At 41.5% G+C, this 72,089-nt stretch overlaps 3 protein-coding genes across 3 annotated transcripts; 2 read left to right on the forward strand and 1 right to left on the reverse strand.

The window, feature by feature from the left end:
• Window positions 1-27,432: 27,432 nt before the first annotated feature.
• On the reverse strand, window positions 27,433-30,895 carry polr1g (RNA polymerase I subunit G). Its single transcript, XM_033631559.2, has 3 exons — window positions 30,641-30,895; window positions 29,913-30,057; window positions 27,433-28,842 (listed from the first exon to the last, which is right to left on the reverse strand). The coding sequence occupies exons 1-3, from the start codon at window positions 30,723-30,725 to the stop codon at window positions 28,038-28,040; spliced, it is 1,035 nt and encodes a 344-aa protein (XP_033487450.2). The 5' UTR covers window positions 30,726-30,895; the 3' UTR covers window positions 27,433-28,037.
• A 67-nt stretch (window positions 30,896-30,962) lies between these two features.
• Window positions 30,963-36,149, forward strand: irf2bp1 (interferon regulatory factor 2 binding protein 1). Its single transcript, XM_033631558.2, has 3 exons — window positions 30,963-32,275; window positions 32,584-32,930; window positions 33,725-36,149. The coding sequence occupies exons 1-2, from the start codon at window positions 31,260-31,262 to the stop codon at window positions 32,888-32,890; spliced, it is 1,323 nt and encodes a 440-aa protein (XP_033487449.1). The 5' UTR covers window positions 30,963-31,259; the 3' UTR covers window positions 32,891-32,930; window positions 33,725-36,149.
• Window positions 36,150-44,476: 8,327 nt separating this feature from the next.
• On the forward strand, window positions 44,477-47,511 carry foxa3 (forkhead box A3). The gene is made up of 2 exons (XM_033630295.2): window positions 44,477-44,745; window positions 46,052-47,511. Exons 1-2 carry the CDS (start codon window positions 44,674-44,676, stop codon window positions 47,363-47,365), a joined length of 1,386 nt encoding a protein of 461 aa, XP_033486186.1. The 5' UTR covers window positions 44,477-44,673; the 3' UTR covers window positions 47,366-47,511.
• The last annotated feature ends 24,578 nt before the right edge of the window (window positions 47,512-72,089 follow it).

A 72,089-nucleotide genomic window follows, 5' to 3' on the forward strand; every position in this document is an offset into this window, starting at 1 on the left:
CTTGTGCAGAAGTCAATTTTTTCTTTGCTAACTCTGTAACAGAGTACAGCCACTGTCTAAATCCGTTTACATAATCAATCAAATTTTTAGGTGGCTCAGCCTCCCTCCAGTTATCTTGCAGAGCAGCTAACGGCTCTCGCACAGTATGACCAAAAACTAACTCATTTGGACTAAATCCTATACTTTCCTGTGTTACCTCTCTTGCAGCCAGCAGTAACCACGGCAAACCATCCTCCCAATCAGCATTCATTTGCACACAGTAGGCACGCAACAACAACTTCAACGTCTGGTGGAAACGCTCAAGCGCACCTTGGCTCTGTGCATGATATGCAGAGGACTGGTTATGTTTTACCCATAGCTGTTCTAAAACCTGCGCAAACAAGTGAGAGGAAAAATTTGAATCTTGGTCACTCTGAATGGTCTTTGGAATACCAAAGATGGAGATAAATTGACTGAGAGCACTCACCACTGCTTTCGCTGTCAGCGTACGCAGCGGATACACAGCAGGATACCTGGTGCTTTGACACATTACCGTTAACAAATACATCGCACCCGACCTTGAACGATGAAGAGGACCTACACAATCAATGATAAGGTGCTCAAACGGCTGGCTAACAGCTGGAATGGGACATAGAGGAGCCACTTTTATTGTCTGATTTGGTTTACCTGTTAATGGCAGGTATGGCATGTTCTAATGTAGGCAGCGACACTTTTCTTAAGTCGAGGCCAAAAGAAATGTCTGAGCACATGATTGTACGTTTTTCCCACACCCATGTGCCCCGACTCATCATGAGAGAGACGCAACACCACATCACGAAATTTGGAAGGCACAACAATCTGATAAATCGGATCGCCAATAAAACCATCGCCATGTGGCACCCACTTTCTCACCAGTACCTCGTTTTGAATGAGATACCCATGTGCCTGATTTTTTTACCTCATCTGCCGGGAGCACAGACTGGAACAGCTCTTTCAGCGTGGGGTTGGCTCTTTGCGCACTCACCAATTCACTGTGTGAGACAGACGGGAATGTTATACAGGGACAATGCAAACAACTCTGTGTCACCATTCTCATGTTTTACGTGCTCTGAAGAATCTTCACCCTGACTGGCAATGGCACGCGTCACAGCACACACCATGAACACCTCAGGAAACAGTCTCTCATTTTCATCTGGACCCTTACTGCCTCGCGGCACCAGCACAACAACCGGTCGCGCTGGCTGATCAGCCCAGACACGGTCTCCAGCCACATTGTTCCCCAGAATCACTGTAATACCTTCAATAGGCAACTCAGGACGGGCCCCCATTTCCACTTCTCCGTCAAACAACTCACAATGCAACCTCAGTTTATGTACAGGCACCGGAAAAATAGACATGCCCATGCCTAACACAGGTATGAAGTCTCCTGTATCGGTTGCTTCCGAAAGGGTAGAGTGGACCCAAGCACAAACGTATCAAATGCCCCCGTGTCACACAATATAACCACCGGCACCTTCTCCTCACTCCCTATCAGAGAAACATGTCCCTCTGAAATGAAAGGCAAATATGAACTCAAATCAGGCTTAGACAAAACGACAGATGGCAACTCGTTACTAGGTTGGTCAGCAACCACTATACTGGAAACAGGTGCAGCTAACGCAGCTGGCTTGACATGCGCCCCGCAATGCTTCTTCCGCGATTTATGTGCAGCGCAGTCCCTTTTCCAGTGACCCTTTCTATGACAGAAATGACAGACATCTTCAGACCCACGGACATTACGATCACCCCTCTGCCCCGGAACAAAACTTCCACCGGGATGCTCAGAAATACGCAACCCTCCCACAGGGTCATTCTCTCTGTCAGCGCCGAGCGCATAAGTGCGGGGACCTCCACCATCGCCTTTGTGGGTCAACAAATAAACATTTGCCAACGCAGCAGCCTCCGCAGCTGTCTTCACTTTCTGTTCACTTAAGTACATTGCAACTCGCTCCGGAACCGAATTTTTAAATTGTTCAAGCACCATCAAGTTACACAAACCATCCAAGTCTTTCACATCAGATGCTGAACACCAGCAGTTGAAGTGAGTTACCAAGTCACGGGCAAACTCTAAGTGTGATTTGTCCCCCCTCTTCCAGCTCCTAAACCGCTGCCAATAAGCCTCTGGGACCAGTTCATACGTCGTCAACACCACAGCTTTAACCTTCACATACTCACCGCTATCCTTTGTTGACAGTGAGGAAAAAGCTTCCTGCACACATCCCGTTTATACGCACTGCAGCAAGACCATGCGGTCTGCATCGTCCCAGCCCCTAGCGGCTGCAACTCGCTCAAACAATGTAAAAAAGGTCTCAGTCTCCTTCTCATTAAACCTCGGTACCAACCGTAAACTACTCAAAATGTCCCGTGAGTGATTACCAGTCCGAGTAGCCTCATTCATTGATATGTCAGATAACTTTCCCTCATTAAGCAAATTTAGCTTCACAGCTTCCAAGTCAAGCTTAGCTCTTTCTGTTTGCTGCCATAATTGCTCCAAAGATACCGCTTTATCAAACTCTGCTTTCTGTCGTAATTTTTCCAATTCCAACTCCTTCTCTGTCTCTAACTGCATCTGCAATCTCAGTAATTCTTTCTGCTGCTCAAAACTCAGTGCCAGGCTCAGGGAGCGAGTCCCGTAAGGAATAGGGATGTCACGATTACTTGATTTCACTATTAACCGCGATTTTAAACGCCACGGTTACTTATTCGTAAAGATCCCTCAACACGTCACTCTCCAAAGATTATGCCGCGACGCGGAACCATATACAGTAGGTCAGCGCAACTCGCACCGAACGGAAACAAAGTTAGACAAGCGGCGTCTCCGAGTGATGAAGTATGGATGAAGAAGACTTATTCCCCCCAAAAAAACGGATAAAGTCAGCCGTGTGGGATCATTTTGGCTATCGCAAAAATGACCAAGGGGTCATTGTTGACGACGGCTTTCCAGTTTGTAAAACATGCCGCAAAAAAGTCACGGCCAAAGGATCAAACAAGAGCAACATGATACAACACCTGCGGGACAACCACCCGGCTTTACATTCGCAAGTAAAGGTAAATGCACAATAACTGGGTTAAAATACGTCAATTTATCTAATGTAACACTGAATTAAAAAATGATATGTTAGCGTGTCATTTGCAATTAATGGCGTAGTGGTATAATATGAGTTGGGCTTACAGTGCAACGTGACAAGCTAAGGCACGTCTCAAAAACTTTTTTGATGGATAGTTTTGCAGTTTGTGTGCACACAGCGTGAGGTTGTAATGGTTTTGGGTCCGTGTAGCTCTTTGGAGTGAGACGACAGGCAGAAACTCACGTCCACACGAGTGTGGGATTTCACAAATGCTCGTCGTTAATTTTTACATCAACTTAAAAACACTCCAACCTTACCAAGCCTGGTTGTACGGCTACTACATTTTCATACATGAACAAAATAGTCACCACACATACTTATAACCATCACTGTTGTGTTGAGAGAAAAGAAAAAGCAGGAGCACATGGAAATAAATGAAACTTAAAGATCTATAAGGAGTGTTCTTGTTATTTTGCACGTTTATAGTGTGAAATTAATTAATGCATAATAATCATGATTATCGTAAAACCGTGATTATTTCTCTGACAATAATCGTACCAAGAAAATCTATAATCGTGACATCCCTAGTAAGGAAGCAGCCTCAGCCAAATCAGTAGAAACAGGTGATCCGTGCAATGGTGTAAAAACCTTTAACTCATAGAAATTTGCCCTAACAATAGCCTGAAAATTTTGTTTTAATCTTTTGACTCCTACATATATTTTAAAATGCTCGGTTATTTTTAAAAACTGATCTTTGTTACACTGATCTAACAACGCCTCTGATGGAGCGTGAACAAAATCCTCCACTGATGCCATGATCTATCCACAGACCCCAGTCACCGGTAACAAAAGAAATGTACAGCACTGACCCCTCACATGCGCAACAAGGGCTACAAACCTCATAAAGCTGAGCGTCCCCTCTAATTGCCTAACCCGATCTACCTAACTCAACCCTAGTCTTCTTCTGACAGCGGGTATTTACGGACCAAAAACCAGTAATGTGGACAAAGGCAACCAGCAAGCTGACAACCATGCCACACTATGGACGTGCTCCTGAGACAACCGCTCTGACCGCATCATCTCAACAGGTGCATTTACGCATAAAAAAAAGGCCAGTACTTACCTTGTCTTGTCCGGTGACTGTCTCAAAAAAAAAGGCAAAATCTGCATCATATACTACAGTTCCCCAAGCACCGCATACACAAGAAAAATAACCAGTCAAACACATCCAAACTCCAAATATGAGCTTCCCAACCTGAGCGCAAAAAAAAGGGAATCCCGAGGATGACGTCACGTATTAGTTCCGCCATTTTCCTTGCCGGTGTTCTGACAAATAGAGCTACCACTCAGAATGAGCAACCAGTAGCTCATCCTGTCAGACTAGTCTGATGAACCAAGCCTCTCACTCGTAATGACCTACTCTAGCAAAAAACATTGTTCAGGTCAGATATGTGTGAGAAGCAGACATACAGCCTCTATAAATGTGGTTATAAGTAGAGTAGCTCATTCTGTCAGGTAGGAAATATCTATAAGAATGGACTATTACCTCTATAAATGTAATTAAAAATATGGTAGCTCATTCTGTCAGGTAGGAAATATCCATCAGAATGGACTATTACCTCTATAAAGTAGTCAGTAACTCACATAAACCAAAAAGCTCATTTACCTTAATACTTTCCAGTTTAGCATCAATCACAAGTGGTTTTCCAACCCTTTGGCACTGATCACATTCACTGACCTAGAAAAAAAAAAGAAAAAAAAAATAGTGGGTTTGAATAGTGGGGTTGAGGGTAACCAATAAGAAGAGTGAACAATTCAAAGGAAAAATGTAAATGGTTATGGAGTGAGAGCTAGAAAACTAATTGAAGTAGTAACAGTTACATTTGATTATTAAAACTAATAGATGAACAGCTAATCAGGACAGCAGGGCATTGGTTACTGACCCATTTCTCAATGTCAGTAGAGATTCCTGGCCAGTAGAATCGACTGGACAAAGCATTTCTTGTTTTAAAAATCCCGCTGTGGCCTCCAACAGGGCTGCTATGGAATTCACAAAACAGGGTTTTGCACTCTGCCTTTGTCCTCACAGCCTTCCTCTGTCCATTAAAAAGTTCCCCATCTGCATCAAGAAAAAAATAAAGCTATGTTAGGTCTTGTTTTTATGTATTTATATGGAAAAAAATGATTTCCAACTTTTTATTACTGACCAGAAACTCTGAACTTGGCTGCATATTGTCTTAATGTCTGCCTCTGTGTTTTTGTGTATCCCTCTGGATACTGACCAAAAGTAAGAACATTTCTTACTTGGTCATACCTCTCCTCCATGTTCGCCTGTACTGGAATATGAGTGATTAAAACAATGGAGTAGTGATGTCACATAAATTGTATGGACATACACACAGACGGACAGCACACTAAATTTAGCTACCATATTACATGACACCAAGTTCTAACTGAGGGTTAATATGGCAAATGATTTGACTGAAATCTTATGTGCATTCTTTCTCTTTGTCTCTTACTTCACACACACACACACACACACACACACACACACACACACACACACATATCATTGTTAACAATAATGTTGCTGCTTTTTCAGCCCAGAACCCCCCCCCCCCCCCCCCCCCCCCTTATCTCTCTATATAAAGCAAGGAATCTCTGTCTGTATGTATGTTTGTTCTTCACATATCTTGAGAACCATTCATCCAATCTACTTCACACTTGGCAGATGTATTGCTGGGATAGAATATATACTCACCTCTTCTCCCTGGCTTTTAATCGAGCTTAAGTGAGTGGACATCTGGCAAAATCTTAATTATATTTTAATTTGTTTTATTCTATTTTATTTTATTTTATTTTATTGCACTGTGTTTATGTATTTTAGTATTTATTTTAGTTGCGGCATTGTATGGGTTACTTTTAACATCCGTGCTACTTTTAATCTGTACAGCATTTTGGTCAACCCCGGTTGTTTTAAATGTGCTCTATAAATAAAGTTTGAGTTGAGTTGAGTTGAGTTGAGAAGAGCGTGCACTGTCGAAATTTGGTGCAATTTGGACACGCGACACGTTTAATATTAATAAACTTGGATTAAACAAGTAAACTGCTAGAAGTCTTTTACTGGCTGACCCGCCCTCTTACTGGATATCAGTTATTAATTAGACGCTGCAGCTGAATGGATTGCTCTGCTACTTCACAACATCACTGCAGTTTTATACCGAAGTGGAGACAGATTACAGATTAAACTCAAGTGTATCACTCCCAAGATTTATATTTTATTTGTTTTCTGATTCATCGTCTAGTTAAAAATCTGTCAATTGTTTGTCTGATCAACAAAAAGAACCATAAACAACCTCCTTCATTTATTAGAAAGATTTTTCTTTTCATGATCTGTTGTTTCCCCCATTAACTGTGATTATGGATAAAATTAAAGTAAGGGAGAGTCTGTCTGTCAGCAGCATTTTAAATACATTTACATTTTACATTGTTTATCACATTTATCACATGTGAGACTGAAAAATCCTGAGCGTCAGATTTGATATGAGTTACATAATTTCCATTTTCATTGAAACATTTTGCCTAATAAACAATTTCAAGTGTTCAAACACTCTCAGATACTCTAATCATATTCTGGGTTATTAAATAATGAATTCACAATCAAATTATCATTAAAGACAGACTAAAACAATTAATAGATAATATAAATGCATTCTGCTGGTAGAAATGGATCCTGTGCCTCCAAGCAGGACCCAGGACACAGTATAAATACAGAATGCTGGTTTTTATTCATGTGCAGGTGTTTGTCAAACAGGTAACAGGCTGCAGAGAGGAAACACTGCTGCTCTGGCAGTGATAACTGTGCACTTTTAGTATTAACACAGTGCACATATATGCAGACACAAACTCAAAGTCGCTACAGCTGTTAATGCCGATCGATCCAGCTGTGATCAGCTACCGCCGTCATCAGAAATGTTGCTTTACTTGACGCTTCAGAGGAAAGAACGTCTCATGTTTCTAAACACATATTTCCTCGTTTCCTCTCTCCTTGCTTGGAAAGGACGCAAGTGAGGGAAATGTGGATGCGATTAGAGTCTTGATCCGGTGATAAATCAATCAATCAATCAATCAATCAACTTTATTTGTAGAGCGCTTTTCCTGCACGGACATGCAACACAAAGTGCTTTACAGAATTAAAAGCAATTAACACAATTAAAGAAAGAAAAACAATTACAAAGAAAGCCCCTCCCTCCCACCCTTCATACTAGACACACACACACACACACACACACACACACAATCACACACAATAGGGAGACATGGCATGGCACTGAGGACCAAGGAAACGCCACCTTTGGGGCCGTCCACACTGGGAGGAGCCGCAGGCCGTGCCATCGGCCCCCCGACTCCGACAGACAGGTGGACCCCCACATCGAAGGGAGGAACCCCCAGCCGGCCGGGCCGAAGGGACCCAAGGACAGCACTCCCAATAGCAGACCCGACACAGCTCCCAGTGTGGAGGACCCCCCTGAGGAAACACTGGAGTTAAAAGCTAAAGACTAAAAGCATAAAATAGGACTAAAAGAATAAATAAAAATAAAATAAATACAGTACCAAAAATAAAATACGTAAGATTATAAATAAAATAGAAGAGATACAGTACCAGTGATAAATAAAAACAAAAAATTAAGATTAATATCATCTTAAAAAGCAGCAACATAAAGTAGGATAGAACCAGATAAGAACATAAGAAGAGTTTAAAATATTAGTTAAAAGCCTGATTAAAAAGGTGTGTCTTTAATCTTCTTTTAAAAATATCAACAGTCTCTGCAGTCCTGAGGCTCTCTGGCAGGCTGTTCCACAGGTGGGGGCCATAGTGGCTAAATGCTGCCTCACCATGGGTTTTTGTTCTGGGTTTTGGTATGGTTAAAAGGCCAGTGCCGGAGGACCTCAGGGTCCGCGAGGGTCGATATGGTAAAAGCAGATCAGATAAATAAGAGGGCGCAAGGCCATTAAGACATTTAAAAACGAGTAAGAGAATCTTAAAATCAATCCTGAAGCAGACGGGGAGCCAATGCAGCGACTCTAAAACCGGTGTAATGTGCTCCCGCCCTCTGGTCCTCGTCAGCACGCGTGCGGCTGAGTTTTGTAATAATTGGAGATTTAAAATACTATTTTTGGGAAGACCAGAGAGCAGGGCATTACAGTAATCTAAGCGACAGGAAATAAAAGCATGCATTAGCACCTCCGTACTGGCCTGAGAGAGAAACGGGCGGACTCTGGCTATGTTCTTAAGGTGATAAAAACCTTATTTTTTCATTATATTTTTGATATGTGGGATAAAATTCAGCTCAGAGTCAAAAGTCACGCCCAAATTTTTTACTGATTGGGTTGGTTTAAGATCCTGTAGTTTTGGTAAAAGTTTCTCTCTCTGGCCTTCAGGACCTATAACTAAAACCTCAGTTTTGTCCTGGTTGAGCTGCAGGAAATTCTCTGCCATCCATGACTTGATGTCTACAATGCAGTTAAAAAGGGCATCAATTGGCCCTGTGTCATCAGGAGACACGGCGATGTATAGCTGTGTATCATCAGCATAACTATGGAAGCTGATGCCGTGTCTCCTGATGACGTCCCCATGGGGAAGCATGTAGAGATTAAAGAGAAGTGGACCTAAAATTGAGCCTTGGGGAACCCCACATCCAATTTCATGGGTTCCTGAGGAACATGTATCCATACTTACATAAAAGCATCGGTCTGTGAGATAAGAACAAAACCAGTTAAGAACAGTACCGGAGAGGCCCACCAGGTGTCTGAGTCTTTTTAATAAAATGTGATGGTCTACCATATCAAAAGCGGCACTTAGATCCAGTAGAACCAACACTGTAAGCTTTTTGTTATCTAAATTCCACCTGATGTCGTGGCTAAGAAGTTACCGCTGCTGTGCCGCGTGCGTAAATGCGCACATCCTCTTTCTCAGTATGGAGACGCACTTATTGTTTCAGCTGCTGCATAATGCTTCAGCCAGCTGTGACACACAGCCAGCTGTTGGCATCAAACAGAACATCAGTAGTGATGTTTCTGCGAAATCCTGGATACATTCAGTGACACCTGAACTACATTATAGTGAGACTCGGACTTTAATCTAACACGTTTCAGACCTGCCTGTCTAGCTGTAGCCTATTTTAATGGACATTTCAGTAGCTTATGTTATAGATGCTAAATACTAGAGAAGTAAGTTAAAAGAAGCAAAACAGATGAAAGTTGGTTTGTGACTGTGGAGAGCTCTGTGTGTGCGCACCTCCGTTAATTAAAGACACACAATTTGAGGCTTTTGTGCTCCCTGCAGTTTTCATTATAAACCAATCTGTGTGCTGAAATGTGGAGAAAAGCCCGAAACACTGGAAACCACTCCACTCACTCAATCACAAAACAAGGGCAAATTGCACTCAATTGCAAAACTTTATGGGCGTATTTGCGCCGTCATATCTGTTATCGGGATGCTGGCTTGATAGCTCCTTAAGGAAAGGGACTCAGGAGTAGACAGGGACTCATTAGCGCAATATCTTTTGTAAATCGGACCTTGAGACGATGCAGATGGTGATTGTAAATAATGTGCAATGCGTGCCGCTATCAGCAGCCTCAATCCATTCTTTGTGAATTCGCCCCTTAGCTAGCTAGCATTTTAGCAACGTCTTTGTCGAGCATATTAGGCTAATCCGAACTTTCGCATACCCAAAGAGTGCTAGATACTAGCAAAACTAGATAAGAAAATGTAACTTTAGGAACTGTATAATTTCATTTAATTTATCTGTAAAAGACCGCTCTTTCCACCATGAAGATCCCTGGTAGTTTAAAATTATGGGCGTGTCCTCTGGATTTTTTTTTTTTTTCGCTCTGCACATGCGCACATGGTGTTGGTATGTCATTCTGAGCGGTTGCTCTATTTGTCAGGACATACATAAAATTAAGTAATTTATTTTAACAAAAATTCAAGAATAAACAATATAACCAAGTATTATAATGCAAACTAAACTATACAAAAACTCAAGTAAATGCAATCAACGCAGCATGGTGCCAGGGGGAAAAAGAAGAGGCACCAAGTTTCCAGGAGGGCGGGTTTTAAAGGGCTGGAGACAGACAATCAAGCCACCAGCACTCTGAAACAAAAGAACATAACACAACACCAACACCAAACCCTAGTGGAGGGCCTGGGGCCATCACACTTTGTAAACAGAAATATTAAAACTTTAAAAAAAAACAAATAGATATTAATTATAAAAAAATAAATAAATAAATAAATAAATAAATAAATAAATAAAAGTCAGCTGTTAATACTCAGCTGCTAGTACATCATACTATGTAGGTACCCACACTGTTACATTGCCACACAAATATGTCATAATAAATGCACCAATATACATGTAACTGTGTAAATGTATGCCCCGGAACAGTCAAAGTTATCTTTCTCTGGTCATACTTGCCATACTAGGCTAATGGGATAGATTGCATTGTTTCAAAGTGGGAGATGAGGGGCTGCCAGTGTATGTAAAATATGTCAGCTGAGCCACGGACAGAAAATTTTTTCTTTTCCAGTTTCAGAAATAACATTAAATCCCACAGCCAGGACATATTTTAGGGGGATGAGCAAATTACCCATAAGAGGAGGATTCAATGACGAGCTATTAAAGAGGCAAAAGAAATTACAGTCCTTTGTTTATTCTAACACCCTCCCCAGGGATACCAAAGATGGCACGGTTCCAATATCTTCAATATAACATCAAAAAAGATCTTCAGTATTCCACTAGGCTTGGGCATGACCAGTGATTGGTTTGCTTGGTAGCAACGCATTTCCGGTTCCGTATTTCCAGATTGCGCCATCCCCGGCATCTTTAAACATCTTCTGTTGCGATGTAGATGTTGCAGTATTAACATACTTTCTTCGACATCCAACAACTCCAACTCCAGCAAGATTCTCTCTCTCTCGGTCGCCATTGTTCACTGTGACCGGAAAAGCTGGAAGCTAAACAAAGAATCAACTAGAGACGACGATAACCATTCAGGAAAGGAATGCAGCCCCCTACCGCTCTGGTGGTGAATTGCACCGTGATGAAATGGAGTGACGGAGAAGTTTGAAGGGTTCACGATGGCGTCACGGCAACGATGTAGGTACGTCGTAGGTACGCCATAGGACCATAAATCAGGCTTAAGCCTCATACAAGAGGAGGATAAATGTATTGCATCCCACCATTCATCTGACAACAACAAACCTAATTCAGCTCTCCAGCCTGACTTGATCTTATGCAGAGCAGGGGGAGTCACTGTTGATAAAATATTGTATATGAAAGAAACATGGCCCCTTGACAGTTCAGAAACTGTAAGTAAATGGTCAAGACATGCCAAGACCCTGAGACCCATTGTCAAGCCATCCACCTGTCCCCATGACCTCATGTTGAAGCATAATAATGCAGTGTTGCAAGTAGGGGTGACCCCGAATAGTCGATGATTCGGTGATTCTATTTGGAGAAGTCTGATTCGACTGTCTCGCCGTCAAATCGTCGCAAAATGTGGTTATGAAACAAGACCGTACCATTCTGACAATATGGGGGTGCTCACTGCTGCTGAACATCTTGATTTGACGTAGAATGTATTTGTTTTCTAGTAATTCATGATACAAACATCAGCCTAATTTCTGTTAATAAAAAATTGAAAATGACGCGTGCGTTTAATCAGTAGGCATAATCATTACTACGCATGAATAAATCACCCAGTTGCTCGATCCAAATAAGCTGAGGTGAGTGAGTGCGCTGCAGGACCATCAGAGCAGCATCGAGGCCTATGATGATTTAAAGTTAAAGTCCCACACCTGAGTGTGTGAAATTTGTTCTCCGCATTTGACCCATCCCCTGAGGGAGCAGTGAGCAGTAGCAGTGCCATGCTCGGGAATCATGTGGTGATGATTTACGGTGATGGAGCGCATAAACAAACACTCTGGAGGAGGTATGTGCTCTCAAATCAAACTTTTTTGAAGGATGAAGTGTCTTAAAATGGATTTCACCGCTGAATTTTTATATGGCTACTTTTTTCCCGACGTGGCCAAACAATTAAGCGCGGTGACGCACAGTCCGTGTGGATGAACTTGTATGAACCTGAGTTGACTAATGATGTAACTTGAAGTCAGAAAGAAGGAAAACTGTTTCTAAACCTTTTGATGATGTTTTTGGATGTTTATTTGTGAATGAAATGGCACGAGTCAGAAACGACTCCTGTTAAAGACATGGATGAGGCTGCAGCACTCTGCACTCAGAGCATCATACCTTGATGAAGTGAAAGGAATAAAGATAAAATGATAACCCTTTTACTTTTATTATTATTATCTTATTATGCCAACTGAAGAATTAAAATTGTGTATTTGGGTGTTTTAGCTCTTTTCTCTGGAGTGGAAACTGATGCAAATGAGCTCATTAATCAATGAGGGGGAAAACAACATGATTCCGCGATTAGTCGGCTAAAGGAAAAATCTGTCAAATCAGATACGACTATTAAAATTCTTAGTCGGGGACACCCCTAGTTGCAAGGACCTGTGCACAATTTCTGGAAGCTAATAACATCCCAGTTCTTGCATGGCCTGAATGCTCACCAGACATGGCACCCATTGAGCATGCGTGATTCTCTGGATTGACATGAACAACAGCATGTTCCAGTTCCTGCAAATATCCAGCAACTTCATACAGCCATTGAAGAGGAGTGGGCCAGCATTTCAGAGGCCACAACCAACAACTTGATAAACTTTATGTAAAAAAGATGTGTTGCACTGCATGAGGCAAACAGTGGTCACACCACATACTAACTAACTCTTTGTGGTATGACCAAAAGAGGCATTCCTGTAGCACTAGTCGTGAAATTCTAATGAATATATTCTAAGATCAAACTGCACATTTTAGAGTGGCCTTTTATTGTGACCATCTCAAGGCAAGCCTGTGAAGCAATGATGCTGTCTGATGAGCATGTTGATATGCCCCACCTGTCAGGTGGATGGATGATCTTGGAAAAGAAGAAGTGCTCACTAACACATATTTTAACAAATTTGCGACCAAAATGTCAGAAATTAGTCCTTTGTGTGCATAAAAAAAGTCTTCTTTAACTTAAACCTGTGAAAAATGGGACCGGAAACAAAAGTATTGCATTTAAATTTTTGTTCCATGTAGTTACTGCCAAATTACATCATTCTTTCAGGGAAACTGTTTAAGGAATTATTAGAAAATGATTTGGATTGGAGAGCCTCTGAAATAAAGCATTACCAAAAATGATTACACTTCACTGTTACATTAGCCTCTTTCCCACTGCACAGAAAACATGCTAACACCCAGTAACATTTGGATCTTTAATGTAATGGTAAAGGTTACAATTGGCATTCACACCAGGGTCAAATTACTCTGCAGTAGTCATAGGTATTTATCAAATCCAGTTACAATTGGCATTGATGGAAATTAATTTTAGCCCCTAAACTGGTGAGATGCAATGCCATTCATCTCAACCCAAGCTGCGCTCAAATGTTGATCCAAATTTATCGGCACCAAGTTTGAAAGAGAGACCTAATAAATAAGCGACAAATAAAGAAGCCACCGTAAAGCTCTCACAGGCCTCTATGCTGCTTTCTACTGTTTACTAACCTGTTTTCTCAACACATTCTCACTCCGACCTCGTCACATATTGATGTGCTTGGTCATGGACTTTCCACGTGCACATACAACGTGCAAAGTACCTTGAGTGCGTTGGCTGATGACGTTCTGGGACACCGTGTCAAGTCCTGCCTGTTACATGCATTGTCTTCTTTCAAAATACACCTCCGTTTTCACAGTAAATTTAACGTTTACATACAGTCGCTCTCAAAATAAATGCACTATGTCGGTAAAACACCGGGAATTGATGTTTTTTTCTTTCAACAACAAACACACAGGGTTGAGTTTAAGCAACAAAAACATGTAGTTAGGTTTAGGCAGCAAAAGCAAGTGGTTACGTTTAAGACGTTACCTTTAGAATCTTACGGGACACGAACACTGCTCTCTTAGGTGAAAGTCAATGTTTGTTGGACCCATCCACCCCCCCTCCTGCTCGCCCCATTTGGACTTTCGTCGCCTTAACTTTCATCCTTCCCCTGCTGCATTTCCCCCTGAGACCGCTGGGCACCGTTAAACTATAACGGCAACCTGCCACATATCATGCTGATGTTAAAGGATGCATTTTGTTGTTGGTTTCTGATGCTGCAAGTCATTGCCCAAGCATCGGATTTTGACAGCTTCAGAGTAGGACCGGATTCATTTTCTGGCCCCTCCATGACGTTGAACATGACACACCAAAAAATTCCGCACAAACACACAGAGAGGCATACTCGTCTGCTGCAGAGTGATCTACACAACTCTGGCCTTCTGGCAATGGGAAAGGTGTCCATCATCTATTATCAGCTGGTTTACTCGTGTTTAAAAACTCCATGTACACACGCTAATTTTGGTGGGAAAGGGTTAATTGTGTCATATCGTGCGTGTGTGTGTAGGTATGTGTGTAAAAAAGCTGCTCACATCAAATGGGAGCACTTCATTATAACTTTAATGTAATGAATTAAGCTCAGAATTACTGACCAAGGGATTTCACTTATTAACAACACTAAACTTCAAATGCGGAGCAGCTTATAACAGTAACACATCAGAAGTTCAGGCGTGGCAAAACTGCACGTGTTTGAAATTAAAATGTGTCAAATCACAAGGGAAGGTGGGCTTTTATGGTACCAGGTGTTGATTCTGAAGAAGATTTAAGGATTAAAAGTACTTTGTCTACTTAACAAAAAAGGATAGATCCACCTAAAGTAATTAAAACTAGAAAAAAAATCATTTCTGTTTTGTTTTTTTATGTTATCTCTTGTTTTCCATAAATCCCACACTGCTGTGGTAACAGAGAGCAGCACAGACTCAGCCCATGTTTTCATCTATTGTGAAGGTCAAGTGAAGGACGTCTTCCTTTGTCACCGCCTCTGAAAGAGACTGAACTTGCTCAAACACACACACACACACACACACACACAGGCATGCATCCTTGAGTATGCAGCCACAAACTCAGATACTCATGTACCCAAACATCCTGCGCCTACACACACACACACACACACACACACACACATACATATGGAGAGACATATGCATTCTTGCAAAAATGTACACACATAAATGCTGAATATATGCACACACTAACAAACTGCACAAAACCAGCTCTCATTGTTGGTCTCCCAGGCTTTAATAAACCAGGACTCTGAAAAAGCTTTCGGGATATCGAGCGGTCCAAACAATGGGGGGAAATGGCATTGGGGTTTCCATGGCAACTGCTGCAAGCTGCTAAGAGGGCTGCTTTGAAAACATATGTCAGACTTGACTGGTCTGTTCACAGTGAGCCTAGCAACAGATTCTCTGTGCAGCCTATCACACTGTCTCGCACAGCGTTCACTGTTCTAACATTTGACTTGCTGTCTGTCAGCGGTCTGAAATGATTCAGGCAAAAAAAAAACAAAAAAAAAACTACTCCCATTACCAAAAAAGAAGGAGAAGAAGACAGCTTTAGGCTTCCTGGCTGGAAGGCAGAGATGTTTGCGTGGCCAAATTATTTGCTGAAAAGATCGTGTTTTCCTTTTTCCAACTTGTTCTTTTAAGATTTTACTGCAGCAAAAAGACAGGAAGAAAGAGCAGTGGAGCCCCATATCCTATAATCCATAACGGCTAATCTCTGCCTCAGAAAAGCAAACACTCAACATTCACTAGGCACCAAAATATTATGTCCAACTTCCTTATATTGAGCAACAAATGTCTCACTTCCCCAAGGCTTAACAATCCATCTCTCACCTGTCTCCTCTCCTCTTTATTTCATACCTACAGAGGATTTAACAGGTGTGAGTCAGAGAGCTTTCACCTGGATTCAGCTATACAAGCACAGAACACCTTCATGCAATTTATAGAGCAGAAACGATTAGTGGATTAATTGGTCAGTCGATCGACAAAAAAAATTAACAATTCAACAAGTTAGTTCTTTAGTAAAGCTGCCGACATTCACCTGTTACTGCTTCTCCAATGTGATGATTTTCTGTTTAAAAATAGGATTTCTTCTGTTCAGACACTTAGAATAACCCAATAATCCTCGGCTCTACCTAACTGTATAGCTCAGTCTAACTTTTGCACTGCACCACTGCTCCCATCTTGTCTCTGATCAACACTCAGTGCTAGTATATTTAAACCTGCAATAAGTGATTTTAGGCCACCTGGGAGTTAGCCATAATTTGCCAAACAAGGAGTCCGCCCATTGTTGCGACAGAATGAAATTCCAAAGCCCTGTTGTGTTTGCATTGTTAGCACTGTGCATTTCTGTAAACTACGGATACCAGGGGCATAGATATAGACAGTGCAGGCAGTGCTGTTGCACTGGCGCACATGGGGTAGGGAGGGTTTGCAAATAATTCAGATTGCCACCTTGGAACTACGCCTGTGTTCAAAGAACTCACATTGAATTAAAAATGGTGCCATTTGCTACAGGCTATGTGCCCTCAAAAATGCAAACCCATGTCTGTCATGATTTTTTCTTTCTTTTCTTTTTCTTTTCTTTTCTTTTCTTTTGTAAATTAGACAGTAGCAATCTATAACCACATTAAATGCTTATTCTACATGAACTAGAAAAACCATAACTAAAACAAAACTGTTCAATTAAATGAATTGATTATGTTTTGTTTTTTGTATTTTTGTCAAATACAGGTACACAAAGATGATTGGGTAACATGTATGTGGATGTTGCCTAATGTAATGTCTTTATTTGATCATGTGACAAGAAGCTACGGTACGGTGGCTACTTTAAGTGCAAAATCTGTCAAGACTGACTGGCTGAGCACATCTAGAAGTCCAGCGAGCAGTCATGCCTTTCAAACACAAAAGTGTCAGTAAGGAAGGACATGAGAGACACGAACAGGAGAAAAAAGTAGCAAAGCTCCCTAAATTAGATTCCTTCTGCATTTTTATTAACAGTTGCCACTGGTGTGTGTGTGCCTTAGCTGGAATTTATACTTCTACATTGAATCGAGGCTGTAGCTACAGCATAGGCTCAGCATCAACATAGTACCTACACCGTAGCCTACACTATAGCCTGACGTGCACCTCCCTGGAAATGTAACTACACATTGCGGTGAGGCAGACATCCTGTCTGTTTTTGTAAGCTGAGACCATTTCCCTCAGTGGAAACGAAGCTTTTATTCACTTAAATTTCACAGATAAGAAACAATAAATTGTGCAGATAATAAAGCCTAATGCTAATAGCACGTTATATTTGTTTAGAAAATGTTTTTAGTTTAAGACAGTTGTTTTGTCAGTGAACCCTGTGAGTTGTAATAGAGTTGAATTTCGTAATGTTACCTTTGTTAAATGTTGCTGCTGTCCCTGGCTTCATATGAGAAGAGGAAAATTACAATGTAAAATGCTATAGGCTTGTGCTAATTATGTTAGCAAGTTATAGTTGTAGGGAAAATGTGTCCGGCAAAAGACAAGTGCGTTATAGTTAAAGTGACACAGACACACCACGCACAAGTATAAATGCTCAGAACGGCGGTGATGTGCGTAGGCTACGGCGTAGGCTCTACCACACAAGTATAAATCCCACTTTATATCTAGTAACTAGCATGCACTAGGGCCCGCCCCTGGTAACTATGTTATATTTGTTATATAACTGTGTTATATTTGTCAACAGCACTGTGGTGAATGTGTGGCTAGATGTAGGCACAAAAATCCCTTGGTTATAGATAGTCAGGAAAAGATCACGTTTTGGCTTAAAACACCTACATTTTGTGGCACAGAAGTTGCTGGAAAAGTAGGGACGGGTTGGTAAAAATCACTTGGGATTGAAGGCTCAAATGCCCATGAGCAACACTAGGAGTCAAGAGTCAATAAAAAAAATAAACAGGATCGGTGGCTCACACACTGCTGGGAAATGCAGCAAAGGGTCTTTAAAAACACCTGGGACCAATGGCTTAAAGGTAACTGAGAAACATATGAAGGGTCAATAAAAACACTAAATACTCCACTACTGTATATTCACTTTGTCCGTCTACTATTTGGCATGGGTCAGGTATCGCACAGCCAGTTTGTGGAGCTTTGACCAAAGAGAACACCTGCCTGCTGCAGCCAAGTGCAAAGTGAACCAAAAAAGTTCATTCTTGGGCCAGAAAGCCAAAACAATGAGCTTAAAGATGCTATAAAAAAAGACTCCAACCAGTCCTTAATCATAACCAGGAGGCAGATCAAAAAAATGTTCCGATGAATCATTTTTGTAACTGGCATTTCCGTTTTGGAAGACACTGACAAACAATGTGGTCTTGCCACATTGTTACTTAGCTTGGAATGTTTGTGTTTTCTCATTATTTTCTGATACCTATAGACTCAAAAATTAGTTGAATAATCAGGAAAATAATCAATATTAATATAATAATATAAATATTACAAAAGTTTGCTCAAATCTGTCTGCAAAATTCATAAACACTGCTCTGTTTGCCACCTGTATAACACCTTCCTTTTCTTTGTTGATGTCCCATGAGGTTACATTTCTGTTTGTCGTTGCAGAGGTGGTGGGTGGGTTGTACCAGCAGCAGCTCAGTGCCATATCATTGCCACACAATGTGAAGAGCAAGGTGGGAGGGAGGGTAAGAAGAAAGAAAGAGAGAGACATATGAAAATAGATGGGAGGGGGAGGGAGAGAGGGGAGATATGCAAAGAGGGAGGCATTGGAAAACAGGGAGGGAGGCTGATTAGGGGGGAGGAAGAGAAGAGAGCGATGCGTCATACCAAAACATTAGTATGCAATCAAGTTGCTGGTGCGGTAAGGATTGTCGTTGTCTGTCGACAGCTGCTGCAGCCTTTCAAATCTGCACTGCAATGTCACACACACACACACACACACACACACACACACTTGCCCAGTGACACTCCACTAACAACAGCACTTCTACTCCCTCCATTGTCTGAGAGAAAATAAAGGAAAAGAAAAGAATTAGCATCTTCATGTCAGTTTGTGCAGAAGAGATTCACACATCCAGTTATTGATCCATGTCACACTTTCAGTTTCAGCAGAGGGGCTTATTAGAGGGCTGGAGCTGGAAATGAGCCAGGACTGCGCACACCCACAAACACACACACACACACACACCCACCCACACTTCATGTCTCCCCATGTTCTTACAATAGAATGGTTTAATTGGGAGAGATGGAGGCGAGATACAAAGGGTCATGTAAAGGAATGAAGAAGATATGGAATGAGAGAAGGATAGATAAATGTATCGTGGATAGATACAGTGGTTTTATTCTTTTTAAAATGAAAGCAAATCTGTGTAAACCTGTAGACAGAGAGTACGAGGGATTGCAGGGAATTCATTTATTTGTTTGTTTATTTGGTTGTGGTGTAAACAGAAGCTGTCTAGGTGTTTGTCATTGAAGAAAAGAAAAAAGTAAAATGTAAAAATGTGCAGAGCAGGAAAGTAAGGAGCTACAGCAGAGTTTTAGTTTCTCTGCGGCAGATTTTAGGCTCGAGCCCTTTGTGATGTTTGTTCTTTCAACAGCATGCCTGTAGTGTGTGTGTGTGTGTGTGTGTGTGTGTGTGTGTGTGTGTTTGGGTGGGGGAGGGAAGGGGGACTCTAAGACATTGATGAGCTGCACCCCTCCTCGCTCTCCCCCCCCCCCCCCTCCCTCCCTCTCTCCATCGCCGTGGTCCTTGGCAGGTCCACGTTGCCATGGCAACGCTCACATTGCCGCAGGCTGGCTGGAGCGAGGCGCGCTGGTTGAAAAAGACAGCAAGAGAGAGAAGAGGGAGAGAGAGTGAGAGAGAGAGATCACTGCAGAGGGAGGGGAGGGTAGGCGAGAATTGGTTCTCCAATTCATTACCCCTACAACACCTCCCCCCCACCAGCCCTCCCCCACACTAGCACACCCCCGTCCCATCTCCCTCCCCCCAAATCTTATCATTGGCATTGGCTCGGCTGGGCCGTGGAAAGGCCTCTGCTCTGCTCAGTAGTCTGAACACGTTGGATCCAAACTTCAGACTGCATTTATTATTCATCCTCTCTTCGGCAGACAGCACCGCAGCCTAACGCCCAGCTACACACACACACACACACACACACACACACACACACACAGAACCAGACAGTGAAAAGATAATACACACACAGTATTACACATAGCGCTATATTGCATCATTCTATTACCTTTGGATAGTCTAATGCATTACAGTGAGACATGGGCAGGTGTAAGATTACTGTCTGTAGATGGGGTTACGGTGACTTACAGGAACTGAAGATGCCTCGCTGCCTTAGCTCACATTTGACCCCTGTGACCTTTCAGTTGAGCCTATGTATACTGGATAGCTAATGAGTACAGGGGTAATGAAGTTTTGGTAAAATATTGTAGAAAGTCAGACAGAAAGTCAGAGTTTGTTGTCTTCAAGGCAGAAGCAAGCTGTTTTATTCATATCTTTAAGTTTTGGCTGATTTTTCCTGATTTTATTTTTATTTTTTTTGTATTTCCACTCAAATTTAATATTCTCACACATCCAAAAGTTGTTACCTGCTGAAAAAAGACACTGATTATGTGCAGTTCCTCACAATGACTCCCATTTTTTTGATTGAAAGCAGAAAATACTGAGGTGAACTTTTCCAACTTTGGCTGGTCCACATCACACTCACAGTTATGTCTCAGTCCAGCTGCAGGTGCACCTTTCCTGCCTCACTGCCTGAGTGAGCTTTGACCTCTTGACCCCTCAGCTGCTACGGTGAGCAGTGACAGTGGTGCATTCAAGGGGACTGACACACTCAGTCGGGGTTGCTGAGATACAGTATGGCTGATCAGGTCTGAAGCTGAATCCAGCCATGAATCTCACAACCAGTGCCTCCCTACCTGCTACTATTCTGTTTCTCTTTTCTCTTTCCTGCTGTCGCAATAAACAAATTAAAAAAAATAATCTTCTGTATCAACCATTCAATTAAAAAAAGAGACTTGATGCCTTAATGCAGTTATAAGTGTTTTCACAGTTGCGCAGTGATCAGGTAAACAGATCAGTCATGAGCCTCCCCTGACAGTAGCAAAGCCACTGTACCTGTACTACAACATTATTGCTCTGTGTCCTCTGCTGCCTCTCCACAAAGAAAGCATTCAGAATAATGATGTCATTACAGCTTCAAAAAAGGCAGAATGGGGCATTTTACAAGTATATGATGTATTTTAAAGGGTTAGAAACATTACAGTGTAAGTGATGCTTAAGACTGATACCAGGTTTTATCCTCACACTTAAGTGCATGAATAAAACTGCAATCCAAAAGGAGCAAAATACACAGCTCTGTGTTAAGAATTCACAGCAGGTAAACATCGGATGTTTGGCACAGTAGGTTCAGACTTATTCCATCCACTCGTCCTGGCCACACTGAATTCACTCACCATATGTGTGCATGGATGTTTTGCCATATTGAAAGATATCCTGCATGTTTTCATCTGATTTGATCCAGTATCTTTTTTGAATAAAAAGTCTAAATAAAGATTAAAGAAACAATAACATTGTTTAAACTAGCCACTCACAAGTATTTCTTGTGTCACAAAGTGCTGTCCAATTCCTCATTAGGCATTTTCTTTTTACATATTTTTTTAATCAAGCTATTTCATCTTTCTGCATATATTTATGCTGCAGTCACACCAGAAGTGATCAAATTTGCTTGCATACTATGTGAAAAAACACACAGACTATTTAATATTTAATTTGACCATGGCTCATGAAACAGTTCCTGCCTTTTATTACAGCCTAAAATCTATTGTTCTGTGAATAAATGTGATAATTCATCAAGTTTTTTTAAAGTGGTAAGCAGGAAATCAGTTCTCCATTCTACTCAAATACACAGTTGTTTTTTTTTTCTTTTTTCATTGAAACTGATTCTAACTTAAATCAAAGGTTAGAAGATCAGTCAGAAACAGAAGAGTTAGTTGTAAGATGGTAAACTGCCTTGGGTCACAATAAAGATGATACAAGTACAATGAAAATGTTCAAATAGCACAGCACAAATGTGTATTATTTTATTGGATTCTATGTATCACTTTGATGTTGCAGCTGGTAATGGTAGGGCTAATTTAAATTTTGTTGTATACTGCTTTGTGGCTTTATATATTGTATTAATTGATTATACTTTGTATTAATAATTTGAATCTATAAAGTAACTAGCAACTAAAGTTATCAAATATAAATGGAGTAATTTCCATATGAATTTTAGTGCAAAGGTACTAAGTAACATGAATGCAGCTTAAAAAGCACAAGTACCTCACAATTGTAGAAAGCAGGCCAACCTGAGTAAATATACTTAGTTACTTTTCAACATTGTCTAAAGGATAGGATAAGTAAGAGACATAATTGGACATAATGTGCAATAATATGACATTACATCCAATAAAATGAACATAATTATTAAAAATCTTGAATTAACTTTATACACGTAAGTGTATAAAGTTAAGTAATGCAGGTGAGGTTGTAAACACAAGCTGTTGAAGCTTAGTCAACCTGCTACATTAGAATGCCACTTATTGCTTTATTACCGGCAACTCCGCTGCTTGTTTTCTTTAACTATGCAGAAAATGCATCAATAACATCAGATAAATTCCAGCATCACTGGCTGACCTTGCTATGTCCGAGGTCAAAGTTCAGTCTGATTGTACTCTTTTATCCAATTTATATGCATCAATTCATACAGAATGTAAAAAGTATTTTATAGCATGTCCATGTTGACACAACAGCTTGGTGAGAAAAGTGGCTGTTTGTTTGCATACTTCACTGAAAGACAGAGCATCCTCCACAGCTGCAGGTGTGACTCCATGTAAAGTGCCACTGCAGTGAAGTGCTGAAAGGGAAGGACTGTAGTGATTCACCTTACATAATCAGGCTGATATGATTAGATGTCTCCCTCCCCTCATTCTGCTGCACTCAGGGTCTAATTCATTTCAATTTTTCAAACTGCTGAGGCAAGCACAGGGGGACTACAGCTGCGCTCACCATCACCCTCTAAACCCCCATTTGTGTGGGGATGTCAGGGTGAGCACACTCATGTTTTCTATCAGCACACTTTTTGATTATTTCATCCAAACAGGTGAACAGATTCACACCTGCAGGTTGCACAGTACAGCTGCATTCTTCTGGAGAAGTTTGGGTTAAGTGTCCTGCTCAAGGGCACTTCAACAGACATTGTTAAAGAAGCAGAGACTATTACTCATTCACTTCCCCCCAACACACCAAGAAGGGCACTAACGGCTGTGAGAGCAGATATATTGAAAGAGATTTCAATTCTGTGACTCCAGCCTGTGTATTTCAGATGAAATGGCTGATGGTGAACTCTAAATGTGACGGAAATGAGATGACAATCTGACGCATCCTCTTGACCACACTGCTGAGTGCACACACACACACACACACACACACACACAGACTACTGATGCAATCTCGATGAAAGACTCAGAAAATGGCAGAAACTGCAAAACAAGATGCATACATGTTATTCTGCCACAGACCTGGCTGACTTATACAGCAGTAAGTGAAGGTTTCACTGCCCACCACACTGTATATTGGCCATTGTCAAGTCCTCAGGGGGTTAATAGAGATACAGTAATTGCATGTAAGATCAGATGTGGAACAGAGGAAAAGTGGGTACAGGTTTGCAAACACCAGCATGTAGAATTTCAAAACTCCAAATAAACTCACTGCACTGAAATCAGTGGAAAAGTCTTATATTTGTTTCTTGCTGGTAATAATGAGAATTAATGTCCCATTGTGACAGTCCCTCCTGTTTCTGGCCTGCTCGTGTTTCTCTTGTCTTTGCAGGTAGTGAGCTGGCAGTGTAGATCATTAAGGAGCTGGTTCACTTGGACCGATGGGCCGACAAGCCTACAAAGCTGGTCAGGTCAGTTTGCCTCGATCTCTTGCAGCTCTCAGATCCCACGTGGTCCTATGGTTTGTTTGATTTGTTTGGCCTTTTCTCCAAGCATGCAGCATCTTCACACACCATTTTACACCCAACCCTGGCACGAGCACACACCACTGATGTTGCTTATTGTACACATGTCATTCATCTATTTTGTAAATAACATTATGTAATAAATATTTTCATTTTTAATCTCTATCCTTTTGTGTATTTTCCCTCCTTTTGTCTTAACAATGAGCAATAACGTAACACCATAAAGCAGATGATATGTCTTGGGGTATTATTGGCTTGACTGAGAGGTGTCACACACGTGTCTAATTCATAACATCTAAGTTCCGTCCTTTTAGGATGGTCTGGATCTTAGATTAATGTGGTGGGGGTTTTTTTATATGCAGACTATTGCACATGACAAAGAATTGGATCATACAAAAAGTGCAAAACTACCTGGTGGAAAGAGGATTTCTATTTAACAGTTCAAAAAATGTGATCCTTTCTTTTAGTTGTTATTTCCTTTTTCTGGTTTAACATGAAGTGACTGGCACAGATACAACTTGTAAAGAAGGAAAAGAAATATGTTAAATTCAAGAACATAATTTTGTGTTTAAAGCAAGTAGAGCCATCAGAGCAAAAATCATTTTTCATTTCACTGACTTTAGCATCAGGCAACTGCACGCACGCACACACACACACACACACACACACACGATACTCTTTCAGTTGCACGGGCATATCCACCCATGCACTCAAGCCTGCAGACTCTGAAGCATAGACGGTAGCGCACACATTCAACATACCTGTGAGGATACACAGAAATCTGGCATTGGATATTACTCACGGGGAAACGCTTGATCCAACATCTGTGGCTCTCTGCTTTAATGGCTTCCTGCTAAACCAAAAAATTAGACGTTAGGACGGGGAGCAAATCAGTGAGCAAAAAAGTATTTTTTAGGTGATCTTTGGAATGGTACTATAATATTTTTCATAACTTTAACGTGGTTTTCTTAATTTTGTGTCCACTGACCCTTTAAAATGAGTTTGTAAAAAATGTGAATGCACACATGAGGCTGGATCAATAAAGCCTTGCAGCGTGTGCAGAGGGTTACTACAGATGGTGAGAGTGTGATAGCGCCAGAGGTGCCTGAGCTCATTAAGAAACAGGACCATACTCCGGTGCAGAGCAGGGAGAGGGGAGCAGTGAAGGGAGGGAGGAGGGGAGGATGCAGAGCCTGGACTGAGATTTTTCACCTGAGTGTCACTGAGATCTGATGATTTGCTGCTGTCGGAAAGTGGAAAAATAATAAATCCTTTCTTTGTGTGTGTCTGGACAGCAACAGAAGATCTGTAGTAAATTAGTGAAAATAAATGGTAGCATGTAAATAATAGGCTCCGAGGTTGTTCTGAGGCTGCAGAATGCCCCACACAGGAAACAGGCTGGAGTGTGGCGCCATCTCCCTGTCAGGACTGCTTATATCTGTGATGCATTTAATTGAAGGGAATTTCTGCTGGCGATGGACATGCAGAGATTTATAGACTTGGGATCAACCAATATAAGTTTTGATGCCAACATTTTGTGCCGACATGCAGTATTATTTAAGTATGACTTTTAGCATGCCAACAAATTATAGCCATGAAGAGTTTCCTGCATAGTTATAGCACAGTCGTGGCAGAGATGAAAACCCACTGAAAAGGTCTTGAAGATCATCATGAAACTCTGCACTGGACCTATTAAAGACAGCGGGTCCAAACACAAAACACTTCACTGATTTTAATGTGCACAGAAGATACAATTTCATCTGATTTTTAAACTTTCCTACAGCTGTAATCAGGGAGAAACTTCATTGCATCATAAGTGGTGACATGACCATTTCATACTTACAGGGTTCCCGCACATTTTTACCAACAGATTATCAACACTTTTCCATACGTTTAACATAATGTTTTACCACATTTCCATGACTTTATTTAAGTAGTTTAAATAGGTAGGCCTATATAACAATCATTGGGTGCTTTTACCCTTTAGCATGGCTAACCAGAGCAACTTCGTCCATGTTGCAAACGTCAAACTTTGTGGTGCAGATCCTACATCCAGTGCAGCCAGGATCTGACTCTCTTGAGCCATGTATTATATTGTTGTTCTACAGAATGGAGGGGTCTGGATGCACTGCCATCCAGACCCCTATGTCACCTCTGGACTATCAGCCACTACTGTACATTATAGCACTTAATTGTGACATGTGCAACGTCAGTAAAGTTGAATCTAACCTAATCTAATCTAATGCCATACATTATCAATCACGCACTTCCCAGGCATTTATGGATAAGTAACCTTTTAGTACTTGCTAACTTAACTCCCTTGGTAGACATTCCTGGTGCCAACTAGCAATGTGCATAATACCAATGTGTATCTCGTGATATTAGTGACATTTCAACAGACATGCAGCACAGCAATAGATTTAAAATTAATAATACAAGCAACTTATTTCCATTGGCATTTTACATTTTTGGGGATTATTATAAATTTATTTTTAACCAGTGGTCCCCAAGTGGTCCAGCCATAGGTTCCAGATTTTTCCTTAGTCATTAGTTCGAGGTCCACACAGTTTAATACATTCAGTGTCATACTTGTGTTTGGCCATGTTGTCAAACTAGTTTGCTGTCTCTTAGCCTTCCATTAGTCACTCGCTCTACAGCGGGAAAGGGCGCTTCAAAATAAAAGTTCCGTGCCAGAAATTCACTGTACTTAAAATAAAGTTGACTGACTTGCCATCCATTCAGAGTGGACCAGCAACCCACTTTTGGATCGTGACCGACCAGTTGGGAAGCACTCTTTTAAACAACAGCCACAACATTGTATGTTAAAAAAAATTCCAAAACATTCTGTTAATTCTAAACCAATTCCAACCAAGAAAGTTTTTGTTTTAAACTTTAAGGAATTTCATGATCATGGGAATCCTGTTTATACTAAAACAACAATTCAATGTCCTGTCAACAATTCAGTGTATTTCCAATAGTACCTATACTCACTGTCAATATAAAAAATAATTTTTCAAACCTAAATATCTGTCCACACAACAGATTCTCTGTAATTTATTAATTGAAAACGTTTGCCTTTCCTATGACATGACTTCCACCTAAAACTTGAGATCATTAGAAAACTACAGATCTATAAATCGGACACTTTCCTATTGTTGCGCAATTTATAAGCTGTGGTCTGAGTTACAACACAACTTCAAGTTTTATTCCTTCTGGATGAAGTCACTGCTCTGTCAAGGCATGAGAGGAAAATGTTAGAATGCTTGCACGAGTCGACTGCAGGACAAAAACACAAACATGTTCTTTTCATTTTCGTTTCATTTCCTTTAATCACTTTAGGAGTTTATTTTAAAACACGTGTTCTCCAATACATGTGACTCGAATCCTTTAAAAACAAAAAACCTAACATGACGTGACAGCGAACCATTATACTGTCTTTACATCACCTCTGGTTTTCTGAACCTGTCGCCAAACCAGCAACATTACCAGCAGAGTTGTGTAAATATGTACACAAATGCAGCAACACAGTGTGAGAATAATCCCATAAAATCTACCACAACTTGACAGACACTGGCAGAACACAGAGATGTTCCCCTCATGTACACTCTTATTATCCATGCACTCATAGATGCCTGCGGCTGCACACATTCTTTGTGTGTAAAACTGTCACTTTCTGAGCCCAAAATGAGAGGGAACGTTGGCCTTTAAGATGCTGGGATGAATCCATTTTATAATTTGTGTAAGTGTTCAATTGATTCAGGATGTGTTCTTTTTCTCTGGATGCAATGTCCTGCCAAAGCAAGCCTCTCATTATACAATCTATCAATACACTGGAGTAAATTAGGAGTGGCTCCCAGTCAAGTTCATAAGGTCGACAATAAACAAAACAATAAAGTGACGACAGGTTACTCGTCATCAGTTTTGCTTTTCTTCTTCTTTTTCTTCTTCTTTCCTGAGCCCTCCACTACATCACCATACGAAGGGTCCATTGGTTCACATTTCACTGTTACCTCTTCCTCCTTCACCATGACACTGGGCTCGATGCCCTCCTCCACCTCCTCTCGCTCCCTGTCTCTCTTTTTCTTCTTCTTTTTCCTCCTTTCCTCTGAAACATCGCCCTCTTGGAGGGGGAGCTCCATCATCACTTCGTCCTGAACTTCTGTTACAGGTTCCTCTTTCACTCTCACCACCTCCTCTTCTCGCTCTGTCTTTATTCGCTTTTCTTTCTTTTTCTTCTTTTTCTTTTTCCTCCCTTCTTCCTCATCCTCTTCCTCCTGCCATGTTTCTTCCACAAATCGTTTGACTACCAAGGGGCGGAGAGTTGCAGACGAGGGCCCGAAGGCGGCTCCATCCACCTCACTCTCTGCCACACATGTCAGAGTGGGGGTCTTACTGCCAAACGGGTGAAACCGCTGTTTCAGCCCCGGCGGTATGGAGGGTGCTGGAGCTGCGGGGATGACCTGAGGGGCCTGGTTGGTGCTGCTGTCTCCATAGCTCTCACACACATTCATCAGACCTGAAAAACTGGGGCCAAAGACCATGGTATCTGATGATTGCTTGTCCCTGGTGAGCAGGCAGAGATCTGAGGTACCATGGGTGGATGCAAGGATGCTGTAGATCTGCTGGCCACTCCCAGTCTTTGCTCCACCTGCAGCGGTAGGAACCTTCAGGGTCTGGAGACCTGAGAGGGGCACCTTGATGCCACTGAAACTGTTTGGAGGGAGGAGAGTCGAGGTTAGACATCATTCTCACAAAGCCTGCCTGGAAAAAAAAAAAGTTTATTCAACTTTAAAAGTTTAAACCAAATGACATCATTTTCAAAGACTGCTACTGAATTTGAGGGAGCTCTCTGGAGCTTCAGCATGAAGCCCATCTCCAGCTCCACCTGCTGGCCCCAACAGACATAAGTCTGACTTGCTTCTTGTGCTGCGACATAGATTGTTGCAGAGGTGTTTAAAGTTAGACTATGTAACTTTAGAGAGAAAAATGACACATTCTCCCACTTACAAACATAGAGCTGAATTAATAAACAATAAAAATGTGCAAATAAAGTCTTTCTTGGTCTAGTATGACCAGTTGTTTATGATGGCTAACTGTAACTAACATCAGCAAACTTTTTTGTTTTTAATTTTTTTTAGAGAGATTATAAGATAATAAGATTTTCTTTTCCTTTCGGCTTTATTTTTGATAGTGTGAGAGAGAGAGAGGAAAGGCAGGGGAGACAGAGGGCAAACGGCCCAGGCTGGACTCAAACATGCTGCAGTAAGGACTCCACCCAGTGAGCTATGTGAATGCCCAAATATTAGCAAACTTTTACAGTGTCGTGTGTGTTTCTGGAGAAAGACTGTTGATATTTAAACTTAATCAAACAAGTACACCCCTCCCATGCTCCTTTAGAAGCTCTGTTTTATTGTCCCTCTCGCTCCCACTGCTTTTTTATTTATACATCCATGGCCTTTCCCCTGTCATGTGCATGAGCACAGCACAAAAGATGATTTCATTATGGTAAATTCTGTAATGTTAATCTTTTCTCTGACATCAACGGATTTATTATTTGGCATTAGAGGTGGAAGCAGTTACGTATGTAGTTACCCTTTCAAATTCTGTATATATTGAAATCTACTAAGCTTTGGTAGATCAATGTATGCAAAACTGAAGATTAAACCAATAAATGTATACAAGACAAGAATGCCATTAAGAAAATACTTAATTGCATGAATTCTTCTTTAAGTTTGAGACAGAGACAAGGAAACAGGCAAAAGGAGAAAGACTGCACCCACCATTCTGGATTAAAGCTGGCAGGAGCTTTGATGAGCCATAATTCATTCTTGTTGTTCTTCAGGCTCTCTGTGAGAGTGCTGCTGCAGGGCTTGTGGTGGAAAGACACAAAGTCAGCAGGACACTGGTACCTGCTGGCCTTCTTATCTGTGGATCCAAACAGCAGCACGCCTTCATCATTTCATGAATAAAATAACACAGAGCATAAGAAATACACACAACAGCCCCGAGAAAGAACACCTGAACAAAAGCTGTGTGTGCTCATGTTTCACTGGATCAATATCATCTTACTTGTGTGTACCGCTTCTACTAAATATTTTCTTTGGTGCAAAATAGTTACATAGTTATAAAACACAGATATTTTAATTATTGGTGAGATTTTGATCTCTCGCCTTTGCTTAAATATTGGAAGACACAAGACCAAGGCTTTGACAAATGCGGAGCATCATTTTTAGGTTTCCACTTGATTATTACACTTTTTTTTAACTTTAATATGTAGATTTTTTTTTACACAAGACAATCTTTTCCTCTGTTTTAATGAGTCAACAAATAAAAATAAAGACGTCATTCCTATCAATATGGGGCTCAGCCAGTCAGCGCCTATTGCTGCGTATTTACCTTACATGACTGCATTGTATTTCTCAGTAAAAAAAATGCCGGTGCTGGTGTAACTGAACTAACCATTACCAACTAACACTAGCTTGTGTCTAGCCAATGTGTGTACGCTTACCGGTTTCTTTTTGCTTTTCGTGGGATTCTGTAGCATTATTGTCCTCTTCGTCTTCGCTAGATGACGACGATATGTCTCTAGGCATTTTTATTTCTTACAAATAACCACAGACTACTAAAATTAAGTTTTCTTCCTCAAAACGCATGGCTACGGCGGCCGCACATGGGTTGACACTAAATGAACTCTGACCTATCATGACATCATTTCCGTGCCAGTTTTAGTTGTAGTTTTAAAACCAGGCACGGTGAGTTGGTTTGCGAGTAAAAATATAGATGAGAAAACTCAAATACCCATAATACACCTCGCAAGGTTACGTAACGTCCTAGCGTCCGTCGGGGAAACAGTTGACAGCAGACAAGAGCAGGCCGGAGTGGGTAAACAAAACAAACATATTAAAAAAGAGCTAAAGCAACCCATAAGTTTGATCTACTTTATATCCGTAGGATGTGTAACATTTTTCTAAAGCGGTTTGAAACCTGTTAAAGGGGAAAGTCGTTTGCAAAGAGAGGGCGTGCACCTGTCAAAGCTAAATAGGTTAACCTAGCTAACGTGTGCTAGCACGTTAGCAAGCTAGCTGGCTCGTTAAACCCGCTCAGGTTAGCTAGCTAGCTGGCCAGCCATGTCGTCCCCGTCCTCCTCCAGGCGCCAGTGGTGCTACTTGTGCGACCTGCCAAAGATGCCGTGGACTGTGGTGTGGGACTTTAGTGAAGTAGTTTGCCGTGGCTGCGTGAACTACGAAGGAGCTAATCAGATTGAGTTCCTTATAGCGAGTGCCCGACAGCTAAAACGGACTCACGGGATGCAGGACGGTAACGTCAGATCACCTGGTCCCTCGTCCAATAAACACGGCACATCTGGCAGAGGAGATGCTTCAGCGGACGGAGGCAGGCCGCACACGGACCGCTACGAAAGGGGAGGAAGAGGAGAAAGTACCGTGTCAGCTATTCGTGTACCGCCCAACGGGCTGCACCGTGACGGCCAGCCGCCTCAAGAAGTGAACCGTCAGAGTCCAAGCGGCAGCCGACGACCCATGCTCGGCGCTGCCATCCCTCCTAGTTTAGTAACTCAAAGTATTGCAGGCATTCCCCATGGGCTACTTGCGGGCATGCCGGCGGGTCTGACCGCCAGGACAGCCCCTATGAGCAGCCCCATGATCTTCCCTGCCCCGGTGCTGGCTGAGATGAGCCGCAGGCAGCTGGGGATAGGGATGGGGATGGCCCCTTTTATCACTCCGGAGCTGGAGCGAGAGCTCAGTTCATCCCAGAATCAGCCCAAGATACAGACGCAGGTCCACACTGCTCTGGCTGGCAGCAGCGCCAGCAAGAGTACAGGGCTCCCTTCTTCGTCCTCGACTCTGGCTGGAGGTGTAAGCCAGACAAGCCCAAAGCCTGCCTCATCTCCAGCCAGGCAGCCACGCCCCCTAACCGCGAGGTCCGGAGGGGAGCCCCTGGGATCCAGCACCTCAGCAGAGGCTGCCACCACAGCTGCAGCTTTACCCCACAGTGGTGCCTCTGAGCTGGGGTCAGCGTCTGGTAGCAGCACCCATTCAACCGGAAACACTCTGTCCTGCACCTTGTGTCATGAGAGGCTGGAAGACACACACTTTGTTCAGTGTCCATCAGTGCCAGGCCATAGGTTTGTGTGTTTTCTGGTTGTTTTTTTTTTGGTCTTGTGTAGGTAGTGTTGTATAGTGTATAGCTTGAAACAATTTGTAGATTCACTTTTCCATGAATACAGTGCTCTGTATTTGACCTTTTAGTCAGACCAAGTGGTCAATGTCAGACTGTACTTTAGGCTCTTGTCATTTGTTATTAGTTGTTACCTTTTAGTCACTTGAACAAATAATTGATTATTACTGAAATAAGCATTAGTTGTTAATATCCCTACAAGTTACAACTCACTGGTAATTTTAATAGCGTCTTCTCTCCCTCTACCAAATTTAGGTTCTGCTTTCCCTGCACCAGAGTATACATCCAGAGCCGGCGAGGTGATGGGGAGGTGTATTGCCCCAGCGGAGACCGCTGTCCGTTAGACAACTCTCCAAACAGTCCCCCATGGGCCTTCATGCAGGGAGAAGTCTCCACTATTCTGGGCACTGCTGGAGCAGGAGCTCCATCAGCTGCTGCATCTGGAGCTGGGAACGGGCCCGGCCCTGGAGCTGCAGCTGCTTCCGCAGCAGGGAGCGGAGCTGCCAGTGGAGCCGGAGCTGCCAGTGGAGATGTCACCGTCAAGAAAGAGAGAGAGACGTGATGATGATTTCCATGGAAACCAGGACCCAACACAGCAACAGGCAGGTCCACAGACATCTGAGCACCCATAGTTTGAAGTCTGACTGCATTTTGCATTGTGAGACCAATTTACAAGAAAGCACCTTAGTCTGCTTCACCTTCAAGTAATGCATTTGCCATATTTTTGTCAGTTCTCTCTGACAATAGCTTGAGGATCTGACAGGGATGTTTGTGAATAATTATCTGTTAGATACATAAATTATTTTAACTGAAGTTGAACAGGCATTTATTTTATTTTATTTTTATATAAAGATAGACGGTACAGAAGTGAAGCTAAAACATCCCAGATACGGCCGCTGCCATCTTCACATCTTGACATCATTTAGAGCCAGAGTCTGCGCAGTAGCGACCTCTGTGGTATCAAGTTTCATGCCCATACACCAGTCCGACCAATTACAAGCAGCACCACTGAATGCAAGTCCACCAATTGACTCACTCAGTTGTCAGTCATGTTATAAAATCACTGTTTTATAGCATTAAATAACTTATTAAAACCAAACTTATCACAAAAATGAACATTTGAACATACAGCAGCGTGATTAAAAACTGCCTTGGGTTTGGCCCATGTCCTGTCCGCAAACACAGAGCAGGCTTTATGACCTATACTGCAGCCAGCCACCAGGTGGCGGTCAATTCGTTTCAGCTTCACCTTTGAAGAGCTGTCATGTCATCAGTCTTCATGTACAGTCTATGATCTCACTAGATTTGCCCTCTCTAGACTACACAGCTTTGATATAGTGGGATGTTACTCTGTGATTTCATGTTGTGTATTTGCATTTGCTGTTTATCACTCCAGAGTCATGTCACATACCAGAAGAACACGTCTGCAAGGGAGCTCTGAAAGATCCAGAAGAGAAGCAACACAGAGACCCACGGTTCTAAAACCTCCATTACACAGGTCTTGACCACAGCAACTCACACCACCCAATTTTATCAGCATTATTGGACCTAAAATTGCCTTGATGATGCACTGTTGGAATCAGATATTCAGGGCCAATCAGCAGCTGAATAATGGCTACTTTTTGTAGAGTTCGTATTAGTTGTGCCAGTTGAAACAACAGTGTGACTTGAGTGCAATGGTAGGGGTGAAGAGGAGTGTGACATTTAGTGGCTAATGTTATCAATAGCACCTTGACAAAAAACAGTGTGAACAGGACTACTGAAATGTCTCAATTTCTCTATAGGGCCACCATTGTATTAATGTATCATTGTCATTGGTTTTATTTGCTAAAAGTAGCAAGCATCGCTACAAATGGTAGCTTGTTAGCAGTCCCAGTGTGTATTGGTTATATTACCCTTCTTAAACTCACAGAAAGTAGCCATGGTCCAGTGTTTATTGTAACAGTACATTAAGTATTGTGTTTTCACGGGGAAGCACAAAAGTTTGTTTTTTACAAATCCAACACAAATGTTTATATACTAAAACAGTGACCACGGTTGTTCCATATCTTTCTCGTTGATGAACAAACTGTTGGCCGGCAGCATGCAGAAGGAGGATATCAGACTGTTGGCAGAAAAATACAGGCTGTTCTGAGTCGAAACAAGTTGGAACTTAACTGTCTCGGACAAAATGCCATTTTCTCTGCCAGTGCTTCCTCTAAATGAAATATTTGTGTTTCTACAAATACAATTTACATGACATGAAATTGGCATTTATGATGAAAAAGTGTACCTTAAATTTGAAATGCAGAATTGTTATTTTTTATTGTTTGATGACTGAATCCTTTACCTGGCGCACAATCAGTTGTTTTTTTTTTTTTTTTTAAACAGAAAGAAAAATCTTAAACAACTAAACATGAGATTTGGACAGGATGCCAGTAGTGTCATTTTTCTGTGCATTTCTTTTTTTTTCCCGCTTAAATAAAGCTGACTGACTCAGAGAGAGGAAAGCGTGTAGAAACAAAAAGTTAATCTTTCAAAGCATAGACCAGCCAGAGACTCTTGTGTTTAACTGTATTTAAATGTTGCTTTCATACAAGATCCAGCCCAGCCTACGCTTTACCCTGAATGTATATGAAAGATATCTATTGATAGGCCTAGGACTATATTTTATACTAGAATGTTAAATGTTATATACTGTATAGATCTATAATAGTATGTGCAATCCTTAGTCCTAGTATATGCAACAGTTTGGAATATGTAATTAAAACGATTGTGTATCATTTCTTAAACCTTTTGTTTTTAAAGTGAGAATCCATCTAAAAGCAGAAATGTCCTTCTGTAACCCTGGAAGGTGTATTATTGTTCATGAATTTGTTTCTCCCAAAAAGACAAGACTTTTTATCACCTGACACTTTCATGGAGTAGGAACTGTACTTTTTACAGTCAAAAGAATATTTTTAGTTTGCAGATGGTGAAATTAATCTTAACCTCACAGTTTGTTTATTTTGCTCTCCGCTTATATCCAGCATTCCATTCATGTCAGTGGAACAAATGTGGATGACCATACATACTGTACATCTAGTCCAAACTCTCTTCGTCAGTTACAAAGAAATGTGCAGGGATTTAATGTTCCGAAAATCCAACATCCAACAAATTTGTTTTTTAGTGGATTCTCTCTTTATGTGCAGTATGTACTTGCCAGTACAGAAGCACAGACAAACCAAAGGTAATTTTACGCCCAAACTGATGTTTCTGGATGTAAATGTTTCATGGGGGAAAAGAAAATATTGCTATATTTTTTGGCCAGGTCTTAGCCGGCTGTCTTCATCAAGCCGTTACAGTTTACAGGCCCATGTGGTCTACTGTACGTACGGGATTTCATAAAGAGTAAAGGTCTATAGTACGCAGCAAGTACTAATGTCGGCCTTCTATATCGAGAGAATATCCCACAGATCAGGTCTGTTTTAGAGAAATGTCTTTGAAGAAGTGGAATTTAAGTTTAATATGCACTGATACATCATGCAATCCCTTGTTAAGTGCCTTTTTAAAATGTTTACCGTCTGTTTGTGTGTCTGGGAACCTCAGGGGAAGTCGGAGTGCAATGGCTTTTTTATTGTCTAGTCAATGATTAACCTGAATCTGTTTCCCTTCAATCACCATCAGACGGCTTTTGCTTTCATCCGAAGCCTTTGTAAAGTTGGCCAGCCATTTATTGTCTCGATATGGTCTCTCCTCACATCTCTCTTTTTTTCATTTTTGTGTCATCTTTAGATCTGTTGGTTTTATTGCAGCTTTATGTACAAAATAGAAACCAGGAATAAATGGGATGGAAACTTGTACTCCTTTTTCTGTTTCTTGAGTTTCACCACTGAGATTAAATCATGTTAAATACCTTGAGAATTTTTTTCAATGTCACTAAGCTAGACATTCCAAAAACTGTCATGACTTTCTAATTACAAAAACTTTCTGTAGCACATTCTCTGAATATTGCCTAATAAATCCAGGGTAACATCTTGCTATTTCTCATCCAGCTAAGTTGATTCCTTAATCATAAGTGGAGGATTGTTTTTGTAGTCTTATACACTGAACAGAAATTTAAATATGTGTGCTCCCATGTTTAACAGGTTTAAGCGAAAGATTTAAGATATTTATGCACACAAAAGACTTCTACCTCTCAAATTTTGGTTGCAAATTTGTTAAAAATCTGCTAGTGAGCACATCAACTTTTCCCAAAAAAAACCATCCACTTGACAGGTGCAGCACGCCAAGATGCTGATTAAACAGCAGCATTACTACACAGGGAAAAAAAGCACTCTAAAATGTGCAGTTTGATCACACAATACAATGCCACAGATGGATCAAGTTGTGAGCATGACGTCGGCATGCTGACTGCAGAAATGTCCATCAGAGCTGTTGCCTGTGAACTGATGTTCATGTCACTACCATGAGCTGTCTCCAATGTCATTTCCCATGTATTTGGAAGTACATCCAACCAGCCTCACAACCTCAGACCATGTGTAACCACACCAGTTTAAGATCTCCACAGCGTCCATACCGACAAAATTGTCTGAGAGCAGCCACCTGGGCAACTGATGCAATAACTGGTTTGCACTACCAAAGAATTTCCACACAAACGTTCAGAAACTGTCTCAGAGAAACTCATCTGCATGTTCATACTCCTCACCAGGGTCTTGACCTGACAGCCAGTTGTCATTGTAACGGACTTGAGTGGGCAACTGCTAACTGTTAATGGTGTCTGGCACTTTGGAGAAGTGTTCTCTTCACAGATGAATCCTGGTGTACGCTGTACCTGTCAAACAACAGACAGTGTGTATGGCATTGTGTGGTTCAGTTCAGAAAACTTTATTTATCCCGTGTGGGCACTTCAGTTTACAGCTCCCTGTTCAATAAATAAGAGCACAAACAAATACAACAATCATTCATAGACATACAACTTTTATCACTCAACTCTCAACTGTCAGTGGATCAGTTGAACTAATGGTTTCACAGCAGCGATACCTTGTACATGTGCAAATATGCATAGCTAAATAAGTATTCGATCAATAAAAAGGATGAATAAATAAATAAAGCAACAAAGCACAACCCTACTCATTAAACCTGGCATTCATCAGCTTGATAACTGAAGGGATAAAAGAGTTTGAGTAGCAATTTGTCTTCCTCAGGGGTGCATATAGCGCCACCCTGAGGGCATTAAATTAAATCCACTGGACATGACATGGTCTCCCTGCTTCATAATGCATTTTGCTTTCTGGACCACACGTTTCTTCCAGAGCACAATCAGGTCTGTTAGCTGGACTCCATTAATCTTGGAGCAGACTCAATTATCTGATTCAGACTGTTCTTGTCCTTCACAGACAGACCATTAAACCAACCGATAAAAGAGAACGTTAGAAGACTCTCAATAAAAGAATGACAGAAGGAACATAAAATAGTTTTCGAAACACTAAAAGAGTTGAGCTTCCGCATCAGGTGGATTCTTTGTTGTCCCCGTTTGACAAGTGACTCTGTGTTCTTGTCGAACTTGAGATGAGAGTCAAATGTGGTTCCTAAGTATTAATAGGTTTCCACATTTTGGACTGGTTCACCATGTATCAGGCTGTTTTTTGGCTTTGCACTATTATTAAAATCAATGATCAACTCCTTTGTTTTTGCTACATTAAGATCCAAGAAGTTGTCATCGCACCATTTGATAAAATCATTTAAAACCAAGCCATGATCCAACTGTGGATCCTGAAGAAGAGACAGCAGGGCGGTGTCATTGGAGAATTTAACGTGTGTGTACATGATAAAGAGTAACGGCGAAAGAACACAGTCCTGAGGGGAACCAGTGCTAGAAGTGTTGGGGGTAGTGTAACAAATCTTCTTATTATTAACAGCTTTGAGTTCTTTAGTCACCCAGGGTTTGTTATTTGGGTACATGACAACAGTTTTAGATGGAATTATAGAATCTACACAGAAATTGATGTATGATGAAACAGGTGGGTGAGCAGTTTGCTAATGCTAACGTTGTGGACGGAGTGCGGAGGCAATGGTTACAGTTTGGGCTGGCAAAAGCTAAGGACAACGAACACAGGTGCATTTTATTGATGGCAGTTGGCATGCACAGAGATATCAAGACTGATTAATTCTTAAGGGTATGTGTGACCAAGAAATGCATTTCTGTAGCACTAGTCAGTGGAAATCCCAATAAATGTCTTTTTCAAGATAAAACGGTACCTTTTACTGTGACCATCCCGAGGCTTGGCAAAGGGAAGAAGTGCTCACTAACATGGATTTTAACAAATTTGCAACCAAATTTGAGACAAAAAACTTAAACCTGTGAAAAATTAGAGCAAAAACAGAAGTGTTTAAAAATTGTTCATTGTATTATCACCTGGTATAACAGCACATTGGTTGGCATTATAGCAACAGGGAGAGCAGCTGACTGATTAAGGACACTGATGTTTTAATGACTTGAGTGAGGAGTCCACGCTGACATGACACAAAAAATACACATTTTGGGGCTGATTCAAACATTTTTGGAGTCAATATAAATGTGACTCTTTGTTTGCCATAGAAACATATACACTGTATATTCAGACCCCTTCACTTTCTTCATTGTTTCCCATCATCAATCTACACTAAAAACTCCATAATGACAAAGCAAAACCTGGATTTTAGAAATGTTTGCCGATTTTCAAAAAAAAAGAAAAAAACTGAAATATCACACTGACATAAGTATTCAGACCCTTTTCTATGACATTTGAAATTGAGCTCAGGTGTCTCCCATTTCTCCTGATCTCTTTGATTGTGATGTGAATCCACCTGTGGTAAATTTAGCTGATTGGTGCAGCAAAGGAGGACTCGCACACAAAGAACAAAAGAGATTCAAACTAGAGTCTGGATTTTTAAATGCTTTTTTCTTACATCCATGCAGACAGTGAAATAATGTGCAGAGCTGTGCAGAGTGCAAAAGCACACAGGTTTCAGCATGCATATTGAGTCACCTTATATGTCAGTTACTCAGTCAGTCATCATAGCTTGAATGAACACACATAAAGCCCACTGCCAGCAGGTCAAGTCACTCCAAACGCACTGAAATGATACAAAATCTGTAGCACTGACACATTGTCATACACATACTGATACAGATCAATGGTAGCTTGTACATTGGGTATGGGACTCACTGGAAAGAAAACAGGTCATATCTAGTTCTTCATTTAGGTTGGTATAGTGTTTTAAGGTAGAAGACATTTCTGCATCCACATTGCAGTAAGCCTTGCTCCATTTTCACTATATTGTTTCAGGATCATCACATCAGTGTCGCAGAATGCTGCTGCAGATCCCAAACACAATGATTTCCATCTATTAAGTTTCTTGCAACCGCTGATTTAGGATCAGCATGGTGGATGGCTACATAGCACTTATGTCCATTGATGTTTTATCTAAATTTAAGTTGTCTCTTTGTTTTGTTTTTTTACATTTAAGATGCTACATTTGGTCCATGCAAGATAGTCGACAACATTACTGGAGCTGCATGTTAGCAGTTTTTTTTTTTTTTTTTTGTACTTTATTTTTTTGTCCCAAAGCTTCCTGACTACCAGAGAGGAGGGCTAACAGAGGACAGTAACTAACAGATTTTATCTTATTACAAGGACTGTGGAAAATAATTGAAAATATTTAACAGCCTTTTTATATTAAGAATAGTTCATCCACGAGGTTAACCTTCAAGGAGCAGTGTGTAGGATTTATTGGCATCTAGCGGTAAGAAATGCAGATTGCAACCAGCTGAAACTTCACTTGTGTGCCAAGCACAAACTCTGAGTTAGGATTCCTTCAGTGTTCATTGTTCAGGAGGATTAAGTGGGAGCCAAATTATCTGCAGAGGTCGCTTCCTCTCCACAACAAATAGACCAGGTGATGAAAACTGGTACCAAAAATAAAAATGAAATTTAAAAAACACTGATTTGTAATATGGAACTGCTTTATTCAGTGTTTGGCTCGTCGCAAACAGGCTGTTATCCCATCACCTGCTGATGTGTGCTCACCATTTTTTCTTTGAGGCCCTGAGATTTATACATTCTGGAGGTTTTTACCAGGAGTGGGATTATCCGCATAGGTCTCTTCATTTCCAAAACAAATTGAGCCCTGATTTAAACTGGTCAAAACACTGAATAAAGCAGCTTCATGTTAAAAATCTGTGTTTTTCCAACACTGTTCATCGCAGAGGGGCTGCTAACAACAGAACGCAAACTCTCTATCAAGAGCCAGTGTTTGGTTTGTCTGGGCTACTGTAGAAACATGGTACTGCAAAATGGTGAGCTCTGTGGACAAGGACCAACCTCCTATGCTGACATGAACTGCTCATTCTTAGATGATAAAACATGATGATACATTTTTTCAGGGGACTCCCTTAGAAAAAATATTCCATTTCAGCCAATATATCCTCCAAAGTCCTACACACTGGACCTTTAAAGTCTCGATCATGGTCCAGCTGCCTGCACTTTAGCAGCTCCAGCATGTACATTTGGCATTCAGGTAAATTCAACCTGGTTATAAAGAAATTCAACATTCAGGCTCGTGTCAAACATTCACATCAAGTTATCTCCATGTTCTATAAAAGCAGTTGTCTGTGAAAGGACTCACATTAATTGCTTAACAGTTTTCAGCTCTATTAGGGCCATTCAGTATCACTAACAGAAGAAAAAACATCTTTCCAAACTGTGGAGAACCAGAGGCTCTTCGAACTCTTATTACAAGTCTTCTCTGTTTACTATCGACCACAAGATGGCGCTCTTACGCTTTTGACCTCAGTCTGCCTGAAAGAACAGCTGCTGCTCTGAAGCATCCTAAGTAAAGTGAAGAACTCGTAGTGATGAAGCTGCCCATTTTGTAGTGAAGAAGAAGAGAGGAGGCGGAGGGCGCTCCTGGTAGGCCGATCTGTCGCTTCCTCCATTAGTGTCAGCTATTGTTAAACCAATTATAGAGGTGTTAATGGACGATGGAGGGTCCATTGGAATGAAAAACGGCCTGCAGAGAGAGGAGATGGCTAAATGTGTGTTGGGGGGGAAAAAAATGGGATCTTAAAGGAGCATTACACTAATCAAAAATGCTTTTTTTCCCCACAATGCTTTATTTGCAAATACGAGGTTATCAAAGATGCTTATAAAGAGACAGATGCGTCATGGCCGAAATACAGAGCTCAGCCCTCAGCAAGTGTGTGACACAAGTAAATAAACCAGGTCACAGAGCATTCATATGAACGCATTTGGTATTATTAGCACACTGAGAGATAAGGCAGCCGTTGGAAATAAGTGTAGCACAGGGACGATTCCACTACTGAAAAAAAAATCTCTAGTCAAAACTATTCGATTTTCGAAGTCCTGTTGGGAATACAGGACTTCGGATTTCCCACAGGTACTTGAAGGCAACGAGATTAAACGCACTTATTGCAAGCTTTGGTTGAAAGCGTCAGCTAAATAAAAAAAAAAATTATGTCTAAAATATCCCACATATTGATCACCATCCAAATATAACCCAAATACAAGGAACCCTGAGTGTAAGGTATCTTTGTACGTATCATGTTTGATTTTTAGATCTATTTATCTTTCCAGCTGAAACTTTCTGGAGGAGTTTTGTTTGGTGTTTGAATAAAGACTTTTTGGTTTCTTGTAATGCTGCTGCTGCTCTCAGACTGAATACAGAAGTTCAGTGTAAAGCAGAATAAAATGGACTGGATGAGCGCTTGTTTATTCCCATGTGATGGTTACTTAGATGAAAATCATTCAAAAATAAACTTTATCAACTTCTTAAAATCATTTATATATATTTACACCAAACTAGCTTGAACCCTATTTGGATATTTACCACAGAACCAGGATAGACTTAATATGTGGTTGTGTCGATCCTTTTTTAAAATGTTTTTTTATCAGAGGCTCACAGTTTACTTACCATTTTTATCTACAACTATATCATCATGCAGATGAAAAAAAGCCCATCTCTTTCAGGCTTAATTACATCATTACAGACACTGAGGTGTGAGCTCATACCACGTGTTAATCGATTCGACAGCGTTTTGCAAACAGGCGATAATCGCTGAGTCTTTACTGGCGGTGGCCCGCAGAGAGTCTGACTGACAATATCACACAGAACCGTGGCTGAAATATGACGGTGGGAAACATGATGACTGGCTGAGAGTTTACTCGGCCTGTGACTGATTATTAAAGAAATATAATCATCAGTGCCAGTTTTCGTGGAGGCGACACATCCATCAGGCGGACGCTGGAGATCCATCATATCTGCTGGTGTCAAACAAAGCTGCACAGATAGGCTATAAAACGTAAGCCCACAATGGTCGGCAGTGAATCTGGTATATTAAAACATTTTCTGCGTATTTTGGCACATCTGCTCGCTCATGTACCTTCCTGTTATTTCTTAGCTCCTTGGGACCTTTTCTCACAGTCTAATCCTGTCGACCTCCCGGGTGCGCATCAATTACATCTCCATTGACTGGCCATTAGGCAGAGGCATTGACATTCACGGGCCTCCGTCTGCACCGAGGCCGATGTGTATTCCACAACACAGGAGTCCGGCCTTATGCATTACACCAGGATTACATTATTTATTGTATTTCTCCGTGGCGTCGGGTGTCGTATGCCTCTTCGGAGGAAAAAAAAAAGTTCTCAGGGAAGGAGGCCTCTCACATTCCACCGAGCCACATTTACGCACAGATTGCGCACAGGCGCATCCAAGAAACTGAAAGTGATTTTAAGTGTGTATTACTAGCTTTAAGTTTTGATATTACCTTTAGCACTTTAGGGTTTTTTGGTGTTGCAGTGGCATTCCTATATGTGGCCAAAGTCCGTTTTAATGAGTCTGGGGAGGTTCCTCAATGTGGTGGTGGGAACGTGGGAGGTTTCTCTGATGCTTCTGATTGGGATCACTGCTATTCTGATTATTCTTTTGATAGTCAAATATTTTCCTGATTGACGTGATTTATTTTAATGACTATCTGGAAAATATTTGACTATCGGTAAAATATTTGACTATCAAAACCCAGAATCTGAAATTACTTAGGCGGTTGCTCCAATTAAACCTCCAACGAATGTGTTAAAGCCCCAGAGAAGTGATAGCCAAGGGAATTAACGACTTTTACGCCCCTCGCTTCACAACACACACAAACACACACACACACACACACACACACACACACACACACGCACCACAAAACGGACTCCCCAACCTAATAAACATAGTTCAATACCTAGTTATTTTTATTTATTTATCTATTTATTGCAAAATCAGATTATATTAAGGGTAAGGGTTTGACTCACCTATACCAAGTGTTCTTAGTTTTCTGTGTGTTACTTTATACTACACTGTATGTCTTTTATGTCTTTTTATGTATTTTGTAAGCTTTGTCTTATTTATTCTGTGAGCCACGTCAAAGACGAATTTCCACTGCTTTGCAATGGACAATAAAGTTTTTCTAATTCTGATTTTGATATATTAGTTTGATTTAGTGGTATAATTTACCTTTTCAGACATATTCTAATTTTTATCTCCAATTACTGCAGGACAAAAGAGACCTTATTCAACTACATTTTAATTTGAACAAGTTGTTTTGAGTAAAGGAGCTACATGACTGTTTTTTTATGGAACAGACGCAACCACTCATAGCTTGTAAGTTGACTTTTGAGCATATAATGCCTTACTGCTATATTTTCAAAAAGAAAAGAAAAGAAAAGAACAAAAAAAGAAAAATTCAGTCAGTTTTGTTGCTGGAGGATTCTGGGATAGTCATTTGTCCGGGTGGCCCCGGTGTAGCCTCCGGCCAATATACAGCACGCCAGGGGGCCACATTGGCCTTTTTGCTGGGCCCTTCCTGGATCCCAACACGGTATTCAAATGTCAGGAGCGGGGCGGGACCCGCCAGCACCTTATAAGTGGACGACGTCCAAGTTGCTTCACTGTATTTGCGCGCTTCACCTCCGCCTGCCTGTTGCGTCCCGAGGCCCCCGTGGACAGAAAAAAACGGGCCAGAGGAAGAAAAAGCCAATATCTGCTGAGCAATAACAAGATTAATGTTATGAAACAATGGATGACTGACAAATAAGAAATATTGACTTTACTATCTCCAGGAGCAGAGCGTCACATCACTCTTTGACTTTTTTTTTTCCTCACACATTTTTGACTTAAGCTTTTTTTCTCCCTGTTTCTTGGCAGAAAAAAAGGAGACAGTTTCGCTTTTGGCTTTTTTCGCCAAGAACTTCCAGCTTTGCGAAGGATTTTCTATTTATTTTTAAGATTTAAAAAAATTCTGGTCTTAGATAAGCCTTTCTCCTCCAAAGACTTGTATTGGGGATGTTGAGCTCTGTGAAGATGGAAGCACATGATCTACCTGAGTGGAATACTTTCTACAGCGAGGCCAGTGAGGTAAGGACACAAAATAACAATAATAACAAATTACATTGTTTTTATTTCTTTACGTTGTTTGCAGCGGAATAAATCGCAGGTTTTTGTTGAAGATGAAATAGGAAAGATTTTATTTGCGCACATTTGAGAAGGACTCGGAAAAAACCAGACGTAATCCTGTGAAAAAAGATCATGAGAAATGTTTTTACATTCATCACTCACTCATGGAAATATTGAAGGGGAACCATGAGAAGTGAATTAAATTTAAGTAGGCCTATGATAGAGTAGCACTGAGTGTCTAGACGCACATTACAGTTTTACGGGGATAATAATAATATGGAGAAAAATGACCAAAAAAAAAAAAAATCCATATATATTCTTCTGCTAAGATCCTAATAGGAACATCAGAGAAAACTTATTGAAAAACAAATTAACAAGAAACAAACAGCAACAGGTATTTTCACACCAACATATTATTTCGATTTTTGGTTTTAAAAAAATATTGATACCTAATATAAGTATAATTATTCGGGTTGTATGTTGTTCACTAAATTATTTTTTCAAGTTATTCGCTCGTGAGAAGACTTTCTTCCTTTGTCTCCCCGAGCTTTGCGACACTTCAGGTGTAAATGTAACGTGACTTTTTTTTCTCTCACTAATTCAATTAGAGTTAATTCCATCAGCAGCTTCAGTTCTCACCTCGCCTCGACCTGATGAAATTACCGAGAAGAAAGAGTCTGATAATATTTAACCAGCGATCATTAAGCGGGCCGAGATATCCTCTGTCCCCCGCGGATTTTACCAACTACTCTTACAGAGATTTCACAAAAAATAAATAACACGGCTTTGTTCATCTTCGACAAATACAAAAAGAACAGAAAATAAACTGATTCCTCTATCTTAGCCACAACAGTGATCATTTGGTTCGCTTGTTTTTTCCACGGAAGCAGCGGAGGAGGCCGTTTGAACCGAGAGGCACCATGACGCGCTTTTTACGCATTTTCAGGTTAACATCGCTGTGTGAAATCCATGTCCTCTCCTTGCGCACTGAGAGCTTCATTGTGCATTGATAAGGAGTCACTTTTAAAATGGAGAGTCAGACCGCTTGACTTTCACATTTAAACATTCACTTTAGTGCACTAATTAAAATAAATATCACTTAAAATCCTACAGAAGTATTTATGCTGTTTGTTTTCTAAATGCCAAAAATTAAATATCGAAATTAGTGAATTATATTTAAATATTAAACTGCTGTTTAATGTATGTCACCTGTGTTTTCTTGAGTGAGTGAATAACCATATGTTGTTGTGCATCTCTTTTCCTTCAGATGTATTCCTCTCCCAGCACCATGAACTCTGGTCTGGGCTCCATGGGCTCCATGGGCACCATCAACAGCTACATCAATTTGAACCCAGCCACTGCCTCCCCTGCAGGCATGAACATGGCGTACCCGAGCTCCAGCCTCAGCAGTTCCCCGCTGGCGTCCATGGGCTCCGGGCCCAGCCACATGTCCCTCTCCCCAGTGGCCTCGTCCCTCAGCACAGGCCCTCTAACCCAGCTGGGCCCTGCTGCTCCAGGCTCCCTGGGCTCCTTGTCTCACTACCAGAACATGGGTCAGTCCATGAGCCAGCTGGGATATGCCTCCACTGCAACCCTGAGCCGGGCCGGGCCTAAAGAGATTCCCCCAAAGCCCTACAGACGCTCCCTGACCCATGCCAAGCCGCCATACTCCTACATCTCCCTCATTACCATGGCAATCCAACAGAGCGGCAGCAAGATGCTCACCTTGAATGAGATCTACCAGTGGATCATGGAGCTGTTCCCCTACTACCGTGAGAACCAGCAGCGCTGGCAGAACTCCATTCGCCACTCGCTCTCCTTTAACGACTGCTTTGTGAAGGTGGCTCGCTCACCTGACAAGCCGGGCAAAGGTTCTTACTGGACTCTGCACCCGCAGTCAGGCAACATGTTCGAGAACGGCTGCTACCTGAGACGCCAGAAACGTTTCAAGATCGAGGAGAAGTTGGCAAAGAAAGGAGGCAAGAACCAGGAGGGGAGCTCAGGGAAAGGAGGCCATGGTGGAGATCACCTGGTGGAGGATCACAGCCCCACAGGAGGATCAGAAGGAGCTGACTCCACTCATTCAGACAACTCCCACCCAGGCTCCTCTGATGACCAACCGCATCCCAGAAACTCCCTGGTTCCACTAGACTGCCCTCCGCTGTCCTCCTCACACCTCCACAGCCCGCCTGTTTCCCTGACTCCCTCTTCCTCCACCTCGTCCTCCCTGTCCCTCTCAGCCACCACCTCCTCTAACCCGCTCCTTCACTCCCAGTCTTTAGTGGGTAGCACCCACCTCCTGCCCAGCACCATGCAGCAGCACATGGACCTACAGAGTGATGCCCTCAAGTCCCTGGATCCCCACTACAACTTCAACCACCCCTTCTCCATCACCAACCTCATGTCCAATGAGCAGAAGATGGACCTTAAGTCCTACCAGGACCAGGTGATGGCCTACAACAGCTACACCAGCTCTCCTGTGGCAGCCAAGCAGATCTACGACAGCCCAGGCCCAGCCACCATGGACTCAGGCGCTTACTACCAAACTCTGTACAGCCGCTCGGTGCTCAACGCTTCCTAATATGGACACTCACCCCCAAAGCACACACACCTGTCTGTAGAGGTGAGCCAAGATGGAGACGTCTCTTTCTTTCTGCCTTTTCTAAAATGGACACCCCAGCTCTCTCTGTCTTCCTCTTTCTTTCCCTCTCCCTCTCTGGCTCACATCCACTGGAAGAGACTCACATCTAAAATGGCTGCCGTGTCTGAGGGACCAAAGAACAGTTTATATTTTCTTTTACCAACTATGAAGAACATGGAGACTGGTTGGTTACATAGAGGACAGAAAGTGTAGCTGATAAGAAGTCTTAACTGATGAAGAAGACATTTGACTGGAGTCAGATTGTGTCACATTGTGTCTCTGCCTGTCGCAGGAGCACTGCACGTGGGGAAATTGGCTTTGTACAAAATGTAAATAGAGGTAATGCGAGGGGGAAAAGGATATTTGCATTTATTTATAAAGGGAATAAATTTTAATATATCTTGTATAGCGCTCTGTTGACCAGTTACAACCCAAATGTGAGGTGTTTTTTAAATCCAAAGATGGAGAAGCGAGTTTCAGGTTACTGCTTCAGGCAGGTGTTACTGCAGACGGAGACAGTTTTTTTTGTGTGTGTGTGTGTATGTGTTACAGCATTTCACAGTGCGTCCATAATTTCTGTCATATCAGGCATTTGTCAGTGTAAATGTAGCTGATGAAGTCTGTATTTTCACAAAATTGGTTTGTTATTTTGGTTGATATGAAGACAAAAAAAAGCCATTTTGTCCTTGCTGGAGCACAGAGGAAACAGAAGCTAAAACAATCTTCTGCAGCCAGAAGGAACGAGGCAAAGTAACTGTGGTAAAAACTAAAAACCATGTTGTGCGTATGTTTTTGTTACCTAGAAGAGAGCATTAAAACCAAATGCTTATCGGCAGACTGTAACATTTTGAATAACAGACAGCTGGTGCAGTGCATGGGGGAGTTCAGTCAGTTACTAAAACAGTGGAAGGGAGGAGAGATGCACTATGGGAGGATTTACATACAGTACTTTGCACTATGGAGCTCCCACTGGCCAGGTGGGCTAATAGTGTGTGTTTGTGTGTGTTACAACAATGCTAAGGAACACCCCCTTACAATGTCAATGCATCAGCTCAATGGGATCAGTGTAACAATGTCAAAGGGTGTCAAATAACCCTTGCTGTCCAAAAAGTGCCTTTTCTTCAAATGACTACTGATCTGCTAAGAGATCAATGTATCGATCTATTGAAGGATTATTCTGATAATTAGCAGAGGACGCAGAAGTTTCAGGTCACATGATGTCCTTTGTGGAGCATATTTTAGTTTCAGAGATAATATCTTTTATTTAAGCTATGTAGCTTTTCAAACTTTGAAAGTGTGCTGACATAATATATTGTTTTTTGTTGTTATTTCTGTTGGTTTTAAATGTGATATGAATGATTAACATTTCATTTTTCTTATTAAAAAGGCAAAAAATATGGGGAGAAATGGTGCATTTGTTTTTTTTTTTCCATCAGTAATGATCTGAAAAAAGCTAATCAAACCTTAAAAGCTCTTCCACCAGACGTTTAGCGTTAAAATCTGTATTTTTTAATGGGGTTGGGTTATCACAAGCTTAGTTTGTTTCCAAATACTTTCCCACAATTTCACAAAATTATAAATAAAAGACTACGTCTTTCAGGATTTCACATGTAAAAAGTTACATAAGGCCACCTGGCTTTTGCTATATTTTTAAAAATCTCACAGAATGCAAGGGTTCATCATTTTCTGGACATATTTGGATCATATGTAACCCTTGCACATTTTTTAAAGTTTAAAAATTGTCTCGATCACGTGGCGTTGCTAACAGGACTTTGATGACTTGTCAGGGTCAATCAATCAATCACAACTCTTTTTTTTCTCCACCTGTCTCAAGAGGCGGTGCTACAGGAATAGCAGCGTCTTGTTGAAACAGCTCCTGACCAAATGACTGTGGTGTGTGACATGTAGGACTGGTAGACTAAACACGGCTGGATCACACTGAGAGCCTCAAAGCAGACCTCTGCACAGGCTATCGGCCTGGGCGGCACACACACACACACACACACACACACAGCGAGACCGGGACCGCTCCAAAAACGACTGACCTGCCTCTGACCCTGCACTAGAAAAACTATCTGTAAATCAACAAAACAAAAACAGGGAGAAAGTAGAAGCAGAATATTTTCCTCTTTACTCTTCTCGTCCTTGGCAGCTCCCTCTGACCAATCAGATCCTCTTTTTGTTTATCCCAAAAAACTGGAAACAAAAAACACATCACCTCCTGTACACATCAGAGGAGTTTCATGAACAGCAGCTTAAGTATAGAATCTTGCCGAATCAATACTGTATAATACCAAGAGCAAAGGAAGTATGAGCAAATGATGACTTTTAATACGATCAAATGCTGTGAGCTCACATTCTAACTAACAGAGTGATGTGCTGATGGTTCCATCTCTTGAGCTCTGCAGGAAAATAAAAAGTTAATTTATTGATCTTAGTTTCTGAAGCCACCCTTCCCGGGCCTCCTGCTCCCCTGTCCTGTTGCCAGGCCTCCCATCTATCTGTCTGCCTGTCTGCCTGCATGTCTGTCTCTCCACTGGCTTGCTCAACCCAGCCCTGTGTTGTCAGAGTTGTCACGTATTTGTTGCTGCCTTTTCTTCTCTGTCACGTCAAGCCCAACAACCATGTGCCCTGAGGCTTTAAAAATATAGTCTGCAGCAACACACGCACACACACGCACACGCACACGCACACGCACACGCACACACACACACACGTACTAAATATATAAGTCTCACTGTTTAACTTCAGTTTCAATCAATGAGTCACAGTGCTAGGAAACATGGAGCTGTTGCTGCAGAAACTCAAGTATTTTTCTGATATGTTGATATGTTCACCCTTTTTATGATATAACATCAATATGTCGATGTCTAAATGAGCTCAACACACACACACACACACACACACACACAGAGTCACACACTGGTCACTGTTCTATAGTCACAGTGGGAATCTATGGGAGTTCGTCACCTTGCATACACAATAGTCCCTTCAGAGCAGTTGGCGTGATAAGATAGGCGAGCACCCGTCTGATATGGTCTCCACAGCTACAAAGATGCACACACACACACACACACACACACACACACACACACACACTAGGCTACTCCAGGTATGACTAACCTGGCTGACTCTAAAATGTCACTCTGATACGTCCCCTCGCAGTAATCAGGTGACCGCGCTGATAGTGGTCACATTCAGTCCAGGCTTCTCATGAAGGAAAACAGATTAGAGTCTATCCCCAGATAACATACTGTGGCCTGAGGTTTTCAAGGAGTAACAATGCAGCAGTTAGAGTGGAACAATTTCAGCAACAAAGGGGCAAAAAACTTAAGTGTGACCCTTACATTTATAACCTTTCAGTTGTAATCTGTAACCCTCAGCTGACCCAGTTTCCAAACGCGAGACTCTTAGAAAATAGATAGCGACTGCTGATAACAGTCTGGATGTCACAAATGGCCCTAATAGACTCAGCTGAAGATATGATTTTGTTTAAAGTCTCTGGGATTTGTGTTTTGTGCAGGAATCACTAGCAAATGTAAAGACTTAAATCCTAAAATCAACATGTTGCAGATTTAACACAGACTTTGCTAGTATGGAAAGTATTTCATTTTGGGAAAGCACAGTGTATGGATGCTGCTTTTTTTCCCTTCAGAATCACTATCATTTTATCACATACATAAAGTTGTATAAAGTAACCCTAAAGGTGTAAGTCCTTGTGAGGACTACCAGCAAAGTGTTTGAAATCAGTCCAAATATTTTTATAGCATGGTGAGAGTGGTGATCTACTGTGATCTTTATATGAAATACTTGAATTATACAACCACAAAATACAGTTGAATAGTAAAGCATGGAGATAATTGTGTGAATAATATATATAACGCATATAATACATGTATATGTACGTCATTTTGGCCTTGACTGACTCACTGCTGAGTCTAATTCCACATTAAATGCAGACTGTTTGATTTGCTGCAGACTCCGGCAGCACAAGAAGACCAGAGAGTCCAGGAGAGAGCAGACTGAAGGTCTGAACAAGTCAGGAGATGTTTGAGAGCTGATCCTGAACATACTGTATGTCTGTGTGGTGGACTTCTCAGGATAGTTAAGTCTGACAGTGTACTGTAAAAAATCAAACAAACTGCACAGCAGGTTCTCCAAAATAAATGGAACTACTACATCCATGTCCTCCAGAACAACACATGTAAGTGTGTTCAACAACTTTACAACCTGCACTATGGTTTAGGTTTAGTTAGGTTTAGGCAAAAAAGGCTTGGATATGTTGTCTGAATATAGGCATTTGATGTAAATTGTGAGGTGTTGTACAAAATGGGTGTTATATGGATGTTACATACTCAACTTGAAGTTATGTACTTAAGGTTAAGTTCTGTACATTGTTTGAAGTTTAGGTTTAGACAAGTAAAGTTAATTTGGTTAGGTATAGGGAAAGAAACATGGTGATGACAAAGCCTAAAATAACTCAAAGCTTGCTTGATGTCACAGGGTTCTGAACTCTGATCTTCCGGGGGAAAGTCTTGTGATTTGTGACCCATCCACCACCTCAAACTGAATCCTTATACAGACTACTCCCTTTACTTTACTTCTCTACTCCTATCAGTGCATTGGTCAACCTTCCCAGTTATGCAGGTTACCATAAAACTTCAAATAATAGCTTGGGCTATTATTTGCTTAAATCACTGAAATAACAGGCCAATATTTGTGACAGGTGTCTCTATAGCCCTTTTTAGATAGGAGTTGTGCAAATTTGCAGGAAAGCCCAGTCAGTCTTTTTTCAGCATTGGCAGTATGAAAACAAAATCGGGGAGTGCGGCAGAATGCTGCCTTTTTCGGGGCAATGTTGGGGCGTGAGCAAGTAACAAAACGTGTAGCTCAGCGTGTGGCGTAAACAGTGACGTGGGAGGGAAGCCGAGGCTAGTCAGTCCTTCGGCGATTCTCTCGTAAGTCGGCCCGTTCTTCACCGTGCCCGTCATTTGACGGTTAATGGCCTCTTCGTTTATGAGGGCAAGGAGGGCGCACAATTCCTTGTCTCCCCAGTTGTCTGTCAGGTTTGCGTTTCCCTCTTGCTACTAGCTGCTCGCTAATTCCTGCTATCAGCTATTTCCTGTTTATCCACCGCCAGTGGGTCGCACCTGCGGTGTCATCAACAGCCCCTCCCACAAGTCATCAACAGCCCCTCCCACAAGTCATCAACAGCCCCTCCCACAAGTCATCAACAGCCCCTCCCATTGCGGAAGGCCGCCTCGGTCTTTTTAAACTGAAAGGGTTCCACCAATATGTCTACCCTACGAGGCGGAAAATTGGTCACCTCGGATCAACTCGCCAATCCGGCTCTGTGAAAAAACGCTCGAAGCTTGCTGGCACAGCGGCACAACATTCGCGGAAAATCTGGCAGTGTAAAAGGGGCTTATGGGACAGGCCTTTATTCATCAGAATGTGTAGCCACACCAGGCTAGTAAAAGGGACTATGCAGGCTTTTAGTTGAAGTTTTACAGTATACCAATTGGGATGCATTACTTTTTGTATACATAGAGTGGGCTGCTTCTATAGGCTATAGTGAATGGTCAAATTGAACTGAAAACAAAAGTGACCTGTCATCACTTTCAGTATAATTCACTTGGCTTGAGTTTACTGAATTTATTTTGTCAGATTTGGTAATCTGTATTCAGTTACAGGTGTAATTCTCTCAGTTTAAAAGAAGCCATTAAGTCGATTTAGACTTTGTGAAGAACATTCAAAAGAACATTTCTAGATTTGGTAACATGCTGAAACAAAGCATAATCTTTTTTACACTGATGCTTATTCAGCCAGCTCATGAGATGAGAGACGAAGGTGTGACACACAGTTTGAAGTGAAAGAAAACAGTTTTGGTGTGAAAAGCTCCCCAAAGATAAGATCTTATCATGACTGAATCAGTTCTTGTCACGTTTTGCATAATTAGTGGTTGGCTTTTGAGGTCTGAAAGAGGTTTTAAAGAGTTAATGTGGCCTTTAGATCTACGTGAGGGTGACGCTGTTGTCATTGTCAGTATAATAGATATTTGCCTCCTGAGGTGCAACAGTCTCTCAGTTCGCCCTGTTGAGCACTTGATGACAGCTGCCCTCTGGCTATACTGCTGGTGACAGCGTGCAGCCTGCGAGCATGCACACCTGCACAAAGAGCTTCTGTGCTCAAATGAAAGAGTTTCATGCAAAAATAAGATGTATTTTCTGCTGCTGCTGTAGTTTATGTCTAACCTTCATTTCATCATATTATAGGCACTCTGTTATGCTTTAAAATGTTGCACGCTCTTTGGGACACACAGACTCAAACTGTGTTTCAAAAACTAATATAACAGAAACTGATTATGCACTGACTTGGACTGAAAAATAACAAGCAAGTCCTAACTTACAAAGTTACGTTTATGTATAGCAGTGTAGTGAGAATTCTTCCATTTAGAAAGAAAGAAAGAAAGAAAGAAAGAAAAGGAGAGGCGAGAAAAGGGTGGTGCGTGTTTTCAAGATGTGCCATGCAAATGAGGCTGTGCATCCTGGATCCTGTTAGGTGGATGTACTGTTTACTCTTGTTATTGCCTGAGGAGAGGGAGGGAATGAAGGGAGAGAGAGGGAGAGACAGAGAGGGAGCGAGAGAAAAAAAGCAACACTTACAGTTCAGCCCTCAGGCTATACTCTCCCTTTTTTTGAAAAATAAATGTGTTAGATGACAGACAGGTCAGTTAGTTAGGCAGTAGGACGGTCTGTTAAGATCTAAGCCTGATCTCACAGCAGATTTGCATTAAAGAAAAGTCTGTTATTCGTATAGAACTATATGGACACTGCAAATTATTTACGTAGCACCTGTAATAAGTCATATTTGGCTTAAAATGTCTAAAAAATAAATCATAAGAACATTAAAACCATTCTAAACCGTGAGACAAACCATATGTATGACATTCATTAAACAGTCAGATGGAGCTGTTTAAAAAACAGGGAGGATGTGAGATAGTTTGGTGGTAAACTGGGAAGATAAAGCGTCAGATGGAAAACGTTTTAACGGAAGTGAGATAGACAGACACTCATGAGTTCAGTGAGACAGAATGATATCCAGTCAGGTAAAGCTGCAGCTTGTAAAGAAGAGGATTAAGCAAAACAGACAGTTCCCTGATCCCACAACAAGTTTATGCTTCTTGGTCAAAAATGGTATGAAAGGTTGTCGGACATGCAGTACTCTAATTTGTAGACTCAAAGTGAATGAAAAAATGAATTGTTAGTCATTTTTTAAACATAAACACCTTTCCTGGTTTGAGCTGTAAATGTGAGGATTTTTCAGTTTTTCTCTGTTTTATAGGCCCTATATCTTATTTACATCATCAGGATTCCTGCAGATTCCTAAAAAGTCTTAAAGGGCATTGAAGTCATTAATCTAAAAATAAGCCCTTAATTGGTTTTATTAAAATGTCTTTCAAAAATGACTTTCAAAAGTCTTAAAAATGCCCAGACACGGGAAATAGGATTTTATGAATCGCTTATTTCTGATCTTGCTTTTAAATTCTCAAAATAATTGATAACGTCTATTTTTTTTCATAGGACTTACCAAATGCCTGTCACATCAATATCATACATATCAGTATAGCAAAACCAACAACAGTCAGCGAGCTATCACTGTACCCTGGACACCATCGGGAAGTGCAAATTCAGTAAAAATTAGCTGTGTAACCAGGATTTAGCGTCATGGCTGAAACCAGTCCAAGGACGTGCACATGAGGCTCCCTGTTTTTTATGCAAAATTTTTCAGTCAAACAAAGGCAGTGGAATCCCACATGCAGAGCAAAAATCACAAAATTGCCAAGAATACTGGCCAACAAAACATCAGGTATTTCCCAGCTCTGCACCCTCGTCTCCACCACAAGACCAAAAGTCACGTTTTAAACATTTAGGCAAAATGTTTCTAACCTTCATGTTATCTTTTCTTCAGTTTTAGTTACTGTAAAATGGATCTAAAATTTCATTGCAAGTGGCATTTATAGAGTCTTAAAAAGTCTTAAATCTAACTTGCCTTAAACTGTAGGAACCCTGATGATACATTCAAAGTCACCAGATTGGGCTCTGACAAGTTTTGATAGGCCTTTAATTCACATTTCTTTTTCAATTGATAGGAAAAATGTGTAATTAAGGAAATAATCAGTAGATTAACTGAATGGAAAAACCCTAAACATTAATGTTTTAATCATAACGATGATCATTTTATTCATTATATATAGAGAGGTTCCCACAGACACAAACCAATTACAAATACAGTCAAATTAAAATAAAACAAATTCAATGCAGCAACTCAGACATTCAGAGAGAGAGAGAGAGTCTGTATGACAGTCAGATCAGGCTGGGGAGTAGCTAATAAATATGGAGGCAGATAGTCACATTTAAAAAGAAAGCTGTAAATCTAAAAGACAGAGAGACTTTCAGATGATTTGAGCTGCAGCTAGTAAAGAAGACAGAGAGACAGTCAGTTAGTATGTCATCCAGACAGACAGAGCGCCACTGGCCAGCAAAGGCACAGATAAGCTGTTGGACTTTGCTCCGTCAGTCGTGGGTGTTGCAAAGAGGCCCGAGATAAAACCGCTGGCGCGAGAGACGAACACAGAGGAGGCGGCTGATGGTGCGTGTATGTGTGTGTGTGTGTGGGGGGTGGGGGGGACGAACAGGTAGGACAGTATTGATCAAAACAGGGCCATCGACTCAGGGACGCAACAGATACATGGCAGGAAAAAAAAGACAGCAAGCAGCCCCTGTGCAGTCCAACAACAGGTAAAAGGTCAGGGGAGCAGGTTGCTAAAAAGGTTGCTGTATGTAATCCCAGAGTCACTTGCTCAGATGATGCTCTGACCTTCAAAGTCCTGATCCAGCTCGAATCATTGAGTGATATTATCCCTCCATTTGCTAATTTCTGGATGTATTTTATGTTAGTCCTCTTGCTGTGTCTCTTCTTCCTGTTATATTACTCATGATTGGTTTGGACTTTTCTTTGCTGCATCCTGTGTCTGTTTGCACTGACACAGTTCCCCTTCAAGTGTCATTAAAGTTTCGCCTTATCTTATCTTAATTTCCGTGAGTAACATTGTCTGTGTTATGATTACACACACAGCACCTGCTTGGTTTGTCATGTCCACTTTGTAACATGATACACGGTGGATTTTCAAAATAAAAGTCAGGGATTATATTTTTTGGCTTGATGCCTGCTCGTATAAAGTCATATCAGATGTTAATATTCTGGCTGTGTTACAAGCCAGACTCCTGTTTATCCGCTGTAGTTTTATGATGTTTGGATTTGCAGTGGAGGAGGTGACAAGAACCGCAGAACTTTGTAATATTCTTTCCATCTTGTACGTCTGTGTGAGCCTCAGGTTTGATTTTATGATGTTGGGTGCAGAGCTCGGCCAGCAGTGATGCAGGGGAAACCCCTGCACGGTATGTTTGTATCACTTAAGTAAACCATGATTCACAAAATCACCTTTACTTCCTGTGGGATATCACAGCCTATCTAAATAATAAATCCACATGCAAACTCTAATTGTCGTGTTATTTCACCTCAGGTGACACTCTGCAGAGGAGCCCATGAGCCATGTACTTCAACCCAAGTTGCTCTGTAATTAAAGCAAAATAAACTTAATAAGGAGAATAAGGAATTGCGTACTTGTTTTTTTCCCTCTATAGTTAATATTATATCTGACGTGCACAGGCTAATACTGATACGGTAAACATTTCGAATTCCACAACAGTCCTGTTTTAATGTGTACATGTTAGGAAGTTCTCTTCAAATGCACTGGTTGTCCTTTTCCTTTAAAAGACAAATACACAGCTTTAATTTGAAGGAGTGCATTGATTATAAGGAACAAAACATTGACTAGAAACAAGCCTTCTCAAGTTTATAATGTCACACAGAGGCCTCCAAATAGTTTCACAAGGGGGCAGTTGAGGGGGGCAGTGGACCTGGCCACCCTTTGGCAGCACCACTGCATCTAAAGTATTTGGAAAAAGGCAGCGTTGGCCTCACAAGCTTAAAGTGTTTCATGTATGTTTTAACTTAAAACATCAAAATCCCCACATTAAAAACACTGGTGCATTTGCATCATGTGTGATTTTACTGGTTATCATAGTAATGCAATGCACTCTCAGGCGGCACATCTTCCAGATGCATAGCAGTCAGAGATGGTGGCTGTAAATGTAAAGATTGGTCACTGTAAATAGAGTTCAAAGAATTGCTGATACAAGTCTGAGACAACCAAACCTGAGTTAACTGAAAAAACTTTTTTTTTAATTCATTGGATATCTTAAATATATCATTTATCTGCAAATTTCCAGAACATGGTTAAAAAAACTGAGTGTAAATAGGCCCATTACCTCATACAAATTGATGATAGTTCATATATGTCACGTTGCTATGGAAAAAATCTCAGTGGTCATGGTCTGTCTGATCTATCTGATTGTCTCTATCTGTCTGTCTACTCTTTACTTTCCCCTTTTTAGATTAAGATAAATAAAAGCTTAGCAAAAAGCTGCTGAAGTTGTTCCACAGCTCAGATTTGTCGATTTGCCTGATGCTTGTTTCTTCTTCTCTTCATCTGAATCCGTATTTATAAACCAGGCAAACTGGCAAGCTCCTAAATGTCACAGGAAAAGCTGGCAGGACTTTGTATGGAAGAAATGCAATTTTACACAAGTTAGTGTTTCATGTGCTCTGATACAGGGATTAAAAAAAACAAACATGAAAATTGAACAAATAAAGAGAAAATCTGACTCGATGGAGCAATTTGAGTCCGACTCCGCCAAATTGGTTTCGAGCTGAGAATCAAAGCCCTGGTTCTCACCCAGTCAGCCCCAAACCTCCATTGTAAAGTCCAGTTTGGATGTCGGAGCAGAGCCAGATTCAACAGAGCAGTCTGACACATCGCTCCATCACATCCTGTCATTTGGCAAAGGATGGACACCCTGTCTTCATCCATCTTTGAGCCGGAGACAAACACTGCCTCTGACATGCTCTCTGTGTCTTTATGTGTGTGTGTGTGTGTGTGTGTGTGTGTGCAGACATTTGTGTGTATGTCTCAATGTCTGAGATTTACAAGGCAGCGGACAGTAGTGGCTGTCATGTCAATTCAAGTAGTGTTGTCTTAAAGTCTAGCCAGTAGCACACACACACACACACACACACACACACACACACACACAGATTTTCAGAGTGCGTTTGACCCGACACATGCTCTCCAGATGTTGTTGAACATTCCTGAAGGTCTCATCACACTTGTGGACATTTTATGTCTCCTCACACTGTCCTGACACTGTCACAGTCCAGTTCTTGGTCTGTTTAAATTGACAGCAGTGATGAAGACACAGGATGTCCACTCTGCTTCAGGACTTACACTCAGGCCACTTTCTCTCCCCAAATGTCCTGCATGTCTCTACACTGTCATCTCAAATCAAAGTCTAATCAATTAAACAGGCAAACAAAACAAACAAAAAAACAAAGCAAAACTGAGTGAAATTCTCGCATCTTTAAATCGAACAAATCTCTTATAAATACAGTAATGTACAGAGCATTCAGAGTATTTTCATTCATTCATTCATTCATTCATCTTCTAACCGCTTCATCCTCTTGAGGGTCGCGGGGGGGTGGAGCCTATCCCAGCTGACATCGGGCGAGAGGCAGGGTTCACCCTGGACAGGTCGCCAGACTATCGCAGGGCTGACACATAGAGACAAACAACCAGTCATGCTCACATTCACACCTACGGACAATTTAGAGTTATCAATTAACCGAGTCCCCAACCTGCATGTCTTTGGACTGTGGGAGGAAGCCGGAGTGCCCGGAGAGAACCCACGCTGACACGGGGAGAACATGCAAACTCCACACAGAAGGGCTCCCACACCCGGGATCAAACCGGCAACCCTCTTGCTGTGAGGCGAGAGTGCTAACCACCACACCACCGTGCCGCCCTCAGAGTATTTTGTAAATACATAAAATAATAATGCTAAAAAGATTCAATTAGGAAGATTTCAAGTCCATGAGCAGCTTAGCTGCTCCTCTGATGTGGCTTTAGGGCAATATGTAACTCCTGATGATTGCTAAAACTGACACAGCATTAACAGAGACAGAATATTAATTTTATCTATTCAAGTAACCAAATAAAACTGAAACTTGGCTTGGACTTGATCTGTGTGTGAGGATGCAGCAGAATAGCGCAGAGGACAGCCATGACTTAGCAAATATCATCACGACACTGATTATTTGCTGCAAATATTTGCTGCTAATCAGAGAATTAATCTTTGTTTACTGCACAGACAATCTCTGATTGTTTAATATTCTACCAGCTGAAAACCATATTTGCTTTGAGTGACTTTTTATCATACAATGTATCATATCGATGAGCGATGAAACTCCTCCTGCAAGTTTGATGGCCCTGAGGCAGACAGAGCAGTTTGTTTTCACAGACAGGAGCAAAAAAAATATGACTTTTCACCTACAGATACAGCACAAACACACACAGGTAAAACACTTAGTATACTTGATATATCATACAGTATACAGGTGCATGATAGTGTGTGTGTGTGTGTGTGTGTGTGTGTGTGTGTGTGACTACCACACACCAATTATGCCCTGCAGCTATCTTATCAGTCATCACAGGTGTGCATGTTAAAGGGACTCCACCCATTACCGGTTTCCTGCTGGGACTGGATGCTAACGTGCATGTTCATGTGTGTGCACATGTGTGTATTTGAACATATGCGTATGTTTATGTGAGCACACGTCAGTATCTACTTATGAACATGTATAATGTGTGTTTATAATATTGTCTGTCTGTGTGTTTGTCTGTTGTTTATCTCATGTTCGTTTGCAGGCTCAGAGCAACACTGACAATGACAAGAGAAAAATGAAAAAATGTACATTTCTGACAAAACAAAAACAGTGATTAGCATATGTCATTAAGCTTTGCAACACACCAGCCAGATGACAATATTGATTAAACACACATTAAATCTACCTTTTTGATTTGATAACAAAGAGTGTTACAATTATCCCAAAATGATGTTTACACCAATTTCAGATTTGGGAGGGTAGTGCTGTGTATAAAGTACAGCAATCGATTACAAATACCAAGCAGATAAAAATAGACTGTATTCAACCACATTTCAGCTAAAGGCTACAGATCAACAGAAGATTAATCATTTCTATAATCAGTCATGTTATCATTTCAAAACCGTGCCTTTAAGCAATTTCCCTAAGTATCAAGTTGTACAAAGAATCTGTAGTTAGAGCATGAAAATGGCTGGTGTAGTCACATCATACTAATATTAGTATATGCATTAGAGTTTAAGATTATATGTCTCATCTGGCCAGGGTACATCTCATGATCCCCAGGAGAAAGTGGAAAATGATGCTAAGAAGAGAGTTATCTTGAATACCTTGCCTTGCTTATACTATTTTTTTTTTTCACTAAAAATAGCACATTAATGTATTTTTTTTAATATGGGAAAACTGTAAAACATAATTGATTTAGCTACTATGACATCACCCATTGGTTTGTGGACTTCTGTTTTGAAGCCTCAAGTTCAGTTTTTTTACCATCTTGGTTTTTTGGAGCCAGAGGTGACCATGTTTGGACGAGAGGCTGGTGCTGTAGAGGGGCGAGGGGTGGATCTGACTGAGAAACAGAGGGCACTATTGGCAGGCAGCCTGACATTTAAAGAAGCCCTGCCCTCAATTATGCGTAACTTTAAGCCTTAATGAAATGTAATCAGGTAAGATATATAAAAATTCACCCCTGTACAGCTGTCCTGAACAGGAAAATAAGATATAGAGACCAAAACTGTTTTTTGTGCCAAACATTTTGCTGTAAAGCTGGGCATTTAAACATGGAGGTCTCTGGAGATTAACTGGCTTCTGGAACTAACCTCAAGTGGCCGCTCAAAGAACTGCAGTTTTTGGCACTTGGTGTTGGCTTCATTTTTCAGCCCTGGAGGCTGCCACTTGGGGAGAAATAGGCAATAGACTCCTTTCCATTTGCCAGTGGCAGCAGACAAGTATGCCATTCTGTTTTTTGTTTGTTTAGGGTTTTTTTCGAATGTTCGACGTCACAGACAGGCTGGGATACAGGGTTAGTAAATGGCAAGAAGCAGCATGGAGGCCGGTGAAAATGTTACGGTGGTTACTTCTTTTTTTATATCTCTTATTTATACAGTCTGTCTTTCAAACTTGGTTCAACTGAGTGCTGCTTGGATGGAGACAGAGAGTATTTTGTGGTGGCCCATCACTGCATCACACCATAAAAGGGGTTAAATTAGTGCGTCCACCCGGTTGTTGAATTTCTGTCACTGCCGATCACAGTTAGTCGGATCTGATGAATACATTTCCTACTGCAGAGTCATTTGTCACAGGATTGAATGCTGATTGTAACCTTTACCATTAAGTACAAAAGCCAGATATTAGTGGGTGTAAGCAGGATTTTTCCAGTGTGAAAGGGCTTTAGTCTGCTGCCCCTTAACCTGGCCCTGGATAAGCATAAGAAAATGAATGGATGGATGAAAATTTAACTGAAAGATTCCACTGATTATTTCACCAGAAAGGACTCAGCATGACAACTGGTTAGTCCACTCACCGCAGAGTAGTGTCACAGCGTGAAGTTTCTTTTTCTAACAACCGTTTTTTAGCTGAGCAGAGACATCAGTTTAAAGTTAACTGCATAATCGCCAAGTTTATATTTGACTTTTGATCAAGTTGCTCAGAGAATTAATGTTAATTAGCTGCAGCTGAAATATTCTGCTGCTGACAACATTATCATTTCAGCCAGCAAAAGCTGCAGTTAAAAAGTGAGAAGTCTGCTCCATGGATGTAGTATACATTGCGCTTAGCTGGTAAAAGCTGAAACCAGATCTAAAATGGAAGTGGCTACACATTCTCTAATTTTTAACAGTTTTTAACTCTTTGAATCTGTTCTCTTCCTGCCTCCAAATGAACTCAAATCAAACTGTGGCCTTTGACTGAAGCCACTGAGACAGTCGCACCACCGTGGTAACTGCAGTCAGCCACTTCGAGTTCATTAGCTGTGTGTGTGTGTACAGCTGGACACACAAACACACACATGTAAGTAGGGGCAACATAACAGCTGGGGCTGTGGCCTGTGCTGCTGTGGAGGCAAAGTATCCGAGAAGTTAGAGAAGCAGGTTTGAATCCCACAGAGGAGCCGGGAAAATGTGGGTGTGGAGATTAAATTACTCTTTCCTCCCTAACGACTGCTGATGACGTGTCTTTGAGCAAGGTGCTTTAACCACAAAATGTCCCGTGTTCAACAACAGAGGATTGTGGTTAGAAAGAAAATGCCCCTAGGTGAGAATGTAGAAAATGATTATTATCAGTGTTAATGCCATTTGCAAACAACACAAGTGGTGCATTAATTGGTAAGGTCTAGTTCATCTGCGCAGGTGCGCAGGGCTTTTGCACCTGTCTGCAGGAGGACACAGGTGCACAGGTAATATGGGGTGACAGCTCCTCGCAGGACTGTCTGAATGTGCACAGACAATGCTTGATTGGCAGCTGTTACTTTCACTGCAGGGGTGGGACAACTCAGACCTTTTTGACTCTTTGGATTCAATGCAGTTTGATGTCATAAGGAAATTTATTTCACGGCTTTGCAAAAATCAACTGAGAATGAGCCAAAATAAACAGTAACACCTTTGTGGTTGGAACAGGGGGAGGATATGAACTCAAAGCAGTTCATGATACTTTATTCATGCATATCAATTGCAGATGTATATAAGTTGTTGACAAAATGTAATTTTGCTTATGCACACGGTTTGCTGTTGGAGCTTGACCAATTGTTCCATCAAAAAATTAAAACTGACTTTTCAAGAAAGAATGATTGTTCTCACATGACAAAAGAAACAGGTAATGCTTTATTTTATGGATCCAGTATTTCTTATTAGAACATGGCACTCTTAAAGGCACTGTATGTAAGAATGTGGCCAAAACGGTTACTGCACTCAAATTCAAAATACTGCCACGAGTCGTGTCCGCCCCCCCCCCCCCCCCGCCCTACAGATTTGAGGTTGCTGCTTTGTGCTGAATTGCTGCGTTGTGCTCCGGCGTCCGGCAAAAATAGAAGTCCTGCGTATCTGTTGCGGAGGGCTCCGGAGTGCCGCAGCTGAGACAGAGCTGCAGCCGGTGGAAACACACACATTGACTAGAACTGAATCCTATCGGCTCTGTTGCCATGCCGGAGCGCAGACGCAACCAACACGCATCTGGTTGAAATTGGTGGTGATTTGTTTGCCCACGGGCAGCTGCCGTGGCAGGGCTGCGTCGCCGCGTCCTTGATCTTCGGTTTTCCAGCGGACCGTTCGAGCAAGTCCGGCTTCTCTGCTGCTAATGCTGCTGGGATACAGCGGAGGAGGAGCTAATGCTATGTACCGGGACACTGCTAACGCTGCTTGCCGTGCTGTTAATGTTTGCTTCTCAAAAAAATCAGTCAGGTCGATGACCCGCCTGCACATGCACTACAATGTATGATCGAAAATGAATAACGGTTGAAAGTATTCGAAATGTCCATCCCCGTCTAGCTATGATGCTAGTTAGCCAACTTTGGCTAAAGCTTACCTGTCGAGGAGAAGAGTAGCCACTTCGACATCCGATTTCAAATTCTTCTCCGCTTTCAACTGTCTCCACCGTTCAAAAGCATCTCCTATATAGACCCTCGCTTTGCCTCGAGTTTTGTCTTGGCATTTTTGGAAATCATAACGAGGTCGTTTGGGTTTAGTCGCACCATCAGCCATTGTAGCTCAGTCGTAACTGTAACTGATGCTGAGACTCTACTGACTGCGTGACTGGTAGACAGCGGTGGGTGGCGCAACAGGCCAAAACACAAATTCAAAACATAAACATGATTTGCGGACCGTAAAAATTTTTTTTAAATGTGAATATTCTGGCTGTGCTATTGTTGTCGGTGAGATCAGTATGTTATCTGAACATTATTCCTTAGTCTCTGTGACATATTAGGAGGATTTTACGACTATTTGCTTTAGATTTCTTACATATAGCTCCTTTAAATACTTGATTCTGATTGGTCAATCACAAAATTATGCGGTGTTTATTTCTTGCGGTATCACCGCTGCTCTACTGCTCCGTAGCTAGGGACGCCATAGCAATGGCCTTAGACTGAGGAGCCATGGATACAGAGTGCAGACACATTTCTTTTTGCAAATTGTGAATCAATAAAACGCGCTTTAATCATTATTTTGTGTCACATCACCGAATGTTTTAGTAGTAAGCCATGTTCTAAGCGGGATAATGTATAGTATGTAATGTAAATGATTCCTTTCAGGGGAATGGATAACCATTCCCCTGAAAGGAATCATTTTTCAACTGTCACTGGCTCACTATACATTATCCCTTACATAATTTCCCAGAGAGTCTATTGCACTAATTGCTGGAAATGAGATAATGGTTGTTTTATTTAGATTTAGTTAAATTAATTTAAATTTCTGAGATATTTACTTTAATATCTTGTTCTTTTAAATCTAAGTAAATATTCATTCATTAATCATGCATTATTAGAAACTTTTCTTTATATGTTAAACTGTGTGCATGTCTGGAGACAAATTTCACATTTTTGAATGTTCAACTGATACGCTGTAGTTTTATTTACTCTGCATGCATCTGGTCCCCCTCCCATTCTGACAGATTTCCAGCCAGCCTCAGATGGCAAATCATAACCCTTTATGTAAAATGGGGCATGTTTGAGATGATAACTGAAAACTTACAGAGCCTTCACGCTTTACGCAAAATGCACAATGGCTTGGTTTGCCCACTGTTGCGCCAGGGTCACTACGCTAAGCATTAACCTAGCTTAGTAAAGAGGAGCACTGTTGAGGCATTTTCGAAAGCAACCAAGATGGCTGCAGCTGATGTGGGACTTTCTGCTGAACTAGTTTCAAATTCTGATGGCAAAAAAAGCAACACTCATTCACAGACATACTGATACTATATCATCACAGCTCATCTTTGCAGGCTGTTGTCCGTTTAGATTTTTCTATCACTCGGTGCTACGTCACATTGCTCTGATTGTTTGTAGGTCTATCCAATTATGTCTATAGGCATTTTAGTGTATGGCCATACAAATCGACAATGAAGTGAGAGGTTCTGGACCAAATTTGCAATTTTGCTGTGGCGATACCATGCTAGATCTGAGGGTACTGAGGAATACCAATTAATTTGAATGAATTAGTTGGAGGTGCAGTTGTGCATCTACAGTATTTTCCCTTCTTCATTATCAGGGAAGACTACAGACATGTAAAGTGTTACAAATTAATACACACGTTAAAAAAAAACAAAAAAAAACTGCAATGATCTGTGTGTTTAGTAAGGCACTCCAGGTGGTTAGTATGGTTAGTATCTCCAGATGAGAGAAAACTGACAGGAAGATAACCCCCCCCCCCACACACACACACACACACACACACACACACACACACACTGACACATCACAGAGGAATCTGAAGGTCCCTCTCACTTTCACCGACCTGTTACTGTGGCTGATTTGTTTTTTTCACTGCCTCCAATCAGAGGTCCCCTGGCTAGGACCAATTAACAGCAACACACACATCCACTGTGAGACTACTGCAGCACCCAGCTGTGGCAGATTAGTGGCCCTTGAGCCTCCTATTGTGCTGCCACATTGATCAGGGGCTTGAAGTTAACACCCACACACGAGAGACGAGGGAAGAGTCCCCCCTTTACTGTCTTTATTGTCTTGTTGGAAGAGCCCACATGTTACCTGAACTGGCTCCTGACCTGGTTTAACAAAAAGCTGACGGTGCTGATCTGAGAAAATGTGGATACACTGCAATAACTAAACTTAGAGTACTGTAGCATTATTATGGGTTTTCTTCAAACCTGGAGTTGACTCTACAGTCATTGAAGTGGTAGTTTTTAATGCAATGTGAATGAACAGTCATATACAGACAAAAACAATATGGTGGTTTAGCAGTGATACTGAGCCACAGCTGAATCTGTGTCAGTGCTAAACTTAAACAATGTTTCAGTCTCTGCAGAGATATTCTTATTTTATTTTCTGAACTTCCCAAGGGAGGTCAGAGGTCAGTGTTTTGTTCCAGGACACAATGTTGAATTAGTCTTCAAGCTCCAGAAAGGTGATGCCCTGAATCCCCATTACAAATGCATCTTGTCCTCAGTGCTGTTGTGTGTAGCAGTGCAGTGTGTCCTTTCCACTGAAAACCGAGGAAAACAAGGCAGAACTGTGGAGACAGATCGCTGGTGGACACAGGCTAATATGGTTTGGCACATGTTGGTGTCTTTAATGGGCCAGGTTGTATTATGGATGTATCCATCCTGTCTGTTCATCCGTCAGACTGTTTTTCTACCTTCCCAAACCCCAAAATGGACGTGGTCTGAGGAGGGGGATGATGAAGTGAAGGAGGAGGAGGGTGGAGGGGTGAAAAAGCAGGGGGAAGGTTTGAAGGCCAGTGGTGGGGGAGGGAGGGGGAAGGCGGCTGCTGCCAGAGGATGAATGAGTGCTACTATGTCTGCTGGCTCCACACTCTGTGCGCGTGTGCACATATGTGTGTGTATCTGAGCGTGTGTGCGGCTGAACGGGGCTCCTTGAGGAGAACCTGACAGCCTCTCACGCTCAGGTAGACAAGCTCCACTTATTTTCACAGCACAGGCTAAAAACACACAGCCGTACAGCTTGGGCCACTGCAGACACCGTAGAAATGAATCAGGGCTGTGATGATTCAGTTAAAACTGATGGTAATGGTGACTAATGAGGATTAACAGCTGCAGTGACCATTAGATATTGAGTTTTCAGCTGAGTAGTTAAAGACTCTGCAGTCCTTGGTCAAGTGCAGCCTGAAATGAAACTTGTTTGAGTTTGTTGTTTTCTACACTGGTAGAATAAGCAATGAAACTTGCCGTATCACTGACAAAAAAATTAAAAATATTCCTATGGTGTGTCTAATATCGCCCCCTCACTCACTTTTAACTATCTTTTACATAATATTCACTCAGTAGATTATAATGAGCACTAGATTGAGATTTTGCACACTTATGAACCATCATCATATTGTCTTACTACCATGGGTGCACTGTCAGGAGAGGCAGACCAGTTGATCAAGCACAACTGACCAAATGCATTTTTTGACTGAACTGACTACATGCATTTTTACGGGTATGTGTGTGGGGGGCTTCATGGGCTTCTTTGCCTGGAGCCCCCCAGAGTCTAGGATCACCACAGGTTATTGCTGACAGGTGTAATGTGGCAAACATGGTGACATGACATAATTTTCATCTAAGCTGAGCCACTGCATTGTTTGATTTTAAACTAATTTTGTAAACATGGCTATTAAAATGCTTGTCTACTGTCTGAAAAAGCTCCCGAGTCACTTATACAAAAAAGCCATGGCAGCCATCTTACCAGGCTTGACCGAGTAACATTTTTTAGAGGCCCTAAAAACCTATTTTCTCATCAACCTGTTACTGTCAAAGATTGGGTTTTGGTTATTTCACACAAGACATTTCTCTATTTGTGTTTTTATCTGAGCCCTTCACAGTGGTTTGTAGTGGGCGGGGCTCAGATGAAAGAAAATGTAATGTCACACACATCCGTGCACCAATAAGGATATAGCAACACATGATTCAGAATGTGATGACAGTTGTGGGGTTGTTTGCTCATGTTGCCAGCACTGTCAGTCAAATTAAACCCACTCTGCCTCACAGTCTCCTCTGTGTCCTGATGCCTTCAGACTGGACTGAGCCCTATCCGTAATAGACTGTAGAGTTATTTTAGTAGCCTATATTTATTAGTCTTGCTTTGTTTCACTCCATCGGTTAATTTTTAAGAGGACAGTGTCTTCTGAGTTTTTTGGGTGTCTGTTTCCACACACCTGCTCTGCATCAGCCTCATTAGTCCTTCCCTGCTCCAGAGTTTCTCCCAGCCAATCAGCTTCCTGCATTCCTCTGCCTAATCACCTTATTACCCTCCCCTGAGCTTCTCTACCCCTTTCTCCATCTGCACTTCATCCCCTCAGACTAGTTTGCATTCAAGTCCTGGGATGTGTCCGAAATCATTCACTTATTCATGACTCCTTATTCACTATCAGGGGCGTTCTGTGTAGGACTATACAGTGGGTTCATTTGCAAAATGAAAAAAAAATCTTTCAGACACTTCTTAGGTCATTTTTCTGCGCCATTAATTACGTCATTAAAACGTGCCATATCAATATCAGCTGGTGAACCATCTTTAACAAATATTAACAGAGTTTTTCAGTGTTAAACTTGTATTAAATAATGCCAAACTTGATTGTTGCTTATTAATTATTAATATAGAAAAAAGTTAGCCATCAAGGCATGAAAACACTTTTTACACACACACTGTCAGAAAGCATATATAGTCACCTGCTTGGCAAATGAGTGTGATTTTGGAATTTGGAATTTCAGAAAGAGTAACAATCATTTCTTAAATTTTTTGTTCCAAAACGAAAAAAAAAAACCCAACACTTTCTTAAAGAGGCAAGTTCATGATTTTGCTAAGGGTTGGCACAGTGTTCTGGTTTGTAAAAAACAAAATGCACTTAACTTTCTCAAATTTCTAAATATTTGCCAATACTCACAGAATCTGACTGAAACTAAAACTTGGTGCAAACATTGAACACCATCTTTAAAATTACACCCTACCTGTAGAGATAAAGGCAGTGAAATGAATGGTGAAAAAATTTAAACAACCATAGCTAACACATACCTGTTTTACATTTGACTGACTCAAAAGAGTGCTCGTACCATTGGCGATGGACAATACATTTACATATTTCAAGTACAATTACGTAATACGCAAAAAGAAAATACCCTGAAGTTACATGGTGATCTGCTCACTTAAGGCCTTAAAATCCACCTTTTCTCAAAAAAAAAAAAAAACCTGCACGGTTAAAAGTGGCAGTGGGCTTAACAGCAGAGCAGGATCAGTTAGCCCCTGGGCCATCCGACAGTGTATTTGAATAGTCACCATGACCTGGAGCCATCTTTATTGTCCCGTCTCCCCTCCACCCGACTCACAAGCCACCTCAGTTACTGAGTAAGACGCAGAGTAAACTATCTTAGTCAGTATACATGTTCCTCATCCCTCCAGGTCATAATATTTGCATATTTGCATTGAAATTTCCCCTAAAGAAAAAAAGAAAGAAAGTGGCTGTAAAACATGGCTGGGGCTTTCTTTACAACCTGCGTCTCTCTTGCCTCACTGGAACTTTGTTTTTGGAAGTGCAGGAATGTCCGAGCCTGAAATACTTCAACCTTCTCCTCTCCGTCTCTTTCTTTCTGTCTCTCATCTCTCCATTTCTGTCTCCCTCTGTATCCCCTCCCTCACTCCCACCTCCCCTCTCCACTCTCGCTCCCTCCTGTCAAAATAAACACATTGAGAGCTGCCCTTCTTTTCATTCAGACGCTCTGAGCCGACAGCCTCATTTAGGTCCCCGCTGTCCTCTTGTGTGCGTGTGTCCGGTGTCCCCTCAATGTGTATGTGTCTTTCTAAGTATTTATAACACGCATTGAAAAGCAGCTTTTTTTACACCTCATTCCTCCTCCTCTCCCCCTCCTCCTCCTCCCGCCCCGGCGTGGTATCTGACATAACCAGCACTGGGTTTCTCTCCGCGGCCCTGCGTTCCTGGCAGATAGAGGGGCCGCCGACCGCCGCTGGGGGAACTTTCCTGGCTCAGGGAAGCTGTGGGACAATCACACCTTTCATGGGACGGAGAGAACGCCGCCCGTCCAGCGGCTCCTAGGCCATGGCACGGGGAATTTCTCTCCCTCCCTGGACCCTCTCTCTCTCTCCTTTTCTGTTTCTGTCTTGAACTTGTGTTCTATGCCACTTGTTCATTTCAGCCACCAGATGCTCTGCAATCTAAACAGACAGTTTCAACGGGAACGTTGTTGTTGTGTCTTGTTGCGCCTCGGTGCTGCAATGGTGCAGTTTCACCTTGAGAGTAATTAGGCTTCTTAAAAAAGTATTTTTGGCATTTTTCCTTGAACTGAGCAAACATAGAGGGGGATGACATGAAAAACACGTCCAAGCCTGGATTCAAACCAGGAACACTGCAGGTATACCTCATGACTTTTTATCTTATGCTGACGATGAAAGTAGTGGCCTTATCAGCATTGTAACAGCAAAAGCAAAACATCCCGATGAAAATGGTACTTTTGGTTGTGAGGCAGATATTTACACCACAGAATACACGTTTTTTTTCTCAAAAGACCATGACTGTTGTAGCATAACTCGCCTCTTTTGAGCTCTATTGTGTATATTTGACATTAATAACAATGATTCTGTTGAACCCTTACAACAGGGAAACAGAAAATCTTTACAGTCTGTGCAGAGGTGCAGCAGTAGCTCAGTCTATAGGGTTCGAGTCCCCATATGGACCAAGTATGGAGCATGGACTGGCAGCTGGAGAGGTGCCAGTTTGCCTCCTGAGCACAGCCGAGATGCCCTTGAGCAAGGCACTTAACCCCCAACTGCTCAGGGCCCCAATTCAAGGCAGCCCCTTCGCTCCGACATCTCCATTTAATACATGTATAGGTCCTGTTTGTGCATGTGTGTGTATTTCAAACCTGTGTACATATGACAATGGAGTGAAAAAGATTGAATTTCCCCTTGGGGATTAATAAAGTATATCTTCTTCTTCAGTAGAGCTGAAGATACCCAGTTTGGTAAATGGGAGTCAAAAATCGTACTGTGTCTCTGAGTCATAACTCATGTGACATATACACCTCATTATATCCGAATCATAAATCTGCTTAGAAATCATAGAAATAAGAAGCCTCAGAGTCATCGCATTGTCAAGCTTTCCTCTGTATCAAAGTAATCTAGTGATAGTCGACCAAATATCTTTGGGCACACTGCAAACAGGAACTGCTGATAGCTAATTCAGCGAACTTATGGCATCAGTGAGCCAAAATTTAAACAACTATGGACTGAAAAAACCTCAGTGCTCAAAAGAAAACCAGTACATACTCGTAGCTGACATTACTGTTGGTTCCCAAGTAGGCCTATATGTTACAGTGAGCATGTTTCATCTATCAGACCAGCAACAACACTTCTGACTTCTTTCATTTTCCCCCAAAAGTGAAATTTCACGCTGAGCTGATTTAAAAACAACAGCAGCTCTCCCCGCCAGGGGTGTAGTCCTATTTATTGAAGTACCGCAGCACACCTATGATAAGTTGTGGCACATTTCAAAGATTATGTAAGCACTCTCCCTACGGTTTACACACATACATCAACTATAATTGCAAAAATCAAAGGATGTTTTGCTGCCTAACTAGTTAACAGTAAACAGCTTTAGACTGAGGAAAAATGAATTCACCATGCCGCTCAAAGACTACTGCTGGCAGCCACCTGCAACTTTTAAAGTGGAATGTTTTCTTGCATGTTACTAAATACATGAGTTGACGTCATGAATCAATCAACAAACCTTAAATGTCAATATGACAACTCTGACCATTTCCTTTGTTTTTACTTTACTGTCTCTCTTGCAATTCATACATGTTGGTGATGACTGGATCTTCAAGCACTTTCAAAATGTTTTTGAATTTCTACCAGATTATATGAACTGGG

Source organism: Epinephelus lanceolatus, chromosome 4 (assembly GCF_041903045.1).
Source record: "Epinephelus lanceolatus isolate andai-2023 chromosome 4, ASM4190304v1, whole genome shotgun sequence".
NCBI classification, from domain to species: Eukaryota; Metazoa; Chordata; class Actinopteri; order Perciformes; family Serranidae; genus Epinephelus; species Epinephelus lanceolatus.

Bases quoted from the DNA above. Each gene is read 5' to 3' on its own strand.
- polr1g (XM_033631559.2), bottom strand. From the start codon at position 30,725: ATGCCTAGAGACATATCGTCGTCATCTAGCGAAGACGAAGAGGACAAT. The intron at 30,058-30,640 runs GTAAGCGTACAC...TTGGATCCACAG, and splicing joins CGAAAAGCAAAAAGAAACCG to ATAAGAAGGCCAGCAGGTAC. The intron at 28,843-29,912 runs GTGGGTGCAGTC...CCCTCCAAACAG, and splicing joins GCCAGCTTTAATCCAGAATG to TTTCAGTGGCATCAAGGTGC.
- irf2bp1 (XM_033631558.2), top strand. From the start codon at position 31,260: ATGTCGTCCCCGTCCTCCTCCAGGCGCCAGTGGTGCTACTTGTGCGAC. The intron at 32,276-32,583 runs GTTTGTGTGTTT...TACCAAATTTAG, and splicing joins CCATCAGTGCCAGGCCATAG to GTTCTGCTTTCCCTGCACCA.
- foxa3 (XM_033630295.2), top strand. From the start codon at position 44,674: ATGTTGAGCTCTGTGAAGATGGAAGCACATGATCTACCTGAGTGGAAT. The intron at 44,746-46,051 runs GTAAGGACACAA...CTTTTCCTTCAG, and splicing joins TCTACAGCGAGGCCAGTGAG to ATGTATTCCTCTCCCAGCAC.